Source organism: Sciurus carolinensis, chromosome 3 (genome assembly GCF_902686445.1).
Source record: "Sciurus carolinensis chromosome 3, mSciCar1.2, whole genome shotgun sequence".
NCBI lineage: Eukaryota > Metazoa > Chordata > Mammalia > Rodentia > Sciuridae > Sciurus > Sciurus carolinensis.
The window spans coordinates 54,100,244-54,171,278 of NC_062215.1; the positions used below are offsets into that span (position 1 = coordinate 54,100,244).

The following is a 71,035-nucleotide window of genomic DNA, read 5'->3' on the forward strand; positions in this document are numbered from 1 at the left end:
ACATTTTTTTTATTTAGAAGGAAAATGGTATGTGAATCTGATGTGTGTTTTATTTGATTGACATATAACAATTGTACATACTTATGGGATGCAATGTGATGAATTAATGTGTACATTGCATAATGATCAGATCAGGGTACTTAGCAGATCCATCCCATTAAACATTTGTCACTTCTTTATGGTGAGAACTATTCAAAATCCTCCCTTGTAGCTACTTTGAAATATACAATGTATTATTGTTAATGATATTCTCTCTGCTGTGCAATGCACTGATGTCTTTTCAATCGGCTCTTTCAAAAATGAAAAGGCTTCAATTCAATTGAGGGCAAAATATGCAGATCACTACCCTTAAATTGACTCTAAATGGATGACAATGGCTTACTGACTCACCTGTTAACTTGGAGCTAAAGTCAAGAGAAAGAGAGGGAGAATGATTAGACCAATGACTGCATTTCCCCAGTAACTTCCTATGTGGACAGGTCCTTGGCTCAGTTCATCCTTTGAGGGCTTCTCCTCACTCAGGCTGAGTCACCGTAAGGCTGATGTAAACAATATTTACTCTGCTGCGTTACTGACAAGAAAGGGCTTGGACTAAAGGACTGCATGGGAGGTTTCCTTAGTAATAAAACCATGGCATCCTTGAAGCAGCCTGAGGATGCACATGTCACGCTCACTGTCTAAAGAACAGGTACCCTGTTCTTTCTCCTACTTTAACTCCCTCTGGTCTCCTCTTATACAAAGAAAATGCTATTAATTCAGCTACTTCCATTTCCAAATCTGCATCTGTTTTTCCTCTGAGGTACATCAAATGGAAATGCTGAAAGATTTAAGAATTTCATCTCTAAAGGGCATCTTTTGTTACCGAGGGTGTCAATGATGAGAAGTTTGCAGTCCTAGCAATGAAGGAAGGCACATGGAAGAAACCTTAACTTTGGGAACATAAAATAAGTCCTTGAAAATGCACAAAGTTCATTCATTTTGTTAGAAATCAGAAAAACTAATGACTAAAGAAAAAGAAAATATTGAAATTTTTCCTTGTGAAAAATTAAGAAAGGTACCAATGACATGATTTAGAAGTGATGGCACTACTACAGTTCACATCATCTATCAGTCGATCTACCTATCGTCTATCCATTCATGACCAGGAAATCATCAAATGAGAAAATTGGAGCAGGCTCTACACATCCAATTGGTAGGTTTTCCTGGGTGTGAATAGAATCATACAACCTATCAGAGTTGTGCTCATGTGGTGGAAGTAACAGAAGGAAGGAAGGGAAAATGGAGAGAGAAGGGAGAGAAGAAAGGAAAGAAGGGAGAAAAGAAGGAAGAGAATGAAAGAGGGATGAAGAAAGGAAAGCTTTTAGTACATATTTATTATGTTTCTGGGTGAATTAGTATTATAGTAATAATACCTTATGTATTGAATAATTATTGTGTAACCTGAACTATTCTAAGTGCTTTGCTTACATTATCATTTACTCATTATTATTTTTTCATTTTTAATTTTTATCTTTGAATAACACAGGTACATGCTTTAGACATGTTAAGTATTAGAACAGTCCTGCATTCCACCCCTTCCCTCTCCAGAAGCAACACCGTTCAACATTTTTAGCTATTTCTTCTAGTACTTATTGCCATATTTCTAAATAACATGGTTTTGTTGTATTAGTCCTCTTTCTGTCACTACAATGAAATACCCAAGGCAATTAACTTGTAAAAGAAAAAGGTATTTACTCACAGTTTTGGAGGTTCCAGTGAATGACTGAGTGACTCCATAGCTTTTGACCTCTAACGAGGCAGCACATCACGGTAGGAGTACATGGTGGCGTAAACTCAGTTCATGAGCCAAGCAACAAAATAAAAAAAGAAAATGAGGGCTGAGGATATAGCTCAGTCAGTAGAGTGCTTGCCTCACAAGCCCAAGGCCCTGGGTTCAAATCCCCAGCACCACAAAAAAAAAAAAAAATGATGGGAAAAAGCTAGGGTCCCACAATCTCCTGCAAGTGCACACTCCAATGACCTTAAACTTCCCACAGGTTCCATCACTTACCAATAGCTAGGGACCAAGCCTTCAGCACACAGTTCTTTGGAGGACATTTATCCAAACCATAGCCCCACTATTTCTCTCTCTCTCTCTCCCTCTCTCTCTCTCTCTCTCACTTTTGCCCTGTTATTTCTTGATTTTTCTCAATTATTTTATATTGCTTCTTAAGTAAAATAGGGATTTTATTCCTTTACACTATACACACACACAAACACCAACTTCCCCTATCCTTTCTCTCCTGTGTTCTTCTTTCAGGATCGCAAGTTCAAGGCCAGCCTCAGCAACTTAGTGAGACTGTCTCAAAATAAAAAATAAAAAGGGCTGGGGGTGCAACTCAGTGGTTAAGCACCCCTGGGTTCCCTGGTACCCCCCACCCCAGGAAAAAAGAATGTATAGATTTGGTTAAGTTGGCAAATTAGTATCTTTGCTTAAAAACAAAGAATGCTAGTTAGTATAGATATTAATAACAGACTCTTGGAGAAATCCAGAGTATCTAGAGTTAGGATCTTATTCTAGTTAGTTGGCAAATTAGTATCTTTGCTTAAAAACAAAGAATGCTAGTTAGTATAGATATTAATAACAGACTCTTGGAGAAATCCAGAGTATCTAGAGTTAGGATCTTATTCTAGTTTACAACCCTAGAAGTTCTTGGTATCTAGTGACAAAATGACTAAGCTACTGCTCGGTCACCTGGAAGGCAAGCATTGTGGAGGCCAGGACTCTGTTGAACAAGGGATTCCTTTTCTAGAATAATGTAAGACATATTAGGAATTCCAGGACTCTGGGGTGCAGGTGCTAGTTCTCATAGTAAACTTAAAAACAAAAACAAAGAAAGTCATTTTCAAACTCTTAATTTACAGCTTCAAGTGTCAAGACACAAGAGACTTTCTTTGGCCACATGAAAGAAACTCTTATCCATTATAGACAACTGGATAGTGTTGCGAAGGAGGGAAGGAAGGAAGGGAAGGAAGAAAGGAAAGAAGGAAGGAAACTGATTTTGTGAATTGAAGAAAGCCATTGATGAAAACAGACTTGGTTGTCAATCACTATAATGCAATATCAGGGAATATTGGGAAAGTGACTTTCCCTTCTTAAATGCCTCATACTTCCCTTCCCAGTAGTAGACCCAATAAAGGGTATATATTCTGCTTGGATAAGTAAGCACTGAGACAAAAGATCAAATAATTACTTCCCAAGTGATAGAAACATAAAGATACATACATTTAACAATGAGGTAACCAATGAGATATTAGCAAATACATTCATCAGTAAACTTATTCAGTGGATTCTAATAACAGCAGCTTGCACAAAGTGGATGTGTTAGTCAACTTTTCACCTCTGTGACCAAAATATCTGACAACAACTTAGAGGAGGAAAAATTTATTTTGGTTCACAGTTTCAGAATTTAGTCCATGGTCAGCCAATTCCATTGCTCTGGGACCAAAGCGAGGCAGAACATCATAGCAGAAGGGTGAGGCAGAGGAGTGCAGTTCCATTCATGGCCACCAAAAACAGAGAGGAAAGGAGGAACAAGCCACAGGAAAGATGAATCCTCCCAGGGCATATTCCCATTAACCCACCTCTTCCAGCCCTACCCCACCTGCCTATAGTTACCACTCCATTACTCCATTCAAACTAGGATGGACTAAGTAGCTTACAGCTCTGACAATCCAATCATTTCTCCTCTAAACATTCCTGAAATAACACAGAAGATTTAGGAGGACACATCCAAACCATCACAATGGGTCCCTCCAAGTGTGAAAAGCCAATATTGTCATTCTATGGCTCTTTTCAGAGTTGACCTGTGCCTAAAACAAGCTGCTGTCCAGGCTGCAAATGCTTTGCCTCTCTCGGTCACTAAAACTAGTTACATATCAAGTGACCTATCATGTCTTATCTTATTTTGACAGTTGGGTTGTAGCCTGAAAATAAAATTTCAGAGGAACTTCTGATTATCCACATCAAGTGAAATTCCACAGTTCTGTGAACATCCAGGAGGAGGAGACATATTCCCGGCATTCCATTAGGGATGAGCCCCTCACACCCTCTTCCTGAAGAGACTGAGTTGACAAGCTGTTACTACATGCTTAGAGGGAGACTAACCCTGTGCAACAAAAAAGAAATGTGGTAACTCCCCTTCAGCCCTGCTTCTGAAAAATTATATGACGAGGGCTGGGGTTGTGGCTCAGTGGTAAAACACTTGCCCAGCATGTGTGAGGCACAGAGTTATATTCTTAGCCCCAAATATAAATAAAATAAAGGTCCATTGACAACTAAGATTTCATCTTACTCCAATTAGAATAACTATTATCAAGAACACAAACAATTGATGTTGGCATAGATGTGGGGGAAAAGGGTACACTTTTACATTGGTGGAGTTGCAAATTGGTGCAGTCACTCTGGAAAACAGTGTGGAAAATCCTCAGAAAACTTGGAATGGAATCACTTTTGACCCAGTTATCCCACTCCTCCGTTCATACCCAAAGGACTTAAAATTAGCATACTACAGTAATGCAGCCACATCAATGTTTATAGCAGCTCAATTCACAATAGCTAGATTGTGGAACCAATCTAGATGCCCTTCAACAGATGAATGGATAAAGAAACTGAGGTATATATATACAATAGAATATTATTCAACCATAAAGAAGAAGAATATTGGAGTTTCAAGATGGCGGCCTAGAGGGCGGCTGCATTTCACGTTGCTCCAGGACGCAGGATTCAAAAGAGGAGATAGTGAGAGACTTGGGACCAACTCAAAGCCACCGGGTGAGTCTCTCCTGTTGGTGAGGCATCCCAGATGGGGCGGTAGCCCCGGAACACAGGGAATTTGTGAAGTGGAGTTGCTCGGCGAGACGCCCCTCCCCCCGCTGGAGCGGTAAACACGGACAACTGGGATCATCGTAGAGGAGGCGGCTCAGCACAGCACTTGGACTCGGAGCAAACACTGGGGCTCCGGGCGGCTGCCTGAGGAGGAGCTGCGTGGTGAGCTGTTTAGACTCAGAGTAATCGCTTCTGAACACCGGGGGGTTGCCCGGAGGAAGAGGAGAAGCGCAGCGGGTCGCTTGGTCTAGGAGTGACTGCATCAGAGCCACAGGCGGTTGCCAGAGGAGGAGCTGCATGGCGAGCTGTTTGAACTCAGAATGACCGCTCCTGAACACCGGGGGCTTGCCCAGAGGAAGAGGAGAAGCGTGGTGGGTCGCTTGGTCTAGGAGTGACTGCATCAGAGCCACAGGAGGTTGCCAGAGGAGGAGCTGCATCGTGAGCTGTTTGGACTCAGAACGACCGCTTCTGAACACCAGGGGGTTGCCCGGAGGAAGAGGAAAAGTGCGGCGGGTTGCTTGGTCTAGGAGTGACTGCATCAGAGCCACAGGCGGTTGCCAGAGGAGGAGGCGAGTGGTGAGTTGATTGCACTCAAAGCGACCGCTCCTGAACACCGGTGACCTGCCTGGAGGAGGAGCGCGGTGGGTCACTTGGTCTCGGAGCCACCGCCCCTGAACACCCGGGGGGCTACCCTGAGGGGGAGGAGGAGGAACAGGGCAGGTCACTTGGGCTTGGAGTGACTGCCTAGGGCTACAGGAGGTTGGTGGGAGGAGGAGACGCGAAGTGAGTTCCTTGGACTCCTAGTGACTGCGTCGGAAACCAGGCTGCTGTCCGGTGGAGGAGGTGTGTGGCGGGTCTCTGGGTATCGGAGCTATTGTACAGGGCTCCAGGTGGCGGCTCAGGGGAGGGGCCGCATAGCCAGGCGATTAGGTGCAGAGTAGGGTCCCAGGAGCTAGGTGGCTTCTTGCTGGAAGAGCTGCACAGAGACACGCCTAGGGGTGGAGCGAAGTTTCCAGGACTGCGGGCAGATTATCTGGGAGAGGCAGCCTAAGGAGACTCGCCTGCGGAGGGTGAGGCTCCCAGGCCCAGGACGTAGGTCCGGGCCCCTGGGAACGTTGCAGAGGAAGACAGCCCAGCCCAGGCGGTAGTTGTAGATTGAGGGGAACCTCTAGGAGGGGAACTGACCAGCGAGACGTTCCCACCGAGTGAGTCTTCCCTACAGGGAGAGGTTTTCCCACAGGGACGGTTAAACCAGAGACACAGGCACAAATAGGCCTTGCCTCAGCCCGCAGCCTAGTTCCCCGTTGGATGACCATTGGTCAACAAGTGGAGACACCTCTGACCACTAGCAGGGAATATACGCCACCTGAGGGTCACCACCCTAGAGAGGCAGCTTCTTCGTGGAGCGCCACATTATCAACTTCCTCCAAGACTTCAGGCTACTGAAGGATAAGAGGGGATATACTAGCAATCTCCAGGGACATTATAAGTCGATAGAGGAAATCTGCAATATCGTAATGACCCACTGATTCCTGAACAATATGAGAAAACAAGGGAAGAAAATGCCCCAAACAAATCTAGATGTTACATCAATAGAATCCAACAACAGCATGGTAGAGGAAATGACAGAAAGGGAGTTCAGAATGTACATAATTAAAATGATTAGGGAAGCAAACGATGAGATGAAAGAGCAAATGCAGGCATTGAATGATGAGATGAAAGAGCAAATGCAGGCATTGATGATCGCACCAATCGACAGTTAACAGAGCAAATTCAGGAAGCAAAAGATCATTGCAATAAAGAGTTAGAGATATTGAAAAAAAAACCAAACAGAAATCCTTGAAATGAAGGAAACAATAAACCAAATTAAGAACTCCATAGAAAGCATAACCAATAGGATAGAACACCTGGAAGACAGAACCTCAGATATTGAAGACAAAATATTTAACCTTGAAAACAAAGTTGAACAAACAGAGAAGATGGTAAGAAATCATGAACAGAATCTCCAAGAACTATGGGATATCATGAAAAGGCCAAATTTGAGAATTATTGGGATTGAGGAAGGCTTAGAGAAACAAACCAAAGGAATGAACAATCTATTCGATGAAATAATATCAGAAAATTTCCCAAATCTGAAGAATGAAATGGAAAATCAAGTTCAAGAGGCTTATAGGACTCCAAATACACAAAATTACAACAGACCCACACCAAGGCACATTATAATGAAAATACCTAACACACAAAATAAAGACAGAATTTTAAAGGCTGTGAGAGAAAAGAACCAAATTACATTCAGGGGGAAGCCAATACGGATATCAGCAGATTTTTCAATCCAGACCCTAAAAGCTAGAAGGGCCTGGAACAACATTTTTCAAGCTCTGAAAGAAAATGAATGCCAACCAAGAATCTTATACCCAGCAAAGCTTACCTTCAACTTTGACGATGAAATAAAATCTTTCCATGATAAACAAAAGCTAAAAGAATTTACAAAAAGAAAGCCAGCATTACAGAACATTCTCGGCAAAATATTTCATGAGGAAGAAATAAAAAACAAAGAAGCAAATCAGCAAAGGGAGGAATTATCCTAAAGAAACTGTCAAATAAAGGAGGAACCAAGATGTGTCAAAAAATAAATAAATAAATAAATAAAATTTTAAATATGAACCAAATGACCGGGAATACAAATCATATCTCAATAATAACCCTGAACGTTAATGGCCTGAATTCATCAATCAAAAGACATAGACTGGCGGATTGGATTAAAAAGAAAGATCCAACAATATGTTGCCTGCAAGAGACTCACCTCATAGAAAGAGATACCCATAGACTAAAGGTGAAAGGATGGGGAAAAACATACCATGCACATGGACTCAGCAAAAAAGCTGGAGTATCCATCCTCATTTCAGATAATGTGGACTTCAAGCCAATGTCAGTCAGAAGGGATAAGGAAGGACATTTCATACTGCTTAAGGGAAGCATAAATCAGCAAGATATAACAATCATAAACATCTATGCTCATCCATGTATGTTAAACAAATCCTTCTCAATTTTAGAAACCAAATAGACCATAACACAATAATACTAGGTGATTTTAACACGCCTCTCTCACCACTAAACAGATCTTCCAAACCAAAATTGAACAAAGAAACCATAGATCTCAATAACACAATCAATAATTTAGACTTAACAGACATTTATAGAATATACCATCCAACCAAGAGCGAATACACTTTCTTCTCAGCAGCACATGGATCCTTCTCTAAAATAGACCATATATTATGCCACAAAGCTAATGTCAGCAAATACAAGAAGATAGAGACACTACCTTGTATTCTATCAGATCATAATGGATTGAAGTTAGAAATAAATGAAAGAGTAAAAAACAGAAACTACTCCAACACCTGGAGATTAAACAATATACTATTATATGATGAATGGATAACAGAAGATATTAGGAAGGAAATTAAAAAATTATTAGAGGTCAATGAGAACAAAGAAACATGATATCAAAATCTCTGGGACACTATGAAAGCAGTACTTAGAGGAAGATTTATTTCATGGAGCGCATTTAATAAAAGAAGTAAAACTCAACAAATAAACAACCTAACACTACAGCTCAAAGCCCTAGAAAAAGAAGAACAGACTAACACCAAAAGTAGTAGAAGACAGGAAATAGTCAAACCCAGAGCTGAAATTAACGAAATTGAAACAAAAGAAACAGTACAAAAAAATGACAAAATAAATAGTTGGTTCTTCGAAAAAATAAACAAAATTGATAAACCTTTAGCCACACTAACAAAGAGAAGACGTGAGAAAACCCAAATCACTAAAATTCGGAATGAACAAGGAAATATCACAACAGACACGACTGAAATACAAAACATAATTAGAAGCTATTTTGAAAATCTATACTCCAACAAAATAGAAAATTTCAAAGACATCAACAGGTTTCTAGAGACATATGAATTGCCTAAACTAAACGAGGAGGACATACACAATTTAAATAGACCAATTTCAAGTAATGAAATAGAAGAAGTCATCAAAAGCCTACCAACAAAGAAAAGTCCAGGACCAGATGGGTTCTCAGCCGAGTTCTACAAAACCTTTAAAGAAGAGCTCATTCCAATACTTCTCAAAGTATTCCATAAAATAGAAGAGGAGGGAACCCTCCCAAACTCATTCTATGAAGCCAATATTACCCTGATACCTAAACCAGACAAAGACACATCGAGGAAAGAAATTTCAGGCCAATATCCTTAATGAACATCGACGCAAAAATTATCAACAAAATTTTAGCAAATCGCATACAAAAACATATTAAAAAGATAGTGCACCATGATCAAGTGGGTTTCATCCCAGGGATACAAGGTTGGTTCAACATCAGGAAATCAATAAATGTCATTCACCATATCAATAGACTTAAAGTCAAGAATCACATGATTATTTCGATAGATGCAGAAAAAGCATTTGATAAAATACAGCATCCCTTCATGCTCAAAACACTAGAAAAAATAGGGATAGTGGGAACATTCCTTAACATTGTAAAGGCCATCTACGCTAAGCCCATGGCTAATATTATTCTAAATGGTGAAAAACTGAAAGCATTCCCTCTAAAAACTGGAACAAGGCAGGGATGCCCTCTTTCACCACTTCTATTCAATATCGTCCTTGAAACTCTAGCCAGAGCAATTAGACAGACCAAAGAAATTAAAGGGATACGAATAGGAAAAGAAGAACTCAAACTGTCCTTATTTGCTGATGATATGATTGTATACTTAGAGGAACCAGGAAATTCCACCAGAAAACTCTTAGAACTCATAAGTGAATTCAGTAAAGTAGCGGGATATAAGATCAATGCACATAAATCTAAGGCATTTTTATACATAAGTGATGAATCTTCAGAAAGAGAAATTAGGAAAACTACCCCATTCACAATAGCTTCGAAAAAAATAAAATACTTGGGAATCAATCTCACAAAAGAGGTGAAAGACCTCTACAATGAGAACTACAGAACACTAAAGAAAGAAATTAAAGAAAACCTTAGAAGATGGAAAGATCTCCCATGTTCCTGGATAGGAAGAATTAATATTGTCAAAATGGCCATACTACCAAAAGTGCTATACAGATTTAATGCAATTCCAATTAAAATCCCAATGATGTACCTTACAGAAATAGAGCAAGAAATTATGAAATTCATCTGGAATAATAAAAAACCCAGAATAGCTAAAGCAATCCTTGGCAGAAAGAGTGAAGCAGGGGGTATCGCAATACCAGATCTTCAACTCTACTACAAAGCAATAGTAACAAAAACGGCATGGTATTGGTACCAAAATAGAAAGGTGGATCAATGGTACAGAATAGAGGACACGGACACAAACCCAAATAAATACAATTTTCTCATACTAGACAAAGGGGCCAAAAATATGCAATGGAGAAAAGATAGCCTCTTCAACAAATGGTGCTGGGAGAACTGGAAATCCATATGCAACAGAATGAAACTAAACACATATCTCTCACCATGCACGAAACTAAACTCAAAATGGATTAAGGATCTCGGAATCAGACCAGAGACCTTGCATCTTATAGAAGAAAAAGTAGGGTCAGAGCTTCAACATGTCGGCTTAGGACCAGACTTCCTCAACAGGACTCCAATAGCACAAGAAATAAAAGCAAGAATTAATAACTGGGATAGATTCAAACTAAAAAGCTTTCTCTCAGCAAAGGAAACTATCAGCAATGCGAAGAAAGAGCCTACAGAGTGGGAGAAAATCTTTGCCAATCATACTTCAGATAGAGCACTAATCTCCAGAATCTATAAAGAACTCAAAAAACTCTACACCAAGAATGCAAATAATCCAATCGACAAATGGGCTAAGGAAATGAATAGACACTTCACAGAAGAAGATCTACAAGCAATCAACAAACATATGGAAAAATGTTCAACATCTCTAGTAATAAGAGAAATGCAAATCAAAACCACCCTAAGATTCCATCTCACCCCAATTAGAATGGCGATTATCAAGAATACAAGCAACAATAGGTGTTGGCGAGGATGTGGGGAGAAAGGTACACTCATACATTGCTGGTGGGGCTGCAAATTAGTGCAGCCACTCTGGAAAGCAGTGTGGAGACTCCTTAGAAAACTTGGAATGGAACTACCATTTGACCCAGCTATCCCACTCCTTGGCCTATACCCAAAGGACTTAAAATCAGCATATTACAGAGATACAGCCACATCAATGTTCATAGCTGCTCAGTTCACAATAGCCAGATTGTGGAACCAACCTAGATGTCCTTCAATTGATGAATGGATAAAGAAAATGTGGTATATATATACAATGGAATATTACTCTGCCATAAAGAATGATAAAATTATGGCATTTGCAGGCAAATGGATGAAACTGGAGAATATCATGCTAAGTGAGATAAGCCAATCTCAAAAAACCAAAGGAAGAATGATATCACTAATAAGTGGATGATGACACATAATGTGGGGTGGGAAGAGTTAGTGTTAGGGTTAGAGTTAGGTTTAGGGAGGGGGGCAAGAATGGAGGAAGGAAGGACTGTATAGAGGGAAAAGAGGGGTGGGAGGGGTGGGGGGAAGGGAAAAAATAACAGAATGAATCAAACAATATTACCCTATGTAAATTTATGATTACACAAATGGTATGCCTTTATGCCATGTACAAACAGAGAAACAACATGTATCCCATTTGTGTACAATAATAAAATAAATAAATAAATAAATAAATAAATAAATAAAAGAAAGAATAGCAAATGTAAAAAAAAAAAAAGAAGAAGAAGAATATTATGGCATTACTGATAAATGGATGGAACTGGAGAATATCATGCTAAGTGAAATAAGCCAATCCCAAAAAACCAAAGGCCGAATGTTTTTCCTGATAAGTGGATGGTGATATATAATGGGGGCGGGGGGTGGGGGTGAGAGAAGAATGGAGGAACTTTAGATTAGATATGAGGAAATGAAAGGGGGGGTATGGAAAATGGTAGATTGAGACAGATATCATTACCCTATGTACATGTATAATTACATGAATGGTATGAATCTACATCGTGCACAACCATAGAAATGAAATGATGTACCCCATTTGCATGCAATGAATCAAAATGCAGTCTGTAAAAATTAAAAATTTTAAAAAAGAAATACATTTTAAAATAAATAAATAAATAAATATAAATCACTTGCTGTAAATTTGGGCAATGAGTCAAAAATATGAGAGAAATTCAGAATTTGTTCATCTACATCAATAAAAGTCTGAGAACTTTTTGTGGTAATAGATTTTTGAGGGTAATCAAGATGAAAGGAACATTGTTCTACATTAGGTTAAATTTGTTTAAATGTATTGACTTACAGAGAGTGTGTGTTCAGAGATCACTCTTCATTAGAGAGGTTCTGCATGTGCACTCATGCGTGTGATTCTCACACCTGCCTGGCTTGGCCAACCTAAAGTCAGAAGTAGCTCTGGGTGATGCAAAAGAAGTTTAGATGTTATAAAACCCTGGACATATTGAAGAAGGAGAGACTTCAGTACCTAAGAACATTAAACTAGTTCCATCATATCTGTGCTACTCAACCTGCTGCATGCATGAGGAGTCCCAGAAGATTCTTTCTCACCAGAACAGAAGCAGCAATATTTCAAGTGAATGAGAAATTTGAGTTCACCAGATTCCCCTCTTATAGACTCTGCACTCTCAAAACAGGAAAGTACACTTGTCTCAATTCTGATAAAATTCTAATTGATCAATGTTGAAAACTAGGAAGACTTATTCCAAGGTCAGTACCTCCCCTGGACCCAATGCTGATTAATCACAGATGAAGCTTTATCTGTGTCCCTTGAATACATACCTGGTGCCACTTAGCAAAAGTCGCTAGATAAAAATGACAGTAAGAATCAGAAATTTTCTTCTCTTCCAATGTGTGACGGAGACTGCTTCAAAATCCAATTCCTCCTTCTTTGACAATACTAAAATTATAGCCTGTCACATTGCAACCCAGTTACCCTACATTTCCCAGACTCCATTGGAATTAGATTTCACCATGACTTGGTTTTCTGAATGATAAAAGTGATATCTCCCTATTCCTGCTGATCTCTGCTTGACTTCAACTGTGAATTCAAAGACAACATCCTGTTAGATAAGGGTAAAGAAGTGGAAGGAACAGTGGCCCATGGATTGTGCAGTAAAGAATCCAAATCACCTGAAATACCTTCGCTGAAGTATTATTTTAGAAAGAATAAACTTTATGTCCTCCTTTTTTAGAACTACTACACTTTGGGTTCTCTTTGTTAACCTGTCTAACCTGCACTAGCTAAAACGCAGTGCAATATTTCTCAGCAAATCAACTCTCCATCAGCATTATTCCTGGTGAGTTAGAATCAGATGGCAAAGGCTGACAGGCTCCTGCCTTTGCCTAACATTTCTTTATTTTCCTTTTGTGGTCCCATATTTTGCAATAGCATGGAGTTGCTGTTCTCGGTACAACCTTTTCTGCTCAGTGTAGAAAATCCATATCAAAATCCAATCTCTGCATTAAGTGAGGCAAGACTCTCAAATTCTTTGCTAAAGAGAAAATTTAGATTCATTATTTTTTCTTTTAACTTCACACATGGAGGTCAAAAGGGATGTGCCAAAGATCTCCTCTGGAACTTAACAAAGGAAATTCACAAGAAATAATAATTTCTAGGAAACAAAATTACATATTTAAACATGAATACCAAATCAACACATTATTAAGATAACCAACCATAATTACAGACTTTTAGAGGTTCAGAGTTGTTATCACAGAATATGGTAAAAAGACACATGTCATAGGACACACTCTCACAGGATTTTCAGGTGACAGCACTAGTCAGCCTACCAAAGGACAAGCTGAAACACTGTGGAGGAAGAGAACAACCCTCCAGCTTTTCTGAAAGCAAATTACACATAATCTCCCGTATTTGATCAAAAATCACTAGACACATGACCAGAACCCCAGAGGGGGAAAAAAACAGAAAGCAAAAAGACAGATCTACAAAATGAACTAGCGAGCAGAGTTAGCAAATAAGTATTTTAAAAAAACAATGGTTGTGTGCTTAAAGTGATAGGCGAGAAAAAAAAATATGGATAAAATATATGAAAAGTTAGAGAATTTCAGCAGCAGATTGGAATACATAAGAGTAAATTAAAAGACAATTTTGGTTATGAAAAACAATTACTGAAATCAGAAATTTAAATGTGGGTTCACCTACATCTTACCATAGCAAAAAATTATTACTTGACTGGAAGACAAACCAATAACATTTATCCAAGATGAAACACAAAAAAGGAGAAGAATATAATCCTTATGAACAAATATAACATACATATGGAATACAGTAAAAAAATCCATTTTATTTGTAATTGGATTTCCAGAAGAGGAGATGGAAACTGAACACATCAATATTGAAGAGACAATGGCTAAGAATTTGGGTTTTTTGTTTTATTTTGTTTTGTTTTTGTACTAGGGATTGAATCCAGAGGCACTTAACCACTGAGCCACATCCTCAGCCCTTTTTATTTTTTATTCTCAGACAGGGTCTCACTAAGTTGCTTAAGGCCTTGCTAAGGCTGAGACCGGCCTTGAACTACAATCCTCCTACCGCAGCCTCCCCATTCACTGGGATTATAGGCATGAGCCACTGCAACCAGCTGCTAATTTTTTAAAAACCAATGAAAAGTATAAATCCAAAGATTCAAGATTCTCTGAGAACTCAATCGGGATAAATATAAAGAAAAACATTGAAGGACAAAAAGAAAATCTTAAAAACAATATGAGGGGGGAAAAGTACATTTCTTTTTTTAATATTTTTTAGATGTTGATAGACCTTTATTTTATTCATTTATTTATATGTGGTGCTGAGAATTGAACCCAGTACTTCACACATGTAGGCAAGAACTGAGCCACAACCCCAACCTAAGACATTTCTTTCAAAGGAAAAAAAAATAACAGTAAGACTCACTTTGATATTTTCAACAGTTTCTAAGAAACCAATGACTGAATGGCATGTATTAAGTGCTGAAAGAAGATAACTGGCAACCTAAAATTCTATACCCAGTAAAAATATCATTTAAAATAAAAGCAATAGGGATAGAAGGAACCTACTTCAACATCATAAAGGCTATATACAACAAACCTAAATCCACCCTCACAGTAAATGGGGAAAAACTGAAAGTGTTTCCTTTAAAATCTGGAACAAAACAAGGATGTCCACTCTCACTACTCCTATTTAATATTTAATATAGAAATTCTAGCAAGAGCAATTAGGCAAGAAAGAAAATAAAAGGAATAAAAATAGGAAAGTAAGAAGTCATATTAACACTGTGAATGATATGATCCTATAGTTAGAAGATCCAAAAAGCTCCACCAAAAGACTACTAGAACTAATAAATTCAGTAAAATAGCAGGTTACAAAATCAACATACAAAAATCCATAGCTTTCCTACATACCAACAAAGAGTGCTGAGAAAGAAATCAAGAAAATAATTCAATTCATAATATCCTCAAAAAAGAAAAACCTAGGAGTATTTCTAACTGAAGAAGTGAAAGACCTCTATAATGAAAACCATAGAATATTGAGGAAAGAAATTTAAGAAGACACAAGAAGATGGAAAGACCTCCAGTGTTAATGAATAGGCAGAATAATATTGTTTAAATGGTCATACCACCACAAGCAATAAAAAGATCCAATGCAATCACCATCAAAATACCAATGACATTCTTCACAAAACTAGAAAATCAGTCCTAAAACTCATTAGGAAAAATAAAATACTCAGAATAGCCAAAGCAGTTCTTAGCCAAAAAGCAATGCTGGAGCCAGCACACTACCAGACTTCAAATTGACTACAGAGCTGTAGTAACAAAAACTGCATGGTACTGGCACAAAAACAGACACATATAACAATGGTATATAATAGAAAACACAGAGAAAAACCCACACATCTATAGTCATCTGATCCTTGACAGAGGTGCTCAAATCACACATTGCAGAAAAGAGCCTTTTGAACAAATGGTGCTGGGAAAAATAGTAATCCAGATGAAAAAGAATGAGACTCTCTCAGCCTGCACAGAAATCAACTCAAAATGGATCAAAGACATAGAAATTAGACCAGAAACTACACGACAACTAGAAGAAAACATAGGTCAACACTCCAGCATATAGACCCAGGCAACAACTTTGTCAATAAGGTCCAGAAAGCTCAGGGATAATGCCAAGAGTTAATATTATGGGTTGGCATCAAATTAAAAAGTTTCTGCCACAGTGCCCTGTGCCTATCCTACAATGATGCACAGCACATTTTATTATGATCATTTATTTAAAGATTTGTCTTCTTCACAAGATTGTCAACTGTGTGGAGATAGGTGTAGTAACTAGTTAGTTTATTGCTGATCTGACAGAACCTACCTCAATACCCAGGAGACAAGGTCTCATGAAAAGTCACTTCACAATGAATGAATGAATGGATTTTTTTTAAAGATGTCATTAACAAATAAATTCTTCTAGGCAGCAGGGCACATGCTGGTCATTTGACTGACACTCTGCTAAAGGAAATGTCCCCTGGCCTTGGAAGATGGCTGTCATTTAGATTCTAGCTCTCCAAGATTTGCATCCTTGTGAGTAACTGCTGAAAAGAACCATCAAACTGACACAAGTGTTGACTTCTTTGTAATCTTAGTGTACCTGGAAAAAAACATACAGGAAGCCATCAGATTCTTTTTTCCAAAATTCACATAGATAATAAAGGCATTTATCTGAATAATGTTTTGGCTTCACATAACATCCATAAACACTTCATGGAGATTAAACTAATCTCCATGATTAGCAAAGGAAAAATTAAGAATATGACGAGAACCTACAGAACGGGAGATAATCTTTGCTAGCTACTCTTCTGAGAGGGGAATTAATATCCAGAATATATAAACAACTCAAAAAACTTAATGCCAAAAACACTCAATTAACAAATGGGAAATGAATTTAAACAGACAATTCTCAAAAGAAAAAATACAAATGGTCAACAGATATATGAAAAAAGTGTTCAACATCATTAGCAATCTGAGAAATGCAAATCAAAACTACACTGAGATTTTATCTCACACCAATCAGAATGGCAGTCATCAAGAATATAATAAAGGCTGTACAGGATGTGGAGAAAAAGGAACACTTTTAGCCAAGTGTGGCAGTGCATGCCTGTAATCCCAGCAACTCCAGAGACTGAAGCAGGAGGATAGTAATTTTGAGACCAACTTCTGCAACTTAGCAAGACCCTAACTCGAAATAAAAAGTAAAAAGGATTGAGGATGTGGCTCAGTGGTAGAGTACCCCTGGGTTCAATCCCTTGTATAAATAAATAAATAAATAAATAAACAAACAAACAAACAAACAAACACTCTTGGTAAACTGTAAATTAACCACTTTGAAAATAAGTATGGAGATTCTGCAAAAGACTAGTAATGACCCATATGACCCAGCTATACCACTCATCAGTATTTATCCTAAAGGATTAAAGTCATCATACTACAGTGATATATATATACATACCCATGTTTATAGAAGCACAATTCATAATGGCCAAAATATGGAATCAGACTAGGTGTCTATCAACAGATGAATGGATAAAGAAAATGTGGTATATATACACAAAAAAATTTTATTTACCCATAAAGAAAAACGAAATTTTCATTAGCAGGAAAATGAATGGAAAACTTGAGAATATTAGGTTAAGTGAAGAAAGACAAACTCAGAAGGTCAAAGGTAGTAAGTTTTCTCTCATATACGGAAGTTGGGAAAAAGAAAAGGAAAGGTGGGGGGGGCAGTCTCATAAAAATCAAAGGGATCTCAGTAGAAAAGAGAAAAAGGACCAGGGGAAGAGAGGAAGGAAGAGAAAGTGGAAATACTGGGGAATGATACTGGCCAAATTGTAATGTTACACTGTGTGCATGTACGGATATGTAACAGCAAATCCCACCATTATGTGCAGTTATAAAGCACCAATAAAAAATTTAAAAAAAAAAAAATATATAAAATAGGTATGGCAAACTAAAACAGAATTATCTTCCACCCTAGACAAAACATTAAAGGATAAGGAACAATGTCTTGTGGGGAAGAAATGAAGAAAAGAATGAAGAGCTCACAAAGGATGACTTTATCAAGAAACATACTTGGCTTGACCCAAAAGCAGGAAGAATAAACTTGACAAACCTGTAGACTTAAGAGTTTCATGCTTTTAATTTGGTTCTTTGGTATAAAAGGAACTGGAAAAACTAACTGATTTCATTCCACTGTCAGATACGTTTGAACTTGTCCTCTTTTTTTTTTTATTGTAAACAAATGGGATACATGTTGTTTCTCTGTACATGGCGTAAAGTCATACCATTTGTGTAATCATAAATTTACATAGGGTAATGTTGTTTGATTCATTCTGTTATTTTTTCCTTCCCCCCAACCCCTCCCACCCCTCTTTTCCCTCTATACAGTCCTTCCTTCCTCCATTCTTGCCCCCCTCCCTAAACCTAACTCTAACCCTAACACTAACCCCTCCCACCCCCCATTATGTGTCATCATCCACTTATTAGTGATATCATTCATCCTTTGGTTTTTTGAGATTGGCTTATCTCACTTAGCATGATATTCTCCAATTTCATCCATTTGCCTGCAAATGCCATAATTTTATCATTCTTTATGGCTGAGTAATACTCCATTGTGTATATATATATATATATATATATATATATATATATATATCACAGTTTCTTTATCCATTCATCAATTGAAGGACATCTAGGTTGGTTCCACAATCTGGCTATTGTGAACTGAGCAGCTATGAACATTGATGTGGCTGTATCTCTGTAATATGCTGATTTTAAGTCCTTTGGGTATAGGCCAAGGAGTGGGATAGCTGGGTCAAATGGTGGTTCCATTCCAAGTTTTCTAAGGAGTCTCCACACTGCTTTCCAGAGTGGCTGCACTAATTTGCAGCCCCACCAGCAATGTATGAGTGTACCTTTCTCCCCACATCCTCGCCAACACCTGTTGTTGCTTGTATTCTTGATAATCGCCATTCTAATTGGGGTGAGATGGAATCTTAGGGTGGTTTTGATTTGCATTTCTCTTATTACTAGAGATGTTGAACATTTTTCCATATGTTTGTTGATTGCTTGTAGATCTTCTTCTGTGAAGTGTCTATTCATTTCCTTAGCCCATTTGTCGATTGGATTATTTGCATTCTTGGTGTAGAGTTTTTTGAGTTCTTTATAGATTCTGGAGATTAGTGCTCTATCTGAAGTATGATTGGCAAAGATTTTCTCCCACTCTGTAGGCTCTTCCTTGGCATTGCTGATAGTTTCCCTGGCTGAGAGAAAGCTTTTTAGTTTGAATCTATCCCAGTTGTTGATTCTTGCTTTTATTTCTTGTGCTATTGGAGTCCTGTTGAGGAAGTCTGGTCCTAAGCCGACATGTTGAAGCTCTGACCCTACTTTTTCTTCTATAAGATGCAAGGTCTCTGGTCTGATTCCGAGGTCCTTAATCCATTTTGAGTTTAGTTTCGTGCATGGTGAGAGATATGGGTTTAGTTTCATTCTGTTGCATATGGATTTCCAATTCTCCCAGCACCATTTGTTGAAGAGGCTATCTTTTCTCCATTGCATATTTTTGGCCCCTTTGTCTAGTATGAGAAAATTGTATTTATTTGGGTTTGTGTCCGTGTCCTCTATTCTGTACCATTGATCCACCTTTCTATTTTGGTACCAATACCATGCCGTTTTTGTTACTATTGCTTTGTAGTAGAGTTGAAGATCTGGTATTGCGATACCCCCTGCTTCACTCTTTCTGCCAAGGATTGCTTTAGCTATTCTGGGTTTTTTATTATTCCAGATGAATTTCATAATTTCTTGCTCTATTTCTGTAAGGTACATCATTGGGATTTTAATTAGAATTGCATTGAATCTGTATAGCACTTTTGGTAGTATGGCCATTTCGACAATATTAATTCTGCCTATCCAAGAACATGGGAGATCTTTCCATCTTCTAAGGTTTTCTTTAATTTCTTTCTTTAGTGTTCTGTAGTTCTCATTGTAGAGGTCTTTCACCTCTTTTGTGAGATTGATTCCCAAGTATTTTATTTTTTTCGATGCTATTGTGAATGGGGTAGTTTTCCTAATTTCTCTTTCTGAAGATTCATCACTTATGTATAAAAATGCCTTAGATTTATGTGCATTGATCTTATATCCCGCTACTTTACTGAATACACTTATGAGATCTAAAAATTTTCTGGTGGAATTTCCTGGTTCCTCTAAGTATATAATCATATCATCAGCAAATAGGGATAGTTTGAGTTCTTCTTTTCCTATTCGTATCCCTTTAATTTCTTTGGTCTGTCTAATTGCTCTGGCTAGAGTTTCAAGGATATTGAAAATAAGTGGTGAAAGAGGGCATCCCTGCCTTGTTCCAGTTTTTAGAGGGAATGCGTTCAGTTTTTCACCATTTAGAATAATATTAGCCATGGGCTTAGCGTAGATGACCTTTACAATGTTAAGGAATGTTCCCACTATCCCTATTTTTTCTAGTGTTTTGAGCATGAAGGGATGCTGTATTTTATCAAATGCTTTTTCTGCATCTATCGAAATAATCATGTGATTCTTGACTTTAAGTCTATTGATATGGTGAATGACATTTATTGATTTCCTGATGTTGAACCAACCTTGCATCCCTGGGATGAAACCCACTTGATCATGGTGCACTATCTTTTTAATATGTTTTTGTATGCGATTTGCTAAAATTTTGTTGATAATTTTTGCGTCGATGTTCATTAAGGATATTGGTCTGAAATTTTCTTTCCTCGATGTGTCTCTGTCTGGTTTAGGTATCAGGGTGATATTGGCTTCGTAGAATGAGTTTGGGAGGGTTCCCTCCTCTTCTATTTTATGGAATACTTTGAGAAGTATTGGAATGAGCTCTTCTTTAAAGGTTTTGTAGAACTCAGCTGAGAACCCATCTGGTCCTGGACTTTTCTTTGTTGGTAGGCTTTTGATGACTTCTTCTATTTCATTACTTGAAATTGGTCTATTTAAATTGTGTATGTCCTCCTCGTTTAGTTTAGGCAATTCATATGTCTCTAGAAACCTGTTGATGTCTTTGAAATTTTCTATTTTGTTGGAGTATAGATTTTCAAAATAGCTTCTAATTATGTTTTGTATTTCAGTCGTGTCTGTTGTGATATTTCCTTGTTCATTCCGAATTTTAGTGATTTGGGTTTTCTCTCATCTTCTCTTTGTAGTGTGGCTAAAGGTCTATCAATTTTGTTTATTTTTTCGAAGAACCAACTATTTATTTTGTCAATTTTTTGTATTGTTTCTTTTGTTTCAATTTCATTGATTTCAGCTCTGAGTTTAACTATTTCCTGTCTTCTACTACTTTTGGTATTGGTCTGTTCTTCTTTTTCTAGGGCTTTGAGCTGTAGTGTTAGGTCGTTTATTTGTTGAGTTTTACTTCTTTTATTAAATGCGCTCCATGAAATAAATTTTCCTCTAAGTACTGCTTTCATAGTGTCCCAGAGATTTTGATATGATATTTCTTTGTTCTCATTGACCTCTAATAATTTTTTAATTTCCTTCCTAATATCTTCTGTTATCCATTCATCATATAATAGCATATTGTTCAATCTCCAGGTGTTGGAGTAGTTTCTGTTTTTTACTCTTTCATTTATTTCTAACTTCAATTCATTATGATCTGATAGAATACAAGGTAGTGTCTCTATCTTCTTGTATTTGCTAACATTAGCTTTGTGGCATAATATATGGTCTATTTTAGAGAAGGATCCATGTGCTGCTGAGAAGAAAGTGTATTCGCTCTTGGTTGGATGGTATATTCTATAAATGTCTGTTAAGTCTAAATTATTGATTGTGTTATTGAGATCTATGGTTTCTTTGTTCAATTTTAGTTTGGAAGATCTGTCTAGTGGTGAGAGAGGCGTGTTAAAATCACCTAGTATTATTGTGTTGTAGTCTATTTGGTTTCTGAGATTGAGAAGGATTTGTTTGACATACATGGATGAGCCACTGTTTGGGGCATAGATGTTTATGATTGTTATATCTTGCTGATTTATGCTTCCCTTAAGCAGTATGAAATGTCCTTCTTTATCCCTTCTAACTTTGGCTTGAAGTCCACATTATCTGAAATGAGGATGGATACTCCAGCTTTTTTGCTGAGTCCATATGCATGGTATGTTTTTCCCCATCCTTTCACCTTTAGTCTATGGGTATCTCTTTCTATGAGGTGAGTCTCCTGCAGGGAACATATTGTTGGATCTTTCTTTTTAATCCAATCTGCCAGTCTATGTCTTTTGATTGATGAATTCAGGCCATTAGCATTCAGGGTTATTATTGAGATATGATTTGTATTCCCGGTCATTTGGTTCATTTTTTAAATTTTATTTATTTTTTTTTTTTACACACCTTGGTTCCTCCTTTATTTGACAGTTCCTTTAGGATAATTCCTCCCTTTGCTGATTTGCTTCTTTGTTTTTTATCTCTTCCTCATGGAATATTTTGCTGAAAATGTTCTGTAATACTGGCTTTCTTTTTGTAAATTCTTTTAGTTTTTGTCTATCATGGAATGATTTTATTTCATCGTCAAATTTGAAGGTAAGTTTTGCTGGGTATAAGATTCTTGGTTGGCATTCATTTTCTTTCAGAGCTTGAAAAATGTTGTTCCAGGCCCTTCTAGCTTTTAGGGTCTGGATTGAAAAATCTGCTGATATCCGTATTGGTTTCCCCCTGAATGTAATTTGGTTCTTTTCTCTCACAGCCTTTAAAATTCTGTCTTTATTTTGTATGTTAGGTATTTTCATTATAATGTGCCTTGGTGTGGGTCTGTTGTAATTTTGTGTATTTGGAGTCCTATAAGTCTCTTGAACTTGATTTTCCATTTCATTCTTCAGATTTGGGAAATTTTCTGATATTATTTCATCAAATAGATTGTTCATTCCTTTGGTTTGTTTCTCTAAGCCTTCCTCAATCCCAATAATTCTCAAATTTGGCCTTTTCATGATATCCCATAGTTCTTGGAGATTCTGTTCATGATTTCTTACCATCTTCTCTGTTTGTTCAACTTTGTTTTCAAGGTTAAATATTTTGTCTTCAATATCTGAGGTTCTGTCTTCCAGGTGTTCTATCCTATTGGTTATGCTTTCTATGGAGTTCTTAATTTGGTTTATTGTTTCCTTCATTTCAAGGATTTCTGTTTGGTTTTTTTTCAATATCTCTAACATTTGAAATGATCTTTTGCTTCCTGTATTTGCTCTTTTAACTGTCGATTAGTGCTATCATTCAATGCCTGCATTTGCTCTTTCATCTCATCATTCAATGCTGCATTTGCTCTTTCATCTCATCATTCAATGCCTGCATTTGTTCTTTCATCTCATTGTTTGCTTCCCTGATCATTTTAATTATGTACATTCTGAACTCCCTTTCTGTCATTTCTTCTGCCATGCTGTCATTGGATTTTATTGATGTAGCATCTAGATTTGTTTGGGGCATTTTCTTCCCTTGTTTTCTCATATCGTTCAGGAATCAGTGGGTCATTACGATATTGCAGATTTCCTCTATTGACTTATAATGTCCCTGAAGATTGCTAGTATATCCCCTCTTATCCTTCAGTAGCCTGCAGTCTTGAAGGAAGTTGATAATGCGGTGCTCCACAAGGAAGCTGCCTCTCTAGGGTTGGTGACCCTCAGGTGGGGTATATTCCCTGATAGTGGGCAGAGGTGCCTCCACTTGTTGACCAATGGTCATCCAAAGGGGAACTAGGCTGCGGGCTGAGGCAAGGCCTGTTTGAGCCTGTGTCTCTGGTTTTACCGTCCTTGTGGGAAAACCTCACCTGGCAGGGAAGACTCACCCGGTGGGGAGGTCTCGCTGGTCAGTTCCCCTCCTAGAGGTTCCCCTCAATCTACAACTACCGCCTGGGCTGGGCTGTCTTCCTCTGCAACGTTCCCAGGGGCCCGGACCTACGTCCTGGGCCTGGGAGCCTCACCCTTCACAGATGAGTCTCCTTAGGCTGCCTCTCCTCAGAGAATCTGCCCGCAGTCCTGGAAACTTCGCTCCACCCCTAGGCGTTTCTCTGTGCGGCTCTTCCACCAAGAAGCTGCCTGGGTTCTGGGACCCTGCTCTGCACCTAATCACCTGGCTATGCAGCCCCTCCTCTGAGCCGCCACCTGGAATCCCATACAATAGCTCCGAGACCCAGAGACCCGCCACACACCTCTTCCTTCCGGACAGTCGCCCGGTGTTCTGATGCAGTCACTAGGAGTCCAAGCAACTCACTTCGCGTCTCCTCCTCCCACCAACCGCCCGTAGCCCTAGGCAGTCACTTGGAGTCCAAGTGACCTGCCCTGTTCCTCCTCCTCCTCGGGGTAGGCCCCCCGGGTGTTCAGGAGCGGTCGCTCAGAGACCAAGCGACCTACCGCGCTCCTCCTCCAGGCAGGCCACTGGTGTTCAGGAGTGGTCACTTTAAGTCCAAACAACTCACCACTTGCCTCTTCCTCTGGCAACCACCTGTGGCTCTGATGCAGTCACTCCTAGACCAAGCGACCCGCCGCGCTTCTCCTCTTCCTCCGGGCAATCCCCCGGTGTTCAGAAGCGATCGATCTGAGTCCAAACAGCTCACTATGCAGCTCCTCCTCAGGCAGCCGCCTGGAGCCCCAGTGGTTGCTCCAAGTCCAAGCGCTGTGCTGAGCAGCTTCCTCTGCAAAGTTCCCAGTTGTCCGTGTTTACCACTCCAGCGGGGGGGAGGGGCGTCTCACCAAGCAACTCTACTTCACAAATTCCCTGCGTTCCGGGGCTACCGCCCCATCCGGGACGCCTCCCCAAACGGGAGAGACTCACCTGGCAGCTTTGAGTTGGTCCCAAGTCTCTCACTATCTCCTCTTTTGAATCCTGCATCCTGGAGCAACATGAAATGCAGCTGCCCTCTAGTCCACCATCTTGAAAACCCTCTCTGAACTTGTCCTCTTTAATAAAAATATGTTTTCACAATTGATACCATTCTTTTGTCAACAAATGCTATTACTGTATATATAAAAAAATAGTACTAAGTCAAATTTGTATTTTCAAATGGAAATAATGATGATCAACCTTTTTTCCTTTTAATTCTCCTTTCATTAGGCAAAAATTTGGTTAATTTTCAAATATTTAAGATTAATACTTTCCTGGTTATATATAAAACAACTCATTTTTATAATAAATATTTTTATTAAAATCTTGTTCATTAAGCCTAGTGCTATTTCCTTTTATGAAAAAAAATAACAGGATGTATAATAGAAAAAACTGATTAATTTTAAATGAATGATAAAAATTATTTAATTCCCCAAAGATTATCATTTTTGCTGAATATATTAGTACATGTATACATATTTGTGTATGTATGTATAGATAAATATATATACATATATGTATATATTTCCAACCCATATTAAATACTGAAGTCAAAATTTCTAACATTACTTTTGAGGAATAATCTGTATATATCAAAGCAGACTAAACTGAATTTCCCCACCCAAACTTTCATAATATCTCCCCAAAGAGACAAACAGTAGCCACAGATTCATGTATGAAATTTTCATTTAAAAGAAAAAGTTCAGCTGTGGTACTGAAAAAAAAATTTTTTGATGGAGGTGTAGGGTACCAGGAATTGAACTCAGGGGCACTCAACTATTAAGCCACATCCCCAGTCCTATTCCTTATATTTTATTTAGAGACGGTATCACCGAGTTGCTTAGCACGTCGCTTTTGCTGGCTGGTTTTGAACTCCTGATCCCCCTGCCCAGCCTCCTGAGCATCTGGGATTATAGATGAGCACCACCATGCCCAGCTTGAAAACTATTTAAAAACTCTATTACTTCAGGGATTTCAGCACAACTCACCAGATATGAACCATATAAGGACATGGATTTTCAATCACTCCTACCAAGTCATTAGTGCATGATAGGAATAAATCAATATTCCTGATGAAGGAAAAAACTTATAGAAAATAAAAGAAGGAAAGTGCCATTATTATCAAAATATATTCACAGAAAGCCTGGGTATGCAGCACTCCGCCCTAACAAAATAAAGCATTATAAACACAATCATAACTTTTCCTGAAAGCATCAGACAATCGTGGTTAAAAGGTAACCACATAGCCTGATGTGTGAATACAGAGTAGCCCCTGCAAGTTCTGAGAGGCAGGCACCTGTGCTGGATCAGAAATACTGACAGGACCACCATACCAGCAAGTGATAACACAGCTAAATTTTTTAACTTATTGCTAAAGGCAGAGTGAGTGTGTGAAAGCATAGAACTTCTGGGAGCTGCAGACACAAGGGAAATTCATACCCACTCACAAGTTCTTCTCTGTCAACTTCCCCCAATGTGCTCAGGAGAAAGACTGGGGACATGACAAAAGATGAGAGAGAGCCTCCCTCCCTGGTGCAGACCTGCAGGGTGGCATCAACAACCACAGCAGGATTTCTGAAGTTCCTGCCTGAAACCTTCTTCCCTACAGAGCACAATACCTAAGCTGTCAGAGGGAGGCACTTGCACACACTCACCACAGAGGATAGGAGAAGACCAATGGAAGAGGAGAACAAACAACACTCTAGATCCCTGGAGGAAGGGTAGGGAACACCCCTCAGCTGATGATTCCATATCAACATTATTAGAGGCTCTGTACTCCTGAGAGAGGGGACAGGAACTCTCTCCCACATAGGACCCATTGAAGACACAGGCAAAGCTTGGCTGCCACATGTAGGAGTTGCTGGTTCAGAGAGAGCCCCAGACACAGGCATACTGAGGGCCTCCTGAAACTGAAGCTAGACCACTGCCAAAGAGAAAGTCCCTTGCTGTCCCCCCACCCCACCACCAGGCTAACGAGCAGCCACTGTGAGAAAATGGACAGAGACTCCTTCCACTATTCAGAAACAGAAAAGACTGGAAGCTGATGATGGCCTGGGAACATTGCCAAAACCTCTGGTGCCCTGGCCCTGCCCTAAGCACAAAGGTATCACCAGAGGATCTGGAAGGTGGTGCTGTGCTGAAGTGAACAAACCCAACAGAACCCAGTCCAGCTTCTCTCCTGACAAGCCTGACTCAATGCCCCACTGCCATGGCCTCGCAGAAGGAAGAGCAAGCCCATTTCTAGGCATGAGTGCTATTTATTTCAGTCTATGCTGTAGACACACTATCTTCTATACTATTAAAAATTATGGAGTACAGAGATAAGCAACAGAAAACAAACCACTGTCAAGAGACAGTAATCGTGGTGTATGGAATCCAGGTACTTGGCAGGTTGAGGCAGAAGGATCCTGAGTTCTAGGCCAGCCTCAGAAAGTTAGAAAGAACCTCACCTCAAAATAAAAATCTGAAAAAGGGCCAGAGATGTAGCTTAGGGACAGAGTACTTACCTAGCATGCATGAGGCCCTGCATTCGATCTCCAGTACTTGGGAAAAAATGCATTTTTAAAATCAAGGGTAATACTGGTAGGCACGTGTGTGCTGCTGGGGTGCTTGCAAAGTGTTCTTTCTTGCTCTAGGCCATTGCTCTTGGTGATGACCCATCAAGCAGGACCCATGTGCAAATTTTATGCACATTTTTGTTTGGGTATTATGTAGCAATTGTAAAAATTTAAGATTAAAAACTATCCCGCCCCCCAACCAGACTTAAATCCTGGGAGTCATCCTTTCCCTTTCCCCTTTCTCCATACCTAGTCTTGTGGCCATCAGGTGTCTTTGCAGAACTCCCCATATCTTTCCTCTAGCTTCTCACAGACCCCTCACCATGACGTCCCACACTCAAGAACCCTTGACTAGAGATTGGCATGGAAAGGAGCAAGCAGACAAAGGAGGAAGAGAGCTCTGTGGCGTGGATGGGTTAGGGTTGAAGAAGGGCCCTGAAAGTCAGGTCTTCTCTGGACCTTCCCCCTCTCTCCCGGTACTGGACATTGAACTCAGGAGCACCCTTTTTATTTTTTTATTTTGAGACAGGGTCTCACTAATTTGCCCAGATTGACCTAGAACTTGCAATCCTCCTGCCTCAACCTCCCAAGTAACTGGGACAACAGGTGTGTGCCACTGTGCCTGGCTGGTCTCAACACCCAGCTACGCCCTCTCCAGGGCAGTTCTCTTTAACCCAGCTGCAAGGTCACACCTTTCTGTTCCTGTGAATACATTGTATAAGAAGAACCTGCCTTATAACCTAAACTGCATTTGCCAATATTCTGCCTTCCTGCCTCTTTGTAGATTTTCCTACATTCCACTGTTAAATTCTTCCCCCAACTCTCAACTATTTTATTTCTAATTCTTCTTCAAGAATCAGACTAAACTGAGCATGGTGGTGCACACATGTAATCCCAGTGACTCAGGGAACTGAGGCAGGAGGATCACAAGTTCAAAACTAGCCTCTGCAACTTTACAAGACCCTGTCTCAGAATAAAAAATGAAAAGGACTGGAGATGTAGCTCAGTGGTAAAATGCCTCTGGATTCAATTCTAAGTACAAAAAAAAAAAAAAATCAGACCAAGTATCATCCATGACCTCTGCAAGATTAAATAGAATCAGGGCAAGAAGCAACTTTGCTCATATTGTAAAGGAAATGCTTTTGTTTTGTGTATACTATTAGTTTCTGCTTTTAAGTGGATGGTTATGGATTATCATATGAAAAAACAAAACACCCAAGTTTTTTTTTTGTAAATTTTACCCAGATACAGCAGTTGGATTTTATTTTATTACTGTATTCACTAAGACAATCATTAAATTTTTAGTATTCTTCCAGTGAAATATGTTAATATTGAACTTTCCATTGGATAAACTGCAAATAGGTTAGAGATATGAATCCCTCTGGCTGAAGCCTGAAACCAACTATCTCCAGCCAGAAGCATCTTCTTAAATTTGACCAGCTCACCTTCACTTATCATTTTCTAAGTGAGCCATAAAATGAAAATTCTGAGTGTCAACATTTTTTATAAATCTCTGTTTTAATGGTTTGCCTTGTGGTATGTCTGGCTTCAGGACACATGATAAATCCTATCCAGTTAGAAATTTAAAAAATGTTTTAAACGCTTTATATTCTTTTGGCAACACTTTATTTAAAATAGTTGGGTTTAAGTTCTTTCCTATCATTAGTGTCAAATATCTTTTGTTGTTATTAAAATTTAGGTTCAGAATCAAATTCAATTCATAAAATGTGTGGGGCAATATATACTACCACCCTATCATATTCTTAAGTAGTTTTTAAAAGGTAGCTATTATTGGTCTATGGAAGATCTGAATGATGAGCAAAGAGAAGGAGGGCGAAAAGAGGAACAGATGGAGGAGGGGAGGGAAGTGCCTAGATGGTGCATCTAAAGTGAAATGTGTTCACAGGGGCGTAGACAAGGGGAAGGTCACTTTTGGGAAAGCTGGGACATAGGAAAAGGGAGGTCTTAGGAGGACAGACTGCAGCCACTAAGGTGTGGGGCTGTGGTTTGGGTGGAGGGGAACTAAAACAACCAAAAGCTTGGGACACTCATATGGCCACACTGTTTTCCACCAGGCTGGGCCACATGTACTCATAGGGTATGTCTAGGTTTTCATTCCAGACCTCAATTTCCTTATCCAGGACAGCCAGTTCCTCCCTGAACCTCTTCAGCACAGCCTTGGACCCAGGGCTTGAAAAATACTCCTCCTCATGCTGACCCAGAGGCACCTGGGATGGAGCAGAAAACACCTATGATCCCAATTCAGGGCACCACACCTCCCTCTTTGCCTCCTTCCGCAGGACCCCAGGCATCTGGTTCTCATCATAATGGGCTGGCATCTGCCAAGCTGCCAAATGATGGACATCAGGAGAGTAGCCTGATTAACAGTAGGTAGTGTGGCCATCACCATCTCCATAGTGGCATCCTTGGTGGTTGGTGGAGGCAGCCACATGGTGCAGGGTGCATTAGGGATCCAAGAATACCAATCCAGCTAAGGAGGAGCCGAGATCTAGAATCAAGGCCTGCTAAGCATGAAAACCCTTGGGCTCACCTGAATACAGTTCCCTTCCCCACTGGAGGCCGCAAACTCCCAGTTACCCAGGTTAAGTACCTGGCCCAGATGGATGGAGGAGTGCTGCCCAGTGCAGGTGAAGATGCACATGGTGACAAAGTGGCAAGCCTGGGCCCAAGACTGATGAGAGGTGGGAAACCCTACAAGAAGTGGGGAGAGTTAAAGCTGTGGGGTCAGGCATAGGAGCAGAACTGAGAGACAAGGCACAGAGAGGGGAACAAGCAGGTAAGAAGGGAATCAGCAACACTCAGTGACCTATGGAAATTGACATGAGAGCGGGTGGGTGGGGGAAAGGAGGAGCTCTGCTGGGAGGATCCCATCAGGGGGCACTGAGGTTGGCTCACTGTGATGTCAGCTTCTCAGCTGTTCAGCAAGCTGGTAGCCACAGTGGGGATATTTATGTCACAGAAGTGGGCAAATGCTACAAGTCAGGGTTCTTTTTCTGGAGAGCCAGTTGTTAAGCATTTTTGAGCACTACTCCAACTGTGTCTAGGAGGGCTTTGGGGATTTTATATGGGTTGGAAATGCTTCTGGAAGATTCTATATAAGAAGAGAGGATTCTGGAGAGGTTTCTTATAGCTCTGAGGACAGGGACTCCTATTACCTTGGTCCTGGGCCCCTAGCAGCCCAAGCCCAATTTCAGTGATCTCTCGACACCAGTTCTGCAGCTCATGGTCATCTCTCACAGTCACATCTGTCTTATAGTGCAGATCCATAATTCCTTCCACATATCTGCCAGATAAGAGGTCAGGGCAACAGAGCTGAAGCCCTCGGCTCCTTGTTCACATGGCCAAGTCAGGGCATCCAGCTCTCCAACCAAAATACAGCCCTCCTGTTCTCCTAGCCTTTTTCTCCACCCTCATCCTCACCTCCACTTGCCCTGCCTTCCCGCTTGCCTTACCGATAGGTGATTTCCCAGAGCTGCAGTGCATCTTGAGCATAGTAGGAAGACTTGACTTCCAGGAGTCCCCGCTCAGCTAAGTCATCAGGGGTACAGAATGAGCTATAGGTCAGAAGGCCTCCAGCACGCTTGAGCAGATCCAGGTGGCCTCCACCACCTGTGCTCACCACCTGAGAAGTGAGGACAGACAGACAAGTCAAGGCGACTGAAGCTGGAACCAGAAAGGAGAGTGAACCCAGAATCAGAATCCCCCTTAATTTTCCCATACCTAGTCAAAAACTCCACAATCTGAGACCAGCCCATTCCTGGCCCGAAGGTTAATTTCCATGGTGTATCGAAGGTGAGGAATTATAAGCTAGAAGGAGGAAGCAGGGAAGGGCAAAGTCAAAAGATATCTGTGGCAGGACCCAGCAGGAAACAGGGTAGAAAAGGAGAAAGGAACAGATCTTCAGGAAAAACACAGACCTGGGCTCAGTGGCCCCTCAACACCAAGATTTTGCTACTATTCTGCACTGCCTAATTCTTTCCACAAACCACTGGCTTAATGCCTTATGATAACTGAAAGAAATCTTTCTCCTTTTCTCCTCATATTCTTTTTTAAGTCTAGGTGAATATTCTTCAATTTTTTTTTCATTAAAGCCCCCGATAAGAATCTTTTTGAGACATTTTTTCCTAATCTCACATTCATCCATGAAATGTTAATGCTAGAAATAGACTGTATATCTGTTTATGTGCTATCATATCTATGAAGATATTACACATGAAGATAATATTTTTTCACACACACACCCAATGATTGTCACACACACCCTTGGAGGGGAATAACAGTCCCCCCGGGGAAGACCTAGTGAAACCCATGCCTATCTCCAGAATCTCCCGCCTCCGTCTCCCCTAATCCACTTGTTCTTCAGACAAGCCAAGCTCCTTCCTATGTCACAGTCTTTTCACAGGCTGTCCCATTAGCCTGGAACATTGGTGGCCCTTGAACATCTCACTGTCTGGTTTCTCATTGTCTCACCTTCTTAAGCCACCTCCTGAGGAAGCCTTTCCTGACACTCAATCTAAACTCACCACCACATCACCCTGCTCTGATTCCCTGGGTTGTATTTGTCTCAGCCCATATATTGCAACACAATCTTTATAGTCTGCTTGCCCTTATTGGAGATGAAAATCCAAAAAGATCAGGACATTGTCTGATCCAGATGTTACTACTGGCATCTAGAATGGTTCTTGCCAACAGTAGGCATCCAAAGAACATTTTGAATGAGTGAATGTTTGCCCTAACTGTCTACAATAAACCTGGCTTAAGCCCCTCTGACTGATCTATGTTACTATTTTAGAACTTTTCAAAGAATACCTAGAAGTCTTTTATGTTATTTGCATGGTCCCCTCTGATTGGATGGAATCTTCAGTTATTAGCATGTATGTATGAATATCTGTGCTTTGTAGATGAAAACAGTAATATTTTTCACTCCTCTCCCCAAGGAACATGTTCACCCCCTTAGGACTGGGAGGTGACAACAGCAATTTAAAATGAAGGACACGCCCTTGTTCTCTTGTTTTCCATTGGCTCATTCTCACAAAGTTCTGACTATCACACAGGGACCCCTCCAGAGGTGGGAATATGCAGTGAGGTGGAAAAAGAAGCAGGCAAGAGAGTCGGGAGTAGGGTATCACCTTGAAGATAGGATGTATTGATGGAAGGCACCTCATGGTGGCCACAGCAAAGACCTCAGCCATCAAGTGTCCTCTCAGAAAGTGAGACTGCAGCTCATGAAGCTGAAATTCAGAGCTGCGGACCCAGCATTTGACCAGGAGCCAGACCATGGGGGGTCTGTGGGCAGGAATAGCAGTGGTGGAGTACAGCCGATTCTTGGCAGTTGGAGCTAGAACAAGGACAGGAGTGGGAAGAAAGAGTTGGAAGTGGAGCTGAGTGTCAGGCGCCCACCACTCCCCATCTCTGGCAGGTCACCTCTCCCTTCCTCCTCCACATTTGCTTGTCTTTCTCCATCTTCCCACTCCAGCCACCATTACCCTCCTCCTTCTCCTATCCATTGGTGTTGGACAAGCCTCAGTGCCCTCAGCCTCCTGCAGAAACTGTGCTTCCACTGCCTTCTCCAGCCTCCATTTCCCCTATAAGTCCCTTCAGTGTGAACAAGATTCAAAGCCCTGGCTTCCCTCATCCCACAGTCTTGTTCAGAAATCTCGGTCTCTCTCTCTGATCTTTCTATACCACCTCCATGCAGAAGATTGAGTCTCCAGTCCTTAGCTGCCTGCTTGACAATTTGAACTTTTCCCATTGCCTCAAAATTGGCAAGTCAAAACCCTACCCAAGCATCTTTTCCTTTTTATTTGTCTGAACTGACACCCTTTTCCTCTCTTTTTGAATCCAGGCCAGTTGACTCTCCCTCTGCACTCCCATCCATCTTTCCTCTCCATCCCTATAGCTACTATCCACAGGGGAGCCTATTACCTCCCAGAACTTTGGCATGAGATCCTAAGCCTGGCACTAAACACAACTGCCCCTCTAGTGTGTCCACAGTATCTTTCACAACAGCCTCCCAGCTTCCCTTGTCCCTACTCCTTAGCTCGGCTTAGACTTTATCCTCTCACCTCATATTATTCCCCAACTCCAATTGCAGAGAATCTCCTGACTTCTCCACCTCCGTCTCTCTGCCCAACACATCCTGCCCCTGGGGATAGGTCCTTCCCTTCCTCCTGCTTGTCTAAGTCCTGACCCTCTTCAAGGCACGCCTGTCAGATTGTCTCTGTCTTCAGTACTGTCTACCACTCCAGTGAGGATGCAAAACCCTTAAAATCAAGACTTCACCCACATCCTCCTCTAATGACTCCTCCCGTTTCTTAGCATGATGACTTTGCAAAGAGTGGGTCCTCCATGAACTTGAACAAGGGGCTGATCTGAGAAAGCTAACCAATGGGAAGCAGAAATCCCAAGTCCTCTCACCTGAATGGTCATGGGTAAGAGTTGCCCATCGGACTGCAGTTTCAGCATGACCAGAGGGGCAGCCAGGTGCTGTTGGTGACTACAGATGACATTGGCCTTGATCCCATCCAGCAAGGAAAAGTCAGCCTCAAACAAAGTGCCTCCCTGGGTAGGGGAGAGGGCAAGGGATTTCTCAGCATAAGTGTCTTCTTCTCACCCTAATTCCCCAAATGGAGAAGAGAGAGAAGGCAACTGACTTGTCTTCATCACCTACTTTGTACCAGGTAGAGGATTTTGTGCATATTATCTCATGAAACTCTTATACATTTTACTTGAATAAGTCCCAGTTTTACAGAAAAGGAAACAGATAATTGAAGAAGTTGGGCATTTTGTCTGAGGTCACACAGCTTACAAACAGCAGAGCCAAGATTCAAACCTAAGTCGGCCTGACCCTGTAATCCCACAATTTTTCTCTAATCAATTGTCCCATATTGACTCCTGATTAACCTCTGCACTCCTCTGGCCCTGATTATTCTGCACCCTCCCTGAATTCATAGCACCGGGGCCCAGTCCCACTACCTCATTTTGACTCTATCAACTATCCCACCTCATACACGCCCTCTTCACAATTGCACAGTTCTCATGTGGAGAGAAAAGCCATGGAGCTCAGGACTTTTCCTGTAGGATTCCTTCTTGCAAATGGGCTGCAACCCACATACACAGTATATAGACCCTACTATAGTACAGTTGATACTAACACCAGCCCCATTTTACTGTTCAATATCCTTGGGGTTCATACCTTGAGCTCCTTCTGCAGTTCCTCTGTCCCTGGAGGAAACACTAGGCGGTCAGGAAGCTGAATGGAGCGCTTCAGCAGCCTGGGGTTGGCACCATTAAGAAACTGGTACCCAAAGATGGCATCCTCCTTCCAGGACTGCTGCACTCGATCTGGGGAATGGCAGTCCAGTGTGCTATAGGATCTGAGTTCCTGGTCCTCCTGACTCACACAAACCATCCTCGTTTGACCCCAGCCTACCAGGGGATCCAAATCTCTGGTCTCCCAAACCTGGTTCTTTCATTAACCCATACTGGATGGGATCTGGGTGATAAAAGTTCCTGGGAGAAGTACTGGGGTAGGGAACTGACCAGTCAGTTTGCTGTAGCCACACCAGAAAATCCGGTTAAAGTCATCCACATCATTCCAGTTACTCAGAATATTCACAGATCTTTTGACAGCCAGGTCGGCAGTCTTCAGGAAAGAAAAGGGCAAACAGTTTGACACTTATTCTTAGAACAAAACATTATAGTCACAGACACCTATCTTGGACTAGTCAGTCCAGTGCAGTCCATAATCCTATTGGCCTCCGCTAGACCAAGATATGTCCTTCTCACCAGGCCCCCTTGGTCTTACTCCATGGCCAGTGAAGCTTCAAAGTCGACTCTCCTGTTTTCCAGAAATCGTTCATCTTCAGGGAGGTCAGATAAACTAGTACCAGGCACATTCAGGATTAATCCAGCCTTCCAGTTACCCCACCTGTGGGATAGAAATGAAATCAGGTATTGGTATTCCAGAGGGTCAACCTGACACCTGTGCCAGCAACGTTCTGTTTTGACAACTCCCTAACAAGCCCTGCCCTCCAGGCTCTAGCTTCCACATCCTGCACGCCCCGCTCCCTCCACACCCTCAGTCTCTCTTGTGCCTTCTCACACACTCGCCCCTGGTACTCGCCAGTACCCTCAGGGAGTCTCAAGATGCAGTTACCCTGAACCCAGCGGTAACAAGGGAACCTGTACTCAGCCCCTCCATCTCCAGGGCCCTGCACAGAGATCCAGTTGCAGAACCAGGCATCATCCTGAAGAAGGTGCCTTTTGCGCAGTTTCACAAACAGCAGCAAACCCAAGTACTCTGAGACGTCCACTTTGAACTCCTGCTCCTGTAGGCAACAATTCAACATTGATGCTAAAGAGGTTCAGAATCGGTATGGTCTGAGGGATGGGGTACTTGTGCTGAATCCTGCTTCCTCTGGACTGCTTTCCTGGGACCTCAGGGAAAGGGGAGCCAGAAAAAGGGAGTGCACATTGTTGCAGGGGGCCCCAAGACCCCATTCTGGGTTGGCAGATACCTCAACCCATAGTGAGAAGGTAGGGGACAGGAGATGGATTAAGCCAGTGTTCCAGTAAGCTCTCTTAGCTTACTGCTGTATCTCCTCCCTACTGTCATTGATTGGGTCAAGCACGGGGCAGAACACTGGGAACCCTGATGCTGCTGGAGAGCTCACAGTTAAGCTTGGAGAGGAGGTTGATCCCACAGTTACAGTGAGACCCGCCAAGGCTAAGGGCTGTCACAGACCCTGCCTGACCTGGCGGCAGTTTTCCCAGAGGACATTGTATCCAAGAGGAGGTCTGGAGGTGGAGAGGGCTTAGTCAGCTACTGTGAGAGCAAGGCAAAGGCAAGGAAAAGGCATTCCAAGCAGAGACCCAGAAGAGAACAGAGGCAAACCGAGAGCTTGGTGGAACTGGAGCACAAAGTGCCAGGGAAGAAGGGGAGGGGCAGGACCGATGGTGAGTCTCAAAAGTTAAGCCAAGGGGTTTGGATTTGGCCCTGAAAACAAGCGGGAGCCATTCAAATGTTTTAAGCAAGAAAATTGTTTTAAGGTTGGGAATACCGGGGAGAAATTGGCTTCAGGAGGGTTTGGAACAGAGGCGGGGAAGCCAGCTAAGAGGGCGAAGTGACAAGGTCAAGGGAACATTGGTGATCAGGGTGAGGCACTTATCAGATCAGTGATGGGGGAGATGCCCAGGGGAGAAAAGACAAGAGAGGTCTAGGAGATGAGAAAGAGGAGGATCTCCTTTCTGCACGTTCCTCTAAAATTTGAGGCAAGCATTCGGATCTGGGGGTCTGGGAGAAAGCTGGACGGGTGATGGGAATTTGGGGGTCGGTGGGTGAAAAAACGTAACAGGAACGTTAAGAACACCCGGTAAATGTGAGCAGAGAGAAATGGGTCGGGAAATTGAGTTCTCAGGTCTTGCCTCCTTTCTCCCACCCTTCCCCCAGCCCATCTCAAGTCCCCAAAATCAGAGATCTAGCAACAGTAGAGAATATTTGAAATAGCAGCTTTTTAAAATAGAGAAAACAGGACAGACGGCTGCTAGCATGGCCGCAATGTTTGGTGAGAACTCTGGAATGAGGGGTGCGGGGGAGTACACCCTCAATTCCAAGGAAGCCAAGCAGCGAGAACAGTTTTTGAACGTTTACTGTATGCCACGAAAACCTCTAAGGCGCTACACCCGGCAGACCCCCTTGAGCCTATGTGCGCATGCTCCTCTGGGATAAAGAGGAGGCCGGCTGGGACATGCCTGATCTCGCGCCAGGGGCGCAGCCCACCCCACCGGGCTTCCTGCTTCTCACCTGATCTCGGGCTGGCCCCGAGCGCAGCCTGCCAGTGCTGGCCGACCAACCACAGTTCCACCTGGTTTTTGGAGCCCGCGTAGACAGAGGTACCAGTGGACACGCGGACGCGATAGACACCCATCTTGCTCAAAGAGTTTCACGCCCTCTAAGAATGAAGAAGGGTGGAAGCACTAAATAACAATCCAAGACCCCGCCCTCTCAGGAGTGGCGATGTCGGTGGCACACCGCCATCCAACCTCGCCTGGATATGTTCAGGGGCTCCCAGCGGTATCAGTCTAGAGCTCAGCCCCAGCCCTCAAAAGAGGATTAACATGCGAGAAGGAATCAACACCTGGTCCAGCAAGACCCAATGAGAAGAGTGAGCGCCTAGGGCAGATACTGGGGCAATCCGGGATGACTGGGAAGTCCTCCTCCACCTAAACACACACACACACACACACACACACACACACACACACACACACCTCGCAAGTTGCTTCTCCCATGCCAGAGGACCCGCTTAAGGTTACAGCGGAAATGTAGTGGATGAGGAGTCATGGTCTTCCGCAGCATTTGAAGAATTCTATCAACTTTTGTACACTTTGCCTTCTTTATGCTCATTACTTTGGAGTTGAAAAGCCTCTGCCTTCCTTGTTATCTGCAGGTATCAAACTTCTTGATATTCAAAACCCGTGCTAACCCTATCTGCCCTCCTTCTCCTCATCCCACAGCATCCCTTACTCATCACCTGCTCCTCCTCATTGGACTGAAGCCATGTGTTCCACAGACCCCGCCCCCCCTTCTCTCCAAGAACCTACCCACTCCTATGACATTCCATGCATCCTTCCAAACACTGATTAAACCCCAGTATTTCAGCCAAGTCTTCCCTGGCAGTTCTACCTCTCTCACTGAGCCAGAGCAAATCAACTTTCCCTCTTGTACATATTTCTACTATTGCACACTTCATAATGCATAGTGATAATTTGTATGCCTGTATCTCCCACTAATGTGAGCACCCCTCTTAGCAGGAACCAAATTCCCCACACAATTCGATTTTTTCTCCCCTGGATTTAGCACAGTGTCTGGGTTTGAGGATGTCAATGAGCATTTTCTGAAACACACTGAACTGAAAAAATCAATTATAAATAAATTATTCCTTCTGGGAAGACAAAGGTAATCAAATACTATTAAGCAATGTAAATAATAGACAAATAGTAAAATAAACTCTGGTGCCACCATGCCATGGAATAATATAAACCTGGTAACACATGAAGTTGATGGAAATATGTTGGTAATGCGTATTTTCTGGTTCGTTTACTTTTTAGCAAAATTACATTTCTGCGATTCAAAATTCAGAAGGTACAAAGTGATACTCACTCTTGGTCCCAACCCACCCAATTCATATTGTTGGTGGTCTCTTCTGGGCACATTCCCAAGCAAATGTATGTCTATCATTTTTGTTCTTTTCCTGCACATGGTAGCATATTTTATACACTGTTCTGCACCTTTTTTTTCCATAGTACAACATAAATCAGGAAATCATTTCATATTAGTACATTAAAAACTTCCTTGTTATTTGTGAAGGTAGCTATAGTTTTGCTGCAGATTTTTATAACCTATCAGTCCCTTATTGGTAAACATTTAGGTTATCAACAATCTTTTGTAACTTTTTTTGTTGTTGAAAGGAATAAACCTGGTGCATACATCATTTCTCATATTTAACAATATCTGTAGTACAAAATCCTAGATATAGAATTTATCAGCCTGAAGTATGTGTAATTTTGGCAGAAAATGCTGAATTCCCTGCCATAGAAAGTTGTATGAATTTACACTTGCATCAGTGGACCGGGTATGAGAAAGCCTGTGTCGATGCATGATAATAACCACTTCTACTGATAGGTTTTCACCCTGTTTTAATTTAATTTGCATTTTTATGATAACTAAAGATAAGCTTCTTTTCATATTGTAGAAGATATTTACATTTCTTTTTTCGTGAACTGCTATTTCATTTTTTCTATTGGGTTTTTGTCTTTTTCTTATTTACTTGTAGCAACTATTTGTATATAAGGAAAATTAACCCTTTCCAGCTCTATCACTACTAACAGGGACCCCAAAGCTACTGGTCCTTTTTGCCTACATAACTTCTTAGAGCCCTGATTTTGGTCTACAGTATTATTCTCCACTTAAAGAAATCTGAACCCTTGGAGGACAGCTGATTCCATGTCATATGGCAGGTAAAACTCAGAATAAGCCTGGAACATACTGGTTGTTAAAAGGTAAGGGAGCTCTCAAGAAAGTCACAGACATGGACTGGGGTTTTGGCTCAGTGGTAGAGCACTTGTCTTGCATGTGTTCCTGGGTTCCACACTCAGCACCACATATAAATAAATAAAATAAAAGATCCATTGACAACTAAAAAATTTTTAAAAAGAAAGAAAGAAAGTCACAGACAGTACAGAAAGGACTTGATGTTTAATGACAAGGGCTCCCACTAGCCACATTGTTATATTTTGAATAGCAAAAATAAAGCAATAAATATGATTAATTGAAATAGATAAATGTGTCAGAATGCTTTTGGTTTCAAGTAGCATAAAAATTCAAAATGGTTCAAACAATCGGGAAAAATTAGGAAACAAGAAGTTCATATGGTAGGTTGACTCTAGAGTTGTTTGGGTCAGTGGTTCAACGATATTATCAAGCAACCAAGTTATTTTAGGTTGCTTTCTTTTGATTTTACCCCTGTATTTCAACTCTGTCATTCTTCATGAGTTAGTTTCTCTTTATGTTATGGTGATACTATGTACTAACTGCTATTGTTCTAATAATCCCATATAGACAATATCTGGTGGAAAAAGAAGAACCATTACTTTCTATGCTTTCATTTTAAGAGCAAAGAAGAGCATTCTCAGAAACCATCCAACTGTTTGTTGCCCATCAGTCTAAAATGAGCCACAAAAAAACCAACTCTCCAAAACACAGTGTTGATTCAGGAATAGCAAGGGACTGCTATCCTGGATATGCAAATCATGGCAGCCCATAGACATAGCCAGGTAGGTAAAGGCTGTAATCCCAGAGACTTGGGAGGCTGAGGGAGAAGGACCACAATTTGGAGGCAAGACTGGGCAACTTAGCAAGACCCTGTCTCAAAAAATAAATAAATAGAAAGTGCTGGGAATATAGCTCAATGACAGAGTGCCCTGGATTCAATTACCACAAAGAAAGAAAGAAAAAGAGAGAGAAAACAAAGAGAAAGAAAGGAAGCCAAAGATATTTAAAGGCAAAATGAGGAAGATGACATAAAATTTTTGAAACAATAATCTTTGGTTACAAAGATTAATAACAAAGGTAGTATCAGTCTGAAAGACCCTCCGTCCCCCTGTCCAAGGAAAATCACACGAACACTGGCTGCAAAAGCAAGAGGCTATTTATTAGGTACACAGGCGCCTGCGGGTGCGCAGCAAAACCTCAGCCGGAGCTTCGGTGAAGTGGCACACCGGGCTTTGGGGTACAGGGTTTTTATAGGGTGAAGGGGCAGGTTTCGCGCGGGGTAAGTAACAGGTTTCTTATTGGCCATCTAAGGGTAAGGTTATTATTATTTTTTTTTTTCTCATGGTTCCTGCTTATCAATGTAACTGTGCTGCTAACTGTCTCAAGGACAAACAGGACTGTTGGGCCCCTGTGCTTAAGAGGGATATTTGTCTGAGGAATGTGCGGTAGCCTGGAAACCTTATCCGCCAAGGACGGGAGCGGGGCTCAGCCTCGACTCAGGGTTTGAGGCATGGAGCTGGGGCCTTTCATTCCCCCCTTTTCTTTATCATGGATAGAATCTTATATCCATTTGTCCATCCTGCCTCGGTTATCAGTTTGCTTAATCATTTGGTACTGTTGAGTAAGGACCATAGTTTGGATTGTTTAAAGGGAATAATACAGACTTCTCCCAGCAGGGAGAAGGGGGCCATGGCTGATATTCCAAAAGTCCCAAGAAGTGAGCGCACCCTACATCCCCTATAGGTCAAAGTTTCCTTTGTTCTTCAGTTCTCTCCCCCCTTACCTTTCTCTACGTGACTAGGCCTGGTTTTGCATTAAGTGAGAAGCCATGGGCAGGGGGAGGGCCAAGGTGATTCAGGCAGGTAAGGGCCCAGGGGACATTAATTAGCATCTCCTTGCTTGCAGTCCTTGATAAAGGCAGGTAAATTTGGTAATCAATGGGCTCCGGAGATCCTTGACATTTTCAAAGGCAGATGGCTTCATGGCTTCATTTCCTCGAATTGACCCGATTCCCTATTTCTACACTAACTACCTGTCCTTAATTCTGGCTTTATTCCCCCCTTTAGCTATAGGAACTCCCAACTGCTTTAAGGAAAAGGGGGCGTCGGTCATTCTGGCTGCTTCGAAGCTGAAAGGGGGCAGTGAGGGGCAAGCAGTTTGGAGTTTCTTTTTTTAAAAAAATCGGGTCAATCGAGGGGTCCAAGGTAGAAGTCTGGTTGGGGAAGAGCAGGTTGTAAAGTCATCTGGGGGTGGGTGCTTCTATGATAGAAGAACAAGAAGACATGAGTACTGAAATGAAATTAGTACAAAGTAAATGTTGCAGCATCTGGAGCATGCCACTGAGTATCACGAAAATGACAGAAGTCAATCTCTCACCAGGAGGTGGAAGAACTGAGAAATTGTTCCCATAACTAGACCTAGCAAAGGCTGGAAAGGACAAGGCCTTTATTTGGGAACTTTAACATTGTCCAGGTTTTCAGGAATGTAAACACAACATGTAACTTTTAATGTCATAGATATCCCAAAAAATATAGTTAAGCTACTTTATGTCATCTGATTTTTGTAAAATATCCCTTTATTGGTATAACCTGTGTTTAGTAGAGAGCTCTATACTTCTGTTACTTAGGGCTAGGTAATCATACGAGCAAACATAGATCAAGTCTACCTGTATAGCTTAGGAAGGTCTGTAGGCCTTAAACTGACTAAAAACTTCTGACTCTGGCAGTTTCTCTTGATAGTTATCAGGTACATTTGCTGAAGAATCTTTCTTTTATTTGTAGCTTCCAGTTTTTATTCTAGTGGACTAACACAAGTGTACATCTTAAGTTACATTTAACTGTTATTTTTCTTAAATGCCCAAGAATGGTTATATTTTGGTTTTAACTGTTTTGCTGGGTGTCTAACATCAAGTTGGTCAAATTGACCTGGTTTCTGTCTTGTTAAAGAGTCAGCTGAGTTCCCACAGGGGCCACTTGTAGAGAACTTAAGAGCAGCTTCTTAGCTCCACCAGTGCCATTGGTTAGGCAGGGTCTCCTTGATGAGGTGACTTCCTTTGGAAGCATTAAGGGGTGTCTCCCTTTTTTTCATGACCCTCCTCTGCAGCAGATGCACTGAGTGATTCTCATCCTCTAGTCTCAACAATCTCCTTGATCAGGAGGTTGTGTGACACAGAGTTGCAAAGCTCCTTAGAGAAGTTCTCTTGTTCGTGGGTTCAGGCTGACTGAGGACAAAAGATCCAAATACTGGCCTATCTTGCCTTCTGTATTTAATTTCAATCTCTAAGTTTGATCTTAATCATCCAGCAAGCCAGTTTCACCAGTCATAAAGTAAGAGTACTGGGCTTTAACTTTAATGTCCATAACTTTACAGTTATTTACCCTTTTATCTAACTGGAGTCTGCATTAGTTCTGGAAGTTACCACTATCTGTTCTGATATCTGTTACTACTATCTGTTAGGTGATGGCTTATTATCACAAGTTACCTAGGTTGCGTGTTCTTGAAGCAGATACTTCTGCAAAACATTAACAGGTAACAGTTTTACAAAATGAAATTAGCAAGAGTAAAAATATATTCTGCTTGTATAATAGCTATCTTGAATTTTGACTGAGAACCACATTATATTTCCTATTTGAGATCATAGTAATTTTACAACAAAAAAAACCAATCTTTTGATTATAACTTTAAATAAGCTGAAGTCTGACTTATCTTGGAGTCACTCTAACATGCAGTAAGGGGGGAGGCAGAGCCTTATCTCAGGTAAGGCGTGACTCTTTACAGATTTTAAGTGTTCTAATCCTACAACTAATTTTTGCCCCTTTTGCCATGACCAGCATGACCAAATTTTCAAGTTCAGTGAGGGTCAAAGGAGTATTAGAAAATAAAGGTTTATAAACACAGATTTTGAAGATTAAGCTGAGATCAGATGGAGCTCTGTTCTCTGATGGAAATGCACATCTAAAGAGTTATGTTAGCAACATTTATACATGTCTTATTATTAAGTTAAAGACTATGTAAGCATTATTCTTTGTTTTCAGGAGAGTTACAGAGACTAGACCATCTACATAACTTTTACAGTCATGAAGTCAGGGACCCCAAACTCAGTCATTGTTGTCCCATTTTTGCTATAATGTATTATACTCTTTCTCAAATGTCAATTTAAGAAGTTTACATATATTGATTTCTGAGTCCATATGAACATTAGTTAACACAGTCTAACATTATATCCAAAACAGGAATCAATCAAAGAAAGGCTGAGAGAGTTTTTAACTTTTCTTTTGTGTAGCAAAATGCTTTTACCTTCTACAATATGAACCTTTAAACAAATCAGGCTCTAACTTTTATAAATACATTTATATTTGAAGTTCTTTATCTCAGTGTAAAAAGTAACAAATTTTACACGTACCCCATTGATAGCAGGTCCTATAATAGAACATTAAATGATAGAAATAAATCCCCAATTAAAATTTACTCTTTATAAGTTTAAGATTACCATTACAGACAAGTTTATCTGGAGAATAGCAGCTTGATAAATTCCCTGCTTTAAAACTTGTATACCTGAAAAATATGAACACATTTAATATACAACTAGAAACCATTTCACAATTACCTTGACACTTTTTTTCTTACCAAATTTAGTTTTTTTAAGAAAAATGTAGACTCTGTAACACAGTACAATACTTTAACAGTTGTTTAACCATAATTGTATACACCCCAATTTTTAAGACTAATTGTTCTAAAGAATAAAGCTTAATAGACACAAAGTTAAGAGTAAATTAGTGTTTCTAAGAAATCCTTGTCATTTTACCATATAGATTAAGCTTTGGTTTATATCAGAACATTAGTATTTCACCTTAGGAAAAACCTTTAATAGCTTTAGCTGTCTCACATACACACAACCAACTTAGTTACACACAGACTTGTTGAAACTTGCCCTTTACTTACACACAGACTTTCTTAGCACTTACTTAGACCCTCATGTATTCCATCACACAGGCACTTTCTTACCCAGAAACATTTTCTTTTTCTTTTTACTAAATATATTTTCAAACCCAGAACCTTTTATTTTCTCTTTCCTATTTGTTGACCCCTTTTTGTTCACATTCTGAAACAACTCTAACTGAAACACAGTGAAAGGGGAGATGGTAGCTCTAAATCCAAGTCTAAGAGCTCCTTGGAGCTTTGCAGAACTGGAGGGGGAGCAGGGGGAAGTGGTAAGGGAGCAGATGGAACACCCACTCTCCGAGTTGAGGTTTTATCTGTTAGAACATAACTCTTAATAACCTTGTTTTTAGTAATGACACAAAGTAATTTTAAACTCTTTTTAATTTACCAACCTATGAAAACACCAATAATGTTTAAGTACGATACTCCATGGGATTTGGGGGGTTAAGAGTACTTGATGTTATTTAACAATGAGCATTTTAATTTTGCAAATTAATTAGATGTCACCAACAAACACATTTGAGTAATCCCATACATGTTAACTCTAATTCACTTATTCTGTAAAAACCAAGAAAGCAGGCAAGTGTCCTGAACAGTATTTGCTGTCTCTTTCCTGTTGAAGAAAAGTCCTAGGAACAATTGATACTAGACATTTTATTAACATTAATATTTTATTTGCTTGACCACCTAGAGACTTGTGAGTTATTTTCAAAGACATTTTACTTTCATTAGTTTACCCAATTTGAATTGAACCTTTAAATCACGTGAATTAAAAGTATTTGGATCCATTTTAAAAAATTTAATTTTTATGCGCGCTTATATTTAACACAAAACTAAAAGGCCTTGTAATATTCATTTTCATTGCAATGTAGCAGATGTTTAAAAATAACTCTAGTTGAATAAAAATAGAACTGATCAAAAAAGAAAAAAAATCATTAACCTAGGTATGCAGGATCAAAATTATGAGCTTAAAAATACAGCATTAAAGAAAAACAAAACAAACGAAGAATCCTAGAAAATAAGTTAGTTCTGTGCACCAGCCCAGAAGTTTAAAATGGACACCTTTTTTTTTTCTTTTCTTCAGGTTACCCCCCCCTTCCCGCTGAGCAGGCTTTGACAAGGCCAGGCAGAGGGGAGGGGGGATCACCCAGGACTTTTTAACCCTTTTTCTTCCTGGTTAAGAAATCAGGTTAGGTTTGAATGCAGAAGATCACAAAACATCATTTCTCACTACCTTTGAGGAATGGAGCTGCTGAGCTCTCTGCCTAGGGGGATTGGAGTAAACAAATCTCTCAGGAACAAGGAGAAGGACTGTAAAGTACCCTGCAATGAGTATCCCTAAGCCTAAGATCGGATTAACACAATGAAGAATTTAATAGAAGGCAAGAGTAAAGACCATATAGTACAATACACAAACAGACAGACACGTAGCGTGCTAAATCAAAAATTGGCTAGCTGGTACTTTGTCAATAAAAACAAACAATTTCCAATTATATCAAAGAGTTGCCCAGGCGCAACACAATGCCCAAATGGGGCCAAGAGTTAACCAGAAGCGACAAGTCGCCAGAATGCAGCACAAAAGCTGCTCAGATGTGAGAGTCACTCAAATGCGACAGAGTCGCAAAGACCCTTCTTTGGGCCAGCCTACGTTGAAGGTTGGCCATTTAGAGTGCAGAGGGTTACTCACTTCTTCTTTTTGACCTCGACCGACAGGTTGCCGGCACAGTTCCGGACGTCTTGCCAATGGTCAAGGGTGAGACTCAGGGGGGTTACCATGGATTGCCCCATTTCAGTCTTGCTGGTAAAAAAAGGAATTTAAGAAACAGGCACAGGACACAAGAAAACACAGACCAGACAACAGATTACAAGCGCTGCGCGTCTTGGTCGGAGAGTGCAAGCCCCTCCGGCCAAAAACAAGTCCCGATGAATCGAGCACCAAACAAGTCCCGACGAATCGGGCACCAAGCAAGTCCCGACGAATCGGGCACCAAGTCCCGACGAATCGGGCACCAAGCAAGTCCCGACGAATCGGGCACCAAGTCCCGACGAATCGGGCACCAAGCAAGTCCCGACGAATCGGGCACCAAGTCCCGACGAATCGGGCACCAAGCAAGTCCTGACGAATCGGGCACCAAGTCCCGACGAATCGGGCACCAAGCAAGTCCCGACGAATCGGGCACCAAGTCCCGACGAATCGGGCACCAAGCAAGTCCCGACGAATCGGGCACCAAAACCCCTAGGACGTCTCCCAGGGTGGCAGGGGAGAAGTCTGAGCTTCTCAGGCTGCCCAAAGTACAAAGTGACCACGCGTGATCGTACAAACGCTGCGCTCAAGTGACGTAGAAACAAACACGAACGAAACACGAAACAAACACGACAACGAGCTGGCCAGTTTACCTCCCAGTAGTTCTTCCAGAAGTTCCTCGGGCAGGGATTCGGGGCAGCAGATCTCGGTGGAACCTCCAAATGAAAGACCCTCCGTCCCCCTGTCCAAGGAAAATCACACGAACACTGGCTGCAAAAGCAAGAGGCTATTTATTAGGTACACAGGCGCCTGCGGGTGCGCAGCAAAACCTCAGCCGGAGCTTCGGTGAAGTGGCACACCGGGCTTTGGGGTACAGGGTTTTTATAGGGTGAAGGGGCAGGTTTCGCGCGGGGTAAGTAACAGGTTTCTTATTGGCCATCTAAGGGTAAGGTTATTATTATTTTTTTTTTCTCATGGTTCCTGCTTATCAATGTAACTGTGCTGCTAACTGTCTCAAGGACAAACAGGACTGTTGGGCCCCTGTGCTTAAGAGGGATATTTGTCTGAGGAATGTGCGGTAGCCTGGAAACCTTATCCGCCAAGGACGGGAGCGGGGCTCAGCCTCGACTCAGGGTTTGAGGCATGGAGCTGGGGCCTTTCAAGTCCAATACTGAACAAGTTGCTAATGGGCAGACATCTTTTTGAAATGACCTTCAGCAAGAATGTTGCAGTTCTGGAGTCTCTTGGGATATTCCCTGATGAGGGCCCTCGCTTGGTGACTTTCTGACTCCCTTTGGTTAGGGTTTGACATAAATGACTCCATTTTGATTCTGACATCACATTCCCCTTATCTTTTTCCCCAAACTGAGTGCCAAGGTTGAAACCACTAAATGGGCGAAGGAGACAGAACCACTGTGATTCTCTTAGCATAGATAGGATTTAGCCCTGACTTAAGTGAGCAATGATGGACACCCAAACATATTTGGGGGTCCTCCATTAAGCAAGGAGTTTGGGTTGACTTGGGAAGTAGGTGCCGCAGAGTGTCTGCTATAAATACTTTATAAAAGGCCTGAATTCATAATAATATTCAAAGAGAAAAGACCCTATAAACTGTTACAAAAAAATAACATAATGCAAAAGAATGAATAATTAGGACTTTTGGCATTTTACAGGTTTTAATGAGAAAAAGAATGTTGTTATATATGAGCCTGTGTTTCTTCAAAGTTCATTCATTGTAATGATATATATATATATACATATATATATACTTATTTCCAATAAATAGAAAAAGATAAAACAGAGAATTGTTTGTGACAAAATTCAACATCCATTCATGATAACTGCAAACTGAATAAAAGGGGACTTCCTCAAAGTGATAATGTTGAAAAGTTACAGGTAACATTATACTTAATTATGAAATATTGAATACTTTCCCCCTAACAATGGAAACAGGAAAAAGTTGTCCATTCTCACCATTCCTGTTTGACATCATGTTGAAAGGCCAGGGGTGCTCTACCACTGAGCCACATCTCCAGACCTATTTTGTATTTTATTTAGACACAGAGTCTCACTGAGCTGCTTAGTGCCTTGCTTTTGCTGAGGCTGGCTTTGAACTTGCAATCCTCCTGCCTCAGCCTCCTGAGCTACTGGGATTGTAGGCGTGTGCCACTGCGCCCAACTTTATTTTTTATTTTGAGACAGGGTCTCACTAAGTTGCTTGGACCTCTCTAAATCATTGGGATTACTGGTGTGTACCATGGGTCTAGCTGGTCAACTAATTTTGGCAAAACTGTAAAAGCACCCAATAGAAGATAGTCTTTTCAAAAAATGGTGCTGGAACACTATTTGTATATGAATATTCATAAGCAAAAAAATGAACTTGACCCATCTTTATGCATCATACAAAAATTAACTCAGAATAGGTCACAGACCTAAATATGAAAGGTGAGATATGAAAGCTTCCAGAAGAAAACATAGGGAAGATCTGTGTTATCTGTGGTTACTCATAGGCAAAGCAATCCATAAAGGAAAAAATTGATGAATTGTACTTTATCATAACAAAAGTTGCTGAGGCTGGTCTTGAACTTGCGATCCTCCTGCTTCAGCCTTCTGGGTCACTGAGATAACAGACGTATTCCATTTTGCCTGGCTAGCATCAATATGTTTTTAATACTAATAACAAAGCGGACAATGTGTCATAGTAATGTAAGTCAAATTAACACAGATGCTCAGTATAATTAGTCATTAGCAAAATGTAAATTAAAACTACAATGGTATATCATCATACATCTGTTTGCATGACTAACTGTGCATCTCCAACCCTCTGCCCACAAACCACATTTACTTGACAAGCCAACAATACCAAGCACTGGCAGGGATGCAGAGTAACTGGCACTCTCATGAATTTCCAGTGAGAGACTAAACATATAAAAGGACAACGGCCAGAATTGTATGTAAATACAGAACTTTGTCCTACAACCTCTGTAGCAACCATCCAGGGAAGCCAAATCGCACTTTGGCAGAAACCAAACCACAACTTCTACAACAACTTAAAGAGGCCTTAAGCAACTCAGTGAGACCCTGTCTAAATAAAATACAAAAAAATTGCTGGAAATGAAGCGCACTTGGGTTCAATCCCCAGCACCAAATCCTGTTGGGTTCTTTTTATTGGGATATCATTGAATATACTGATTTATTTGTAGAGAATTGATATCTAGCAACGTTGAGTCTTCCAATGCATGAATAAGATTTATCTTTCCATTTAGTTAGTCTTTGATTTCTTTCCTTAGTATTAGTTTTCAGCATACAGATCATGCACATATCTTGTTTGATTTATAACAAGTTTTTCTTTTTCTGCTGAGGTTGTAAATAGTACTCTTTTATTCCACATTCCAATTATTCATTGCTACTATATAGAAGTCGTATACTGATCAAGTATCCTCCAGTGTCAAAAAAATCTCACGTATTATTTCTAGGATCTTTTTTGCTAATTCTTTGTGTTTTCTATGTAAACATATTAGTCCATTTTCTGCTGCTACAGTAAAATGTTTGAAGCTGAGAACTTTATATAGAAAAGAGGTTTATTTAGCTCACAGTTTTTTGAGGTTCAAGAGATGGCACCACCATCCACTCAACACTGGTGAAGCCCACAAGGCTACATCACATGGTGGACAGCATCATGATAAGAGTGCATATAAGACGGAGAGATGGTACTGTAAGACAGGAAGCCTGAGAGCAGGGAAGGGCCAATCTTGCTCTTTCACAACAATGCTCTGGCCACAGAATTCCACAGAACTACCATAATTGAGGTCTGCAGCCCCAACGTCCTAAATACCTCCCACTAAGCCTTACCTCTTAAAGTTTCTATCAACCTCCCAATGTCCACACAGAGAACTAAGCTTCCAACACATGAACACTTGCTGGGGGGAATACAACCAAACCCCAGCAACAATCATATCAAATGTAAATGGTAACAATTTTATTTCTTCCTTTTCAATCTAAATAGCTTTTATTTCTTTTCCTTACAATGTTGCACTGGCTAGGACTTCCAACATGGTGTCAAATAGGAATGGTGAGAATGGACAGTTTTTTTCCCGTTTCCATTGTTAGGGAGAAAGTATTCAATATTTCATAATTAAGTATAATGTCAGCTGTAACTTTTCAACATTATCAGTTTGAGGAAGTCCCCTTTTATTCAATTTGCAGTTATCATGAATGAATGTTGAATTTTGTCACATGCTCTTTCTTTATGGATTGATATAATCATATGTGCTTTCTTCTTTTTTAACATGCTGAATTACATTGATTGATTTTCAAATGTAGATAGAATCACCCTTGCATTCCCAAGATGTACTCCACTGTCTTGAGCAGTAAATAAACCATTGCTTTGAACTATGTAACCCTGGGCAGTAAGACTCAGCTTCTGGGAATCTTTCAGTGCCAGAGGGACAGGGAAATGTCCATTTGCAAGGTGACTCCTGTTGATAGGAAGAATTCCGTGTTTGTCATGAAATTTACTAGTTCAAAAACCTTGAATTCAAATCCCAGCTGCCTGGAGGTAGAAGAGATAGATCTGATAAGCCCCAACCAAGCTGTTTTTGATCAACTTCATCCTGTTCACCTCAAGAAGCCTTTTCACATTGAAACCCTTTGGTGTTCATACTATATAAATAAATATGCAGGCTCTCCTTCTTAACTCAGACTCCATCAGAGCTACTTGCCCACTGTGTCCTGCTTCCACTCAAAATTAAATATTCATCTTTATTTCTATAATTTCTAATTTTCTCAGTTCGACACACAGTCTGCATTTGGTGAACTGTTCATTCACTGTGCAGGATGCACTCCACTTAGATATGATTTTTAGACACTTTATATACTGGTGATTCTAATTTAATAATATATCATTAGAGATATTCCCCTCAATCGTCATGAAAAATCTTACTTTGCAGTTTTCCTTTCTTGTAACATCTTTACTTGGCTTTGGTAATAGGATAAGACTAAATTTTAAAAAATGAAATCATAAAAATAATGGGAAAGTGTTCTTTCCTGTTTTCCAAAGGAGATAGTATAGGATCCGTATTATTTCCATACCCTGAACATATGGTAGTGAAAGCATCTACACCTGAGGTTTTCATTATCAGGGCTTCTACCTATAATTCAGTTTCTTTGCTAGATATAGAATTATTAAAGTTATCTATGTCTAGGGCTAGGTGCTCTGGTGCACATCTGTAATCCCAGAGACTCGGGAGGCTGAGGCAGGAGGATCACCAGTTCAAACCAAGCCTCAGCAACTTAGTGAGGCCCTAAGCAACTCGCGATAGCTGTCTCTAATAAAATTTTTTAAAAGAGTTGGGGAAGGGCTGGAGTTGTGGTTCAGTGGTAGAGCTCTTGCCTGGCATGTGTGAGGCCCTGGGTTCCAATACTCAGCACCACAATATAAATAAATAAAATAAAAGAGCCATTGACAACTAAAAATATATTTAAAAAAAACAAAAAAGGGCTGGGATGTGGCTTGATGGTTAAGTGCCCCTGTGTTCAATCCCTAGTACCAAAAATAAATAAGTAAATATTTTAAAAAATAAAAATAAATTTTAAAAAAGTTACCTATGTCTTTTTGAGTGAGTTTGGTAAGCTGTTTTTCAAGTAGCTCATTTCATCTAAGTTCTCAAATATATAGATATTAAATTGCTCATCATATTCCCTTATTATCATTTTAATTTGAGTAGAACCCATAAAGATATCTACATTTATATTTCTGATATTAGTAATTTGTCACTTGTCTCCTTTCTTGGTCACAACTAGAGGTTTATCAATTTTATGATCTTTTCAAAGAATCAACCCTTGTTTTTCTAATTTTTCCTATTATTTTTCTATTCTCAATTCCACTAATTTCTGCTCTTTAAGAGCGCTTTCTTTTGGCTTGATTTGGATTTTCTTTGCACATTTTTCCCCCTAAAGATGAAAGCTTAAACTACGATTTGAGAGTTTTCATCTCTTGTAATACAAACATTTAATGCTACAATTTTCCAAAAAGTAGTGGTATCCTGAGGTTGGTCTATACTAACTCATGAGAGTCAAATCCATGCATCTCTTCTCAACTTTGTGTTCAGTGATGTCACATTGGTACCTCAAAACTGTATGCAATGGGGGTATTTACACCACAGAAGGTGGAAGATACTGCCAATCCAGGCTATTTCCCCCAGAAAGCCTTTTGTTAAATATTTGCAACTAATGACTAAGTACTTCTCAGCTGTATGCCACAAATTTTGATTTTCTTTAATTTGTATTCAATTTAATGTTTTCTCATTTTCATTGATTTCTTTCTTGTTCCTCAAATTGCTTAGAAGTTTGTTGTTTGATTTCCAAATATTTCAGAGATTTTTTTCATTTATCTTTCTATTGCTGATTTCTAGTTTAATTCCATTATGGTCTGATACACACTATGAATTCAACTATTTTTAAGTTTGATGAGTTTTGTTTTGTGGCCCAGAATATGATTTGTGTTGGTGAATTTTTTATATGCACTTGGAAAGTGTGTATTTGAATGCTGTTTGAGTGGATGTACTCTTAAGTATTAATTAGATCAAGTTGCTTAATGATGTTGTTCAAATCTTCTATATCCTTATTGATTTTGTTTGTTCTATTGATAGCAGGGAGAGTAGGTTGAAATTTCAAAATATAATTGTAGTTCATCTACTTATCCCTCAATTATATTAGCTTTTCTTAATTTATTTTTAATCTTTATTTGGGGGCATCTATACTTTAAGGATTTGTTACAACTTTTTGTTGGAGTGACATCTTTTTCATTCTGTCACATCTCTATTTTTTACTGATAACACTGCTTGATGTAAAGTCTAGTTTGTCTACTATTAATATGGTTACTCCAGGTTTTTTCTCCTAGTATTTTCATTGGTTATCTTTTTCAACTCTTTTATTTTTAACCTATTTGTAGCATGATGTTTGAAGTGGATTTATTATAGATAGCATATAGTTGGCTCTTGGGTTTTTATCCAGTCCAAGTCTCCATGTGTTTAACCTATTTACATGTGATATGACTATTAATATGCTTGGATTCATGTCTACTATTTTATTTTCTGTTTTCTGCTTGTTCTCTGAATTTTATGTTCCCTGCATTCTTTTAGAATATTTAAATATATTTTAGTATTCCTTTCCTTTTTTTCCAGTACCAGGGATTGAACACAGGACCTTGTGCATGCTAGGCAATCATTTTGAAAAATCACTGACAGATTTGCAAAAGTTAGGGTTTAAGAACACAAACTTCAGGGCTGGGGATATAGCTCAGTTGGTAGAGAGCTTGCCTCGCATTCCCAAGGCTTGGGATCAATCCCCAGCACCAAAACACAAACTTCAGTGCCCATCCCTTGGCACTTGCCACCTTAAAAAATGGAATGATAAGCCAGGTGGGTGTGGTGGTGCACACCTATAATTCCAGCAACTCCGGAAGCTGAAGCAGGAGGATCACATGTTCAAAGCCAGCCTCAGCAAAAGCAAGGGCCTAAGCAATTCAGTGAAACCCTGTCTCTAAATAAAATACAAAATAGGGCTGGGGGGTGTGGCTCAGTGACCACATGCCCAAGTTCAATCCCTGGTACTCCCCTGCCAAAAAAAAAAAAAGGGTGATACACGGTGGCACACACCTATAATCCCAGCAACTCGAGACTGAGGCAGTAGGGTCACAAACTCAAAGCCAGTTCAGGAACTTAGCAAGACCCTGTCTCAAAATAAAAAATAGAAAAGGGCTGGGGATGTGGCTCAGTAGTTAAGTACCCCTGGGTTCAATCCCCAGTAACAAATAAGAAATATAAATAAACAAATTAAGTAATAGATTAAATTAAAAATGATGTACCAGGCATGGTGGCACGTGCCTATAATCACAGTTACCTGAAAGACTGAGGTAGGAGGACCTCAAATTTGAGGCACATCTTGGTAATTTAGTGAGACACTGTGTCAATTTAAAAAATAATAATGAAATTTAAGTCTAGAGATAGAGCTCAGTGGTAGAGTACCCCCTGAGTTCAATAGTTCAATGCCCAGTAGTGAGAAAGAGAGAGAGAAGAAAAAGAAAAATTGTACTGTCTACAATTATTTTTCTGTGATTATTATAATCTTTCTTTTCATTTCAGATTGCTAAAATTAATTAAAGGGTGTTTTAAATTATCTGCTTTGAATATCAAAATAAGCTGGGTACACACCCACTTCTTAGTTTTGATTGTAGCAAGAATATCAACTGTGATTAAAACTTTATCTTGGACATTGTGACATTATTCCAGACATGGGATGCCTAAACATGTCCCAGCTCACATAGTATTCTCATGATAGGACACTAAGTCTCCTCCCATTCAGTGATGCACAGTTTCAATCCCCTTGCTCATGAGTGGCTCCTTGAACCTACCTCAATCTTTGAAGTGTAACTGAAGTGATAGTTTGGCTTCCAAGACTGAAAAGTCCATGCACTACTTTCTGTCCTGCTCCCTTAGAATTGAGCCACCATGGAAGCCCAAGAAACGTGGAAAGACCATTTGTAAGTGTTCTAAAAGATACTCAGCATCAACTACTACATGTGTGAGTGAGGAAGAAGACTCTAGTTCCAGTCATAACCTAATTATAATCACATGAAAGATTCTAAGCAAGAATGCCTAGCCATGGTAACCCCCAAAATAATAAAATGATGATTAATATTTACACCTCCAAGTTTTTGGGTGATTGGTTACAGAACATATGTAGTACCAAGAGTAGGGTGTTGCTAAGACAAAAATCTAAAGGGTGGTATTTACTTTGGGACCAGGCTGTGGGCAGAAACCTGAAAGGTCGCAAGGAGGTTTTAGTGAAAGCTGAAGGTACTATGACGAGGTTGTGGAAATAAAAGGAAATAGGACAGTGTTATCAGAAGTTAAAAAAAAGCAGTTATACATGCAGTGGAAATTTGTTACATATATTCCATTATTATGTAATATAATGGTGGAAACTTTTGTCCACTGCAGTAACAAAGAATGGGATCGGGAGACTGAGGCAGGAGGATCTCAAGTTCAAAGCCAGCCTCAGCAACTTAGCAAGGTCCTTAGCAACTCAGCAAAACCCTGTCTCTAAATAAAATAAAAAACTGCTGGGGATTTGCTCAGTGGTTAAGGGCCACTGAGTTCAAATCCCTGGTACCAAAAAGCAAAACAAAACAAAAACAAAGAATGGGAATGGTTGTCAATAAACTCAATGATCTAAGGAAATTTCAAGGCAAAGTATTAAATTTGCCACCTGACTTCTCACTGACTATGATAAAATACAAAAGATGAGAGATAACTTAAAGACAAAGTGTTACATATAAGTCATTCAGGACTTGCTGAGTAAAAACAAACCAAAAAAAAAAAAAAAAACACAGCTGTTTGTCATCCTCAATCACTTTAGATGACTAATGATGCCAAAATTAAGAGGTTTCTGGGAAGAGATCAAATCCAAGGTGTTTTCAGAAAACATGCTTTAAAGAATAAGCCAAATGTATAACTGCAAAATAGTTTATTAAAATCTCAGAAAGATTTAAGTTAATGTTTTAAACAAACAAACCCAAGAATCTTAAGGACTTGCTTGGCAAAACATCTCTGCTAAACAATAGGGCTTTAAGAATATTAAGGACAAGGATTCCAAACTAGAGAAGGGGCTATTATAACACTTTATCTTATAGATTGGATTAAAATGGAGACATAAACATACACACACAAGGTTTGTGGTTTTTGTTTTAATTGATGAGCTTGATCTGAAAGAAAAATAATGTATTTCACTACATAATTGTCACCACTAAAAAATCGTCACAACCTATTTTTTCAGTCCAAAGATTGGACCTTTCACTGACTAATTGTTGCATGGTATGATTCTGTTGTCATGCCACTTAAAAGGTAAAGAGAGTAGCAATGGTATTCCCTAGTGGCATATAGATTCACATTTGTCTTCTTTCACACTTCAAGCAAAGAGCCTAGAATACTCAGCACACATATTGTCAGTATATTCCAGAAAAACAACTTGTGTGGTTTGTTTAGAGTGCTGCAGTCCTAATGGTAAATATATCTTAAGTGAGTGGCACAGAAATCAGGACATCAAATGAGGAAACCAACAATAGTGGTGCAGAATCTTTGGACACAGAAGATGAAATTTTTTAAGTCCACACTTCACAACACTGTAAAAAATTTTCTCAAGTGTAATATTTTAAGTATAATGCACAAATCTATAAAAAAAACTAATGCATTAACTGTTTTTTTCAGATGGGAAAATGTTTGCTAACCTGCCATGAAGAAATGATGTACATTGACTTTGACTATTCAATTTTAACATATATGCACAAGTATTCCATGTATCCTAATCTTGCACCAAAGACAGTTTAGTCATAAATGACCTTTTAGGAATACAACACACACACACACACACACACACACACACACACACACACACAAAGCTTCATATAATAGTAACACCACTTTTTTGCAAAAAAAATAAATAAATGGCATAAAATCTGCAACAGTTGTGTGGTAAAATACAGTAGTACAAACAGAAAAGAACATTTTGAACCTGCAAACTTCTATAGGGAAGAATCAAGCTAAGAAATCGATTTACCTATAAATATAGACTACTATTTATGGAAAAGGGAGGATGACTCAGAAGAGGAAACTAAGATCCTAGAGGACGGAGCTACGGAGACCTCACAGGCAACAGATGAACCCTAATCAAAGATCTGTCCCTGAGAAACACACCCAGGAGGCCTCATCTACATCTTGATAGGACCCTGGACTTTAAGCTGATGCTATTATGGGACATGCCTTGAGGGAGGGATTGAGTGGACTTTACCTGTGGGATGTTGTGTGGTTCGTTGTGGTTAGATGGACTGTGACAGATCGTGCTCCCTTGAAATGGCCACAATAATATACAATATCCTGCATTCTCTTCTATGACACTGATGCTCCTCTCATAGAGGAGCACGTTCTATTTGCTCTTCTTCATGCATCTGAGTGGACTTTTGAGTGCCTCATCCTGTGGGACATGAGGAAGTGCTGCTACGTGACTTCCAAGACCAGGCTGTGCAAGTCTTTGTTGCCTTGTGATGCTCACTCTGGAACCATACTCTGGAACCTCACACTGTGAGGCCACCTAGGTCTCGTGGAGAGACCACATACAGATGTTCCAGCTGACAGCCCTAACTCAAGTGCCCAATAGAAAACATATAATTTACCAGATAAGTGAGTTAGGAGACTTTTGAAATGACTCTGGCCTCAGCCACCAACTAACCACATGAGATTCCTCAAGGGAGACTAATTTAACTGAGCAACCATCCACCATCAGCATTGTACAAGATAATAACAATATGATTGCTAATATCTTAAGTCTATATTTATAGGTAAATCTGAATTTGGGGAAGTTTCATTACACTGCGGTAGATAACTGAACAGACAGGCAGAAGCCAAAATAGGAAGTAGAAGAAGGCCTGGAGAGAGGAACTAACACACAGCTTGTCACAAAAAGTGTTGACAGAAACCACAGACGCCTTGCTTCACAGGAGACAGCATCCTAGGGACAAGGCACATGGCTGCACACACGGCATATGCCTTCCTGGTGCTCTTCCGCTTTGTGGAGTCAAGACATCTATAAAGCCCTGAGCTGAATCAAGTGTGGCAAAAAACAGGGCAGGATATACTATTGGTTCCCCCAGTCACTCTTATTTTCCAGCCCCCAACAAACATCAAACTGGAGAAGTATATTGGAGTGGAGGAGAGACATCATGGAGAAAAGTGAAAATTTTAAACTGTTTCTAAACATCAAGGAAGTACCAGGAAATAATACCCCAAAGGAACCATAGGGAAGGGACTGTTCAATCTTCTGGAGGAAATGAGGGGAGTAACTGAGCTGAGTCATAAGGCTCAGGGTCACAAGTAATCACTATATCCTGTCTTCTACTCACCCACCTCTCAGGGAGAGATTCTGTGTAGCGATCTTGTAGTGATGGAAAATACTTTTCTCTGGAAAGTATGGAACAGAGTAAAGGGGTATAGATGGTATTCTTTTGGCAACTGAGAGAACTCCTCTTGGAGAGTACTAAAGAAGGTATACTGAAACTCTAAGGTCTTTTAAGAACTCTTAAAAAGAACTTTGAGGTTGGGGTTTGGCTTAGTGGTAGAGCACTTGCCCAGCATTCACAAAGCCCTGGGTTCAATCCCCAGCACCACAAAATATGTAAAAAATAATTTTTTTAAAAGAGAAGGTCTGGGCTGGCACGGTGGCACATGCCTGTAATCCCAATGGTTTGGGAGGCTGAGACAGGAGAATCTCGAGTTCAAAGCCTGCCTCAGCAAAAGCAAGGCACTAAGGAACTCAGCAAGACCCTGTCTCTAAATAAAATACAAAATAGGGCTGGGGATGTGGCTCAGTGATTGAGTGCCCCTGAGTTCAATCTCCAGAACCTAAAAAGAAGTTCTGAACATAGTTGAACCTTGGGGTTTTGAAGGAAGTTGAAGGAAATACAAACTAAAGTACAAGAGGCCAGCAGGTTCAGTCTGCTAGACACACATAAAGACCAAAATGAATATAAAGAGATGAATTAATAAGTACTTAGTTTTAGGAGAGTTAGTGACATCTTCCCTCTGAGGGAAAGTAGTTAGAAAAATTTGTTGTTTGAAATTCAAAAACATATTTTTAGGTCAAATTCTTTTTTCCAGTACTAGGGATTGAACCCAGGGGCACTTAACCACTGAGTCACATCATCCCCAGGCCTTTTTATTTTTTATTTTGCAATACAGCCTAAGTTGCTGAGGCTGGCCTCAAACTTTCAATCTTCTTGTCTCAGCCTCCTGAGTTGCTGGAATTACAGGTGTGGGCCATCATAATCAGCTGCTCAAAATCTTTGAAATCAAAAGTAATTGTTTCATTATATGATGATAAACTGAGAATTAAATCTGATACCTAATGATTGGGTCTCTTGACAAACCAAGATAAAAGAAAATTATAAGACCTGACCCTGTATTTCATAACAAAGAACAATCTAGTTTAAAAATCAGCACACATTTTGAAGAAAATATTCAGGTGTCAGACCAAAAAAGGCATAGATATTTTTAAAAATCAATGAGTACTCCAGGCTTAGTTTAAGGTGTCTGTGATTCCATCACTGGGGAGGCTGAGGCAGGAGGATCATTTAAGACCACAAGTGGAGGTGATATGTGCTAAGAGGAAAATGGAATGAGGTATTGATATGACAAAGGTTGTTGGGGAGGGTAGCTAATCTAGATTGTATAGTGTGGTAGATTATTGTTTGGCTAATATTCACCTATTCTTTCTCCCTACCTTCATGGAAGGAGTAGATACTGGGAATCTGGGGTCCTCCCAAAAAATGATCAGGCCCCCATCACCCTCAACAAAGCACTCTCATAGAAAAGTCCCATTAACACACCTAAGTTTCCAATGGGCATCTCATAGAGCCTGACTTAAAATCTGAAAGACAAACATTACCAGATATTTGAGGAAAGTGTGGAAATATAGGAACCAACAGAAATGGAACTTGGAGAAAAGAGAATTAAGAAGGAGTTGAACAAATTTTTCTGGAAAGTTATTATTAACATAAAGAGAAATAAGAAAGGAGGATATTGCAGACTTGAAACAAGAAGAGGAAACTATTTATTTAAAAAGAGAAAGAAAAAAGTCAGAGAAGAAGGAAGAGTCTTGGGAAATAAAAATTTGGTAACAGAAACTAAAATTTCAAAAACAGCATGGGAGGAAAAGTATATGAAATCTCCCAGAAAAAGATAAAGAAATAGAAAACAACAGTAAGGCAATGTGTCAAAATGCATTCTACTGTCATATATAAACAACTGGAACAAATTTTAAAAAAAGAAAACAACAGTAACAGAAATTAAGGAATACATCCAAAACTCAAGATCTAAATAATAGCACTTCCTGAATGATAGAAGAGTAAATATAAAAAAGGTGAAGCAAACACATGAATAGAAATTTTTCTAGAACTGAGGGAATATCAATTCCAGATTGGTTCAGCCCACCAGCTGTCAATAAAAAGAACACAAACATACCTGGAACAAAGCATACTGTGGTGAAATTTCAGAATGCTGGGAAGAAAGAAATAAATCCTAAAAGCACAGAGAGATAAGAGAGAAAGAGAGGAAATAAGCCATATACAAAGTGAGTCAAAATTGCATCAAACTTTTCAATGATAACACTGAAAACTAGAAGAAGTGGGAAAATGTCTAAAGGTATTTTGAGAAGAAATAATTCCTGACTCCTATGCCTGGCTAAATTGTCAAATAAATGTGAAGATAAAGTCATTTTACTGCTACACACCCTTTCTCAAGAAGCTGCTGGAGGATGTACTCCATGTATTAAAGAAAGAAGAAAGAAGAAGGGATCCAAGAAACAGTAAAGGCAAAGGGGATTCCCAAGGATTATGATGAAGGGAAGTGCCCAAATAACAATGTTATCACAGGTCTAGAGAGCAATGGATTCAGAGTGGAGCAAGAGGTATGTCTCCAAGAATGAATGAATGCATCTTACTTTGATTAAATGTAAATAAATAAAATGTGTGTAAAATGTTATTGTAGACATATCACAACAAAAGATAAGGCATAATATAGTTTCCCCTTAAATTCTCTGTTCTATAATAGTTTAACTATTTTATCCTATTCTCATCTGTAATGCCAATTGGTAATGACATGGCTCCAACTGACCCCAAACTTTCCTTTCCTTCTGCCTGCTGTCAATTCCTAGCTTCTCTACCCATTTCTTTGTTTCATTCATTCCACAAAAATGAATGCCTATCATGTTGTTACAATAGCAATTTTTATCACCTATTCAGCCTGACTCATAAGTTCAGAAGTTTTATTGAATGCCAGCCCCTGATGTTCTGCAGAAATTGAAGGAATGTAAGCAAATAAATTGGGATTTCATTGTCATCATTGTTGTTGCATTCCAGCTTAGTCTTCACCCTTGATATCTGTGTGGCCAGATGAGAGCAAAGAAATGCTTGGATGGAGCCAGCTAGTCTAGCTGTCCTGACACAACCTAGGCCTCATCTTGACCTGACACATATGGCATCCTTATTTAATAGATATCTTTTTAAAAGTTACAAATATGTCAGTTGGGATTAACTGAAAAGAAAAGCAAGTAAACACTAACTTGAGAATCTAATGCTTTAACAGCTAAGCAGGAGTTAGCAGAAATGACTCATGCTGTAAAGATTCAAATGGGGGTCAGGGAAGGGATAAGCCTCAGAAATGGGATAAAGGACAGAGGTCTTGTCATACCCGTGACTTGGTGACATTAAAAAGCTGAAATCAACAACCAACCATAAGGGACATTAGTAGAATAATTGGGGAAATTCAAATATGGACAGTTTGTTAAATAATAATATTCTCTCAATTGTTAAAATTCTTGACTCATGCCCTGCATGGTGGCACACACCTGTGATTCCAACAACTCTGGAGGCTGAGGCAGAAGGAATTCAAGTTCCAGGTCAGACTGGGCAACTTAGCAAGACCCTACCTCAAGTAAAAAGGACCAGGAATGCAGCTCAGTGGTAAAGGATCCCCAGGTTCAATCTCCAGTACCACAAAAAAAAAAAAAAAAAAAAAAAAAAAAAAAGAGAGAGAGAGAGAGAAAGAAAGAAAGAAAAATTCTGATGAGTATGATGATTGTTTGAGGCAATATCCTTAATCTTGGGAAATACTATAGAAGTATAGTGTATTAAGAGTGTAAAAGTATTTGAGGGTAAAGAGTCATAATGATGCAACTTACTCTCAAATGGTTCAAAGGGGAAAATACACATATAAAGAAAATAAGGGGCTGGGGAGATAGCTCAGTTGGTAGAGTGCTTGTCTTGCAAGCACAAGGCCCTGGGTTCGATCCCCAGCACCGCAAAAAAAAAAAAAAAAAAAAAAAAAAAAAAAAATTAAAAATAAGTGTGGTGAAATGAATATTTAATGTACTGAATATATATGAATATCTGATGTACTGTTATTCTGTTAGCTTTTCTACAGATTTGAAAAGTTAAAAAAGGTAAGTTGTTGTATTCTTTTTAATTTCTTAAAAGCTGAAATACTTCATTAAATAGTGAGAATGTTAAAATGTCCTCCTTCTTGGCTCCAGTCACTGAGGATTGATGGCACTCAGTCACTTAGGACTGATGGCACTCCCTAACCACCTTCTGTCCAGAGTACCTGACCCAGTCCACTGAGATGACTGGCACTGTTCTCCAACACCCTTCTAACACTCAGGTCTTCCCACTATCCCCATCCCAGAAGCTCTCGGTTGGGGATCCCATTGTAATCAAGGATTTCATGTCATTGTACTTATGCACTTGCCTTCCTCCTTCACAGGGCACTATAAGATCCTTGGAGACGGTGACTGTTTCCATTTGTTATCTCCAGCACATATCATGACATGTGACATACAGCACTATATGTTATGAAATGAATTCATAAATGAGTGAATGGCTCCCTGGGTGGCTCAACAGAGATGAGAGTCGAAGTATGACAAATGAAAGCAAGTAATCGCCAGGCTGGTTGATGGGCTGAAACAGTAAAAGAGAAAGTTCAGCTTCTTAGTGTTAGAGACCCAAAAGTGTGGCTTACACCTTCTCTACTACGTGAGAACTGGAGTAACAGAAGGTAGGTTGGGCCTGAAGGACTCGTGGTCAGAAAGGTAAAGAAATCTGGGGATAAATGGAGTTAAAGTGTCTGGAAACAGAACCAGCATAAGAAGAGGAAAGCCAAGCACAATCACCAAGGACTGGAAAGGGCATTTCCTCCTCAAATCTGGATCACACGGAGGGACATTCATTTACCTTCCAGCCATTAATATAGCCTCTTTATGTCAAACATTTTGCTAGGAAAAGAATACTTTTCCTAGTATGTGACAGGGTGACAGGGACACATAGTCCCTGTCACAGGGTGCTAGGTGAGTTACTCTTACTCAGTCCCTGTCACAGGGTGCTAGGTGAGTTACTCTTTAAGGAAATTGACTGGACAGATGGTAGGGAGGCCATTCATTCAGGGTTTGAAGACCGACTTCCACAAGGGCCCAGAGACTGAGAAGTGAACCATGCACAAGGGCTGAAAATTAATGTAACCACATAGAGACAGAGGCCAGAGAAGTGGCACCCTGTGGGCTCAGAGATAGCTCAAAGTCTTCTTGGCTTGCAAGAAATACAGGAGGACAGCATGCGGTCCCATTGGTGCCCTACAGCCCCAGCCCATTCTCTGTGAAGTTTGGACTTGTGAGATGAGGCCCCTGAATACTGGCACATCCAATGAACATTCCTCAACAGCACGGATATTGACTCCTCCTAGCTTGAAGCTCTTATTTGCTAGGACACTGCCTTCTCCAAGTGCCCTTTCCTCTCTTTGAGGGGCCCCTTTTAACCCTAAATGTACTGTTATGGAGGTTCCACATTCAGATCACACCTCTTTACACTCCATTCAACTGCATGGGTGGCTTTTCACCTCCCATATCTCCAGTTCTAGGTTCTCTCTTGGACTTTCAACCTCACATACAGCTGCTTATCACCTCGGAGGCACTGTTTCCTCAAAATGTTCTATATTACCAGATTGTGCATTTCTTTGGAGAGACATCTTATATAATATACTGTTTCCTCAATGCCCCATATCTACCTGTATACCATAAGCACATAAATGCTTGTTTAAATTGTTCTCCCATTTGCTCCCCTACTAATCTTGGCTACAATTCCTTCCATTTGGGAGACTACCCACAATTTTCAGCTAAGCCCCAAAGCCCCATCTCTAGCAGAGTATAAGCAATAAGGACACTGATTCATCACACTGAGAGTGACAAGAAAACACAATGCCTGGAGTAGGCCACCAGCTCCTCCTAGGAAAAGCAGGAAGACTGAGAGACTGCTTGGCCCAGTCAGGCTTTGGCAAGGGTCCCCCAAACTGACACTCTCGTGGCTATGTGGCAGCCGAAGCCAGAATGGCAAGCCAAAGGGCATTCTGACATGCCAGGAGAGCTTGACCTCACACTCCCCATCCATGGCTCCTGCCTAGTCAGCTCTCACTATCCTCCCTGTGAGCCCCTGCACATTTCCTCTGATCTCTGGGGCTCCAACTCTCTCCACAGGCTACCAGAGCTGACTGAAAATATAAGACACTTCCCTCCTTAAGGGAGGGAATCCCTGCAACTTAGAACAAAGTCCAAACTCTGAAGCACAGCTTTCAAGACTCTCCACCACCAGATCCTCACAAAGCATCCAGCACCTTCACTACACCACCTGCTTCAACTTCATCTTGTACTCAGGTGGCTATGCAGGAAGGTGCACTTCTGAATCCCAATATTTCTGAATCCCCCTATTTCTGCTGAACCACATCCTCCTCCTGCTCAAAACTGATCCTTGTGAAATTACACCCTGCAACTTCATCTTTTCCCCCCAGTAGCACCAGGGATTGAATCAAGGGCATCACGCATGCTAGGTAGCACTCTTATCACTGAACTCCCCAGACAACTTTTTAAAAATCCCTTTCAGATAATTCCAGATACAAGCCTTCCAACTTCCAACTTTGTGCCTCACGAATGTTTAACAGCTTCACAATTGAGCTAATAACTCTTGACCAAAGTCTGGAGAACACCCCAAGAAACCCTCTCTAGAATAACCCTGAATTGTTATCCCTAACAATTAGGAATACTCTGGTTAGCCGCCCCCCCCCCAAAAAAAACATACTCTTCCTTCCAGATATTGGTACACATCATAAAACTCCAATAATTATATGTGCACAGGCAGACCAATGGAATAGAACACAAGGGAAAGAAAAACAAATATATGTATAAGTAAAGGCATTTCAAATCATAAAAAGATAATTCTTTTTACAAAATCAGGTTTGGATAAAACAGCAATGTTGGATTTGGGGTTTTTTTGTTTTGTTTTAGGGTTTTTTGGCACAGGGGATTGAACTCAGGGATGCTTGACCTCTGAGCTACATCCCCAGCCCTATTTTGTATTTTCTTTTTAGAGACAGGGTCTCACTGAGTTGCTTAGTGCCTCTCTTTTGCTGAGTCTGGCTTTGAACTCACAATCCTCCTGCACCCACTGCCTGAGCTGCTGGGATTATAGGTGTGTACCACCACGCCAGGCCCTTTTGGGTTTTTTCTTATTTTTTTAAATATATTTTTTAGTTGTTGATGGACCTTTATTTTATTCATTTATTTATATGACATGCAGTGACTGAGAATGGAACCCAGTGCCTCACGCATGCTAGGTAAGTGCTCTACCACTGAGCCACAACCCCAGAAACTTTTAAAATTTTTTTTTAGCTGTAGATGGACAGAACTTTGTTTGGTTTTTTGTTTGTTTGTTTTAAGGTGGTGCTGAGGATCGAACCCAGTGCCTCATATGTGCTAGGCAAGGACTCTATCACTGAGTCACATTAAATTGTTCATTAAATTGCTGAGACTGGCTTTGAACCTGCAATCCTCCTGTCTCAGTCTCCCAAATAGTTGGAATTATAGGCATGAGCCACCAAACCCCATGCAATGTTGAATTTGTACTTCATGCTTTACACTAGGATAAATTCCAAATGGAAGAAAACTTTAAAGTAAAAACTAAGAGAGGGTGCACTGACACATACCTATGGTCCCAGTGAATCAGGAGGCTGAGGCAGGAAGATTGCAAGTTCAAGGTCAGCCTGGACAACTTAGCAAGGACCTGCCTTAAAATGAAAAACGGAAACTAGGTGTCCTTCAATAGATGAATGGATAAAGAAAATGGTGTGTGTGTGTGTGTGTGTGTGTGAAATGGAATATTACTCAGCCATAAAGAATGAAATTATGTCCATTTGCAATAGCCTCAAAAAAAATATTTGGGAATCAATCTAACCAAAGAGATAAAAGGTCTCTACAATGAAAACTACAAAACATTGAACAAAGAAATTGAGGAAGACCTTAGAAGATGGAAAGATCTCCCATGTTCTTGGATAGGCAGAATTAATATTATCAAAATGGCCATACTTCCAAAAGTGCTATACAAATTTAACACAATGCCAATTAAAATTCCTGACAGTTCTCATAGAAACAGAAAAAGCAATCATGAAATTCATCTGGAAGAACAAAAGACCCAGAATAGCCAAAGCAATCCTGGGCAGGAAGAGTGATGCAGGAGGTATCACTATACCAGACCTTAAACTCTACTGTAGATCAACAGTAACAAAAACAGCATGGTACTGGCACCAAAATAGACAGGTAGGTCAATGGTACAGGATAGAAGACATGGAGTCATACCCACATAAGTACAGTAACCTCATACTAGACAAGGGTGCCCAAAACTTACAAGGGAGAAAAGATAGCCTCTTCAACAAATGGTGCTGGAAAAACTGGAAATCCATATGTAGTAAAATGAAATGAAACCCCTATCTCTCACCCTGTACAAAACTCAACTCAAAATGGATCAAGGATCTAGGAATTAGACCTGAGACCCTTCACCAAACAGAAGAAAAAGTAGGCCCGAATCTCCATCACATGCTTAGGACCAGACTTCCTTAACAAGACCCCCATAGTGCAAGAAACAAAAGCAAGAATCAATAAATGGGATAGATTCAAACTAAAAAGTTTTTTCTCAGCATAGGTAACAATCAATAATGTGAAAAGAGAGCTTACAGAGTGGGAGAAAATCTTTTCCACACACACTTCAGACAGAGCACTCATCTCCGAAGTTTATAAAGAACTTAAAAAACTTTACACCCAAAATACAAAGAACCCAATCAATAAATGGGCTAAGGAAATGGGCAGACACTTCACAGAAGATAAACAGGTGATCAACAAATATATGAAAAAGTACTCATCATCTCTAGTAATTAGAGAAATGCAAATTAAAACCACCCTAAGATTTCATCTAATTCCAATTAGAATGGCTATTATCAAGAACCCAAGCAATAATAAGTGTTGGCGTGGATGTGGGGAAAAAGGTATACTTATACATTGCTGGCGGAGTTGCAAATTGGTACAGCCACTCTGGAAAGCAGTATGAAGATTCCTCAGAAAGCTCAGAATGGACCCACCATTTGATCCAGCTATCCCACTCCTTGGTTTATACCCAAAAGACTTAAAATCAGCATACTATAGTGATGCAGCCACATCAATGTTCATAGCAGCTTAATTTACAATAGCTAGATTGTGGAACCAACGTAGATGTCCTTCAATTGATGAATGGATAAAGCAACTGTGGTATATATATACAATGGAATATTACTCAGCCATAAAGAAGAATAAAATTATGGCATTTGCTGGTAAATGGATGAAGTTGGAAAATATCATGCTAAGTGAAATAGGCCAAGATCAAAAAACCAATGGCCAAATGTTTTCTCTGATAAGTGGATGACAATTTATAATGATGGGGATTGGCAGGGGGAAGAGAAGAATGAAGAAACTTTGGATGGTGTAGTGGAAAAAGGGGTGGGGGGTGAGAATGGAAAAACAGTAGAATGAAACAGACAGTATTACCCTACATATATGTGATTACATGAATGGTGTGAATATACATTGTGTACAACCATAGAAATGAAAAGTTATACCCCATTTGTGTACAATGAATCAAAATGTGTCTGTAAAAATAAAAAATGTTTTAATAAAAAAAGAATGAAATTATGGCATTTGCCAATAAATGGACAACTGGAGACTACCATGCTAAATGAAATAAGCCAATTCCCCCCCAAAACCAAAGGCCAAATGTCCTCTCTGATATGCAGATGCTAACACACAATAAGGGAGGGCAGGGCACAGGGAGGGAAAAATAGAAGTTCACTGAATTAAAGAAAGGGGAATAAAGGGAAGGGAGGAGGGAATGGGAATAGGAAAGAGTAGAATGAATCAGACACAAATTTCCTATGTTCATATGTGAATACATGACCAATGTAACTCCACATCATGTACAACCACAGAATGGGAAGTTATACTCCATATATGCATAATACGTCAAAATACACTCTACTGTTATGTATATCTAAAAAGAACAAATTAAAAAATGGGAAAAAAGGGCTGGGCATATAGTTCAGTGATAAAGAACCCCTGTGTTCAATTCTAACACAAAAAATAACAAAAAACCCTAAAACCACAAGAATATCAGTACTACAAAGGCATGGCATCGTAAAAATCTTACAGGAAAAAAATGTGAGACTCTCCCAAACTCACCCTAGGCTTCTAAAAATTATCACCTAAAGGGACCAGGGTGTTGCTCGGTGGTAGAGAAAGCATCTAGCATATTTGAGGTCCTAGACTCAATTCCTGGCACTGCCAGAGAAAAAAAGAAAAAAAATCACCCAAAAACCAATAGCCCTAAAACATATACATTCAATAGAATTAAATAGAAATATGAATAAAAATTAATAGAAATAAAAATTTTTAGGCAGGGATGTAGTTCAGGGTTAGTGTTAGAGGGACTGCTTTGCATACCCAAGGTTCCCGGTTTAACCCCAAGCACCATTAAAAAAAAAAAAAAAAAAAAAAAAAAGACTAAAAAATTTCAACATGGCAAAACAAATATGATAAATCATCAAAAGGCAAAAACAAACTGCAAAAAGCCAACTCTTATTACAAAGAGCTAATTTCCTAGTCCATAAATATCTATGATACAAGAAAAAACAAACTTATTAGGCAAAAGATATGGACATCTCACAGAAAAGGAAATTCAAAAGATCTTAAACATGTTTAAAAAGGTTTAGAAACATGTTGATTTGCCATTGAACAGACCGACAAAACATCACATGATTTAATACACATTGGCAAAGACCTGGGGAAACATATTCTTGGTAGGAGCAAAAAAAAAAAAAATGGTACAGATCCAAGAAAGGACTCCGCAATTCTGCTTCTAGAAGCATTTTTTCATATGAAAAATGACATGCCCTTATCATGTATATACATGTCCATGTCTGTTTTGTGGCAGCAAGAGATAATCAACCTAAATATCCACATACCAGGGGCTGATTTTTTTTTTTTCCCAGTTGTGATGTAATTAAATTTTAGGTAGCTGTCGAAAAGAAATGGGCCCGGCACAGTGGAGCACTCCGGTAATCCCAGGGGCTCAGAAGACTGAGACAGGAGGAACATGAGTTCAAAGCCAGCCTCAGCAATGGCAAGGCATTAAGTAATTCAGTGAGACCCTGTCTCTAAATAAAATTCGAAATAGGGCTGGGGATGTGCGTGTATGTGTATGTTTGTGTGTGTATATAAATAAATACACAAATATATATGTATCTCTGAAAGAATATGTGAATACAGATAGTACTGGCTGCTTTAAGCAGAAAATTTGGGTGGCTACAGAACAAACCTTTGGTAGCTCTTGAATTTTGTACTATGTAAATATATTACCTATTTGGAATACAGTTTAAATTGAGAAATATCTGTGCTAGCCTCTTCCCAGGGTCAATATCAACTTCACCAATCTACAATTTCCAGAAATCAGTTCTGTTCTGTTCTGAAAAAAATAAAAATAAAAATCACTATTGCCAGAGTTCTTATACTTTTGCACCCCTGTCCTTGCACTGAGCCTTGGGCCTTAAATGGTCTTCTCCACATGATGAAAATTCTTGAACTTGACTCAGAAGGAAGGTGGAGAAAAAACAAAAAACAACAAAAAAACAGCTATAAGACATTCTAGGGAAAATTAGGGAGATTTATCACAACATACACAATACATATGCTCCTCCTCATAGGTTGATATTCCAATAACCCATCATAAGTCTGAAATAAGGTACTCTGGAAAAGTGTATTTAACACACCTAACCTACTGACCATCATACTTTAGCCTAACCTTAAAAGTGCTCAGAACACTTAATTTGCCCAGTTGGGCAAAATGATCTAACAAAGCCTATGTTGTAATGAAGTACTGAATATCTCGTGTAAGTTGCTGGACACTCTACTGAAGTGAAAAAAAAGGAATGCAATTCTTAAGCCAGTCAGTTTAAAACAAAACAAATGGCAGCCCACACTAACGTAAGACCAAAAAAAACCTTAAGTCAAACCATCATCACAAGGGATTATCTGTATCATTGAATTAGTTACTTGTTAAACTTGAAAATGGTATTGAGATTGTTCTTAATCTTTAGAACGTTAAATAGAGGAAAAGGTGCATGATGCCGGCAACTTTTCAGTCTCACAAAGGGGAATGTGTACAGATACATGTGTACCTACAGATACCTGTCTATATGTAGATGGTTACATTCGCTAAATATTAACAATCGTTGAGCCTATGTATTAAAACTATTAAACTATTCTGGGGATTTGGAATTTTTCAAAACAAGTTTGGGGATTTTTTAAACCCTACTAGTTCAAATACCTTCAGGATATACACATATGAAGAAATGACTCCCTTTTCTGCATTCCTAAAGTCTTTACTTTTGTTCATATATCAGAAGACTGAGCAAAGACAACAAGGGGTCCCCACCTCAAGCCCGTAACTCCTGGTACCTCACAGACAGTGTTAGGCTCATGCTTCCCAAACAAGACCTAAAATAAATATCAACTGCTTAAACGTACCACACACTAACTGGAGAATATCCAGGTATCAAGAATGGGTAACCCCTGGCTGTGCTTATCAAATTTCTGCCCATAAGGTGTTGGGAGGGCAGGGATGTTGAAAAAGGACTGGTCCCAGGACAAAGTTCATTCCCCTGCCCCAATGTCAATGTCCCTTTAATATGGGGTACCCCAAGTTCACAGTGCATAAAATTTAATGACAAAACTTTCATTAAATTCAATCTGAGACAGGAGCAGTGGCACATGCCTGCAATCCCAGCAACTCAGGAGGCTGAGGCAGGAAGCCCTAAGTAACTTAGCAAAACTCTATCTCAAAGTAAAAATAATAAAAAATTTTAAAAGGCTGGGGATGTGGCTC

At 40.0% G+C, this 71,035-nt stretch overlaps 1 protein-coding gene across 1 annotated transcript; it reads right to left on the reverse strand.

Annotated features, from left to right (window-relative positions):
* Positions 1-29,436: 29,436 nt before the first annotated feature.
* Positions 29,437-37,338, reverse strand: LOC124980592 (polyunsaturated fatty acid lipoxygenase ALOX15-like). Its single transcript, XM_047546325.1, is given in 14 exon segments — positions 29,437-29,617; positions 29,713-29,879; positions 30,000-30,100; positions 30,565-30,692; positions 30,862-31,031; positions 31,130-31,216; positions 32,539-32,687; positions 32,690-32,747; positions 33,827-33,997; positions 34,605-34,753; positions 34,952-35,054; positions 35,198-35,386; positions 35,488-35,730; positions 37,201-37,338. Coding segments are annotated over 14 exon segments (2,034 nt in total).
* Between the last annotated feature and the right edge of the window lie 33,697 nt (positions 37,339-71,035).